Source organism: Procambarus clarkii, chromosome 37, assembly GCF_040958095.1.
Source record: "Procambarus clarkii isolate CNS0578487 chromosome 37, FALCON_Pclarkii_2.0, whole genome shotgun sequence".
NCBI lineage: Eukaryota > Metazoa > Arthropoda > Malacostraca > Decapoda > Cambaridae > Procambarus > Procambarus clarkii.
In genome coordinates, this window is record NC_091186.1 from 35,274,363 (window position 1) to 35,346,451 (window position 72,089).

The 72,089-nt window shown below is 43.8% G+C and overlaps 1 protein-coding gene across 1 annotated transcript; it reads right to left on the reverse strand.

The window, feature by feature from the left end:
• Positions 1–15,429: 15,429 nt before the first annotated feature.
• Positions 15,430–45,386, reverse strand: LOC138349492 (uncharacterized). Its single transcript, XM_069337383.1, has 2 exons — positions 45,337–45,386; positions 15,430–18,511 (listed from the first exon to the last, which is right to left on the reverse strand). The coding sequence occupies exon 2, from the start codon at positions 18,495–18,497 to the stop codon at positions 16,704–16,706; it is 1,794 nt and encodes a 597-aa protein (XP_069193484.1). The 5' UTR covers positions 18,498–18,511; positions 45,337–45,386; the 3' UTR covers positions 15,430–16,703.
• Positions 45,387–72,089: the final 26,703 nt, after the last annotated feature.

Genomic DNA, 72,089 nt, shown 5'->3' on the forward strand with positions numbered 1-72,089 from the left:
GGGTGTAGTTGTATGGTGTAGTTGCGTGGTGTAGTGGTGTGGTGTAGTGGTGTGGTGTAGTGGTGGGGTGTAGTGGCGTGGTGTTGTAGCCTGGTGTAGTGTAGTGGTGTGGGGTAGTGGCTGGGTGTAGTGGTGTGGTGTAGTGGCCTGGTGTAGTGATGTGGTGTAGTAGCCTGGTGTAGTGGTGTGGTGTAGTGGCCTGGTGTAGTAGCCTGGTATAGTGGCATGGTGTCGTGGTGTGGTGTAGTAGCCTGGTGAAGTAGTCTGGTGTAGTGGCATGGTGTAGTAGCCTGGTGTAGTAGTCTGGTATAGTAGTCTGGTATAGTAGTCTGGTGTAGTGGTGTGGTGTAGTAGCCTGGTGTAGTAGTCTGGTGTAGTGGCGTGGTGTAGTGGCATGGTGTAGTGGTATTGTGTAGTGGTGTGGTGTAGTGGTGTGGTGTAGTAGCCTGGTATAGTAGTCTGGTGTAGTGGTGTGGTGTAGTGGTGTGGTGTAGTGGCGTGGTATAGTGGCATAGTGTAGTAGCCTGGTGTAGTGGCATGGTATAGTGGTGTGGTGAAATAGCATTGTGTAGTGGTGTGGTGTAGTGTAGTGGCATGGTATAGTGGCATAGTTTAGTAGCCTGGTACTGTGGTGTGGTGTAGTAGCCTGGTATAGTGGCATGGTGTAGTAGCCTGGTATAGTGGCGTGGTGTAGTGGTGTGGTGTAGTAGTCTGGTGTAGTGGCATGGTGTAGTGGTGTGGTGTAGTAGCCTGGTATTGTGGCATGGTGTAGTAGCCTGGTATAGTGGCATGGTGTAGTAGCCTGGTATAGTGGCATGGTGTAGTAGCCTGGTGTAGTGTAGTAGCCTGGTATAGTGGCATGGTGTAGTGGTGTGGTGTAGTAGCCTGGTATTGTGGCATAGTGTAGTAGCCAGGTATAGTGGCATGGTGTAGTAGCCTGGTATAGTGGCATGGTGTAGTAGCCTGGTGTAGTGGCGTGGTGTAGTAGCCTGGTATAGTGGCATGGTGTAGTGGTGTGGTGTAGTAGCCTGGTATAGTGGCATGGTGTAGTAGCCTGGTGTAGTGGCGTGGTGTAGTAGCCTGGTATAGTGGCATGGTGTAGTGGCATGGTGTAGTGGCATGATGTAGTGGCAGGGTGTAGTTGTATGGTGTAGTGGTGTGGTGTAGTAGTCTGCTGTAGTGGTGTGGTGTAGTAGCCTGGTGTAGTAGTCAGGTGTAGTGGTGTGGTGTAGTAGCCAGGTGCAGTAGTCTGGTGTAGTGGCATGGTGAAGTGGTATTGTGTAGTGGTGTGGTGTAGTGGTGTGGTGTAGTAGCCTGGTATAGTAGTCTGGTGTAGTGGTGTGGTGTAGTGGTGTGGTGTAGTGGCGTGGTATAGTGGCATAGTGTAGCAGCCTGGTGTAGTGGCATGGTATAGTGGTGTGGTGTAACAGCATTGTGTAGTGGTGTTGTGTAGTGTAGTGGCGTGGTATAGTGGCATAGTTTAGTAGCCTGGTACAGTGGTGTGGTGTAGTAGCCTGGTATAGTGGCATGGTGTAGTAGCCTGGTTTAGTGGTGTGGTGTAGTGGCCTGGTGTAGTAGCATGGTGTAGTGGCGTAGTGTAGTGGTGTGGTGTAGTAGCCTGGTGTAGTGTAGTGGTGTAGTGGTGTGGTGTAGTGGCATGGTGTAGTGGTGTGGTGTAGTAGCCTGGTGTAGTGTAGTGGTGTGGTGTAGTGGCATGGGGTAGTGGTGTGGTGTAGTGGTGTGGTGTAGTAGCCTGGTGTAGTGGCGTGGTGTAGTGGTGTGGTGTAGTGGCGTGATGTAGTGGTGTGGTGTAGTAGCCTAGTGTAGTGGCATAGTGTAGTGGTGTGGTGTAGTAGCGTGGTGTAGTGGCCTGGTATAGTGGCAGGGTGTAGTTTTATGGTGTAGTTGCGTGGTGTAGTGGTGTTGTGTAGTGGCGTGGTGTAGTGGTGTGGTGTAGTGGCGTGGTGTAGTGGCCTGGTATAATGGCAGGGTGTAGTTGTATGGTGTAGTTGCGTGGTGTAGTGGTGTGGTGTAGTGGTGTGGTGTAGTGGTGTGGTGTAGTGACGTGGTGTTGTAGCCTGGTGTAGTGTAGTGGTGTTGTGTAGTGGCGTGGTGTAGTGGTGTGGTGTAGTGGCGTGGTGTAGTGGCCTGGTATAATGGCAGGGTGTAGTTGTATGGTGTAGTTGCGTGGTGTAGTGGTGTGGTGTAGTGGTGTGGTGTAGTGGTGTGGTGTAGTGGCGTGGTGTTGTAGCCTGGTGTAGTGTAGTGGTGTAGTGGTGTGGGGTAGTGGCTGGGTGTAGTGGTGTGGTGTAGTGGCCTGGTGTAGTGATGTGGTGTAGTAACCTGGTGTAGTGGTGTGGTGTAGTGGCCTGGTGTAGTAGCCTGGTATAGTGGCATGGTGTCGTGGTGTGGTGTAGTAGCCTGGTGAAGTAGTCTGGTGTAGTGGCATGGTGTAGTGGTATTGTGTAGTGGTGTGGTGTAGTAGCCTGGTATAGTAGTCTGGTATAGTAGTCTGGTGTAGTGGTGTGGTGTAGTAGCCTGGTGTAGTAGTCTGGTGTAGTGGCGTGGTGTAGTGGCATGGTGTAGTGGTATTGTGTAGTGGTGTGGTGTAGTGGTGTGGTGTAGTAGCCTGGTATAGTAGTCTGGTGTAGTGGTGTGGTGTAGTGGTGTGGTGTAGTGGCGTGGTATAGTGGCATAGTGTAGTAGCCTGGTGTAGTGGCATGGTATAGTGGTGTGGTGAAATAGCATTGTGTAGTGGTGTGGTGTAGTGTAGTGGCATGGTATAGTGGCATAGTTTAGTAGCCTGGTACAGTGGTGTGGTGTAGTAGCCTGGTATAGTGGCATGGTGTAGTAGCCTGGTATAGTGGCGTGGTGTAGTGGTGTGGTGTAGTAGTCTGGTGTAGTGGCATGGTGTAGTGGTGTGGTGTAGTAGCCTGGTATTGTGGCATGGTGTAGTAGCCTGGTATAGTGGCATGGTGTAGTAGCCTGGTATAGTGGCATGGTGTAGTAGCCTGTTGTAGTGTAGTAGCCTGGTATAGTGGCATGGTGTAGTGGTGTGGTGTAGTAGCCTGGTATTGTGGCATAGTGTAGTAGCCAGGTATAGTGGCATGGTGTAGTAGCCTGGTATAGTGGCATGGTGTAGTAGCCTGGTGTAGTGGCGTGGTGTAGTAGCCTGGTATAGTGGCATGGTGTAGTGGCATGGTGTAGTGGCATGATGTAGTGGCAGGGTGTAGTTGTATGGTGTAGTGGTGTGGTGAAGTAGTCTGCTGTAGTGGTGTGGTGTAGTAGCCTGGTGTAGTAGTCAGGTGTAGTGGTGTGGTGTAGTAGCCAGGTGTAGTAGTCTGGTGTAGTGGCATGGTGAAGTGGTATTGTGTAGTGGTGTGGTGTAGTGGTGTGGTGTAGTAGCCTGGTATAGTAGTCTGGTGTAGTGGTGTGGTGTAGTGGTGTGGTGTAGTGGCGTGGTATAGTGGCATAGTGTAGCAGCCTGGTGTAGTGGCATGGTATAGTGGTGTGGTGTAACAGCATTGTGTAGTGGTGTTGTGTAGTGTAGTGGCGTGGTATAGTGGCATAGTTTAGTAGCCTGGTACAGTGGTGTGGTGTAGTAGCCTGGTATAGTGGCATGGTGTAGTAGCCTGGTATAGTGGCGTGGTGTAGTGGTGTGGTGTAGTAGTCTGGTGTAGTGGCATGGTGTAGTAGCCTGGTATAGTGGCGTGGTGTAGTGGTGTGGTGTAGTAGCCTGGTATAGTGGCATGGTGTAGTAGCCTGGTATAGTGGCATGGTGTAGTAGCCTGGTATAGTGGCATGGTGTAGTAGCCTGGTGTAGTGTAGTAGCCTGGTATAGTGGCATGGTGTAGTGGTGTGGTGTAGTAGCCTGGTATTGTGGCATAGTGTAGTAGCCTGGTATAGTGGCATGGTGTAGTAGCCTGGTATAGTGGCATGGTGTAGTAGCCTGGTGTAGTGGTGTGGTGTAGTAGCCTGGTATAGTGGCATGGTGTAGTGGTGTGGTGTAGTAGCCTGGTATAGTGGCATGGTGTAGTAGCCTGGTGTAGTGGCGTGGTGTAGTAGCCTGGTATAATGGCATGGTGTAGTGGTGTGGTGTAGTAGCCTGGTATAGTGGCATGGTGTAGAAGCCTGGTGTAGTGGCGTGGTGTAGTAGCCTGGTATAGTGGCATGGTGTAGTGGCATGGTGTAGTGGCATGATGTAGTGGCAGGGTGTAGTTGTATGGTGTAGTGGTGTGGTGTAGTAGTCTGCTGTAGTGGTGTGGTGTAGTAGCCTGGTGTAGTAGTCAGGTGTAGTGGTGTGGTGTAGTAGTCTGGTGTAGTGGCATGGTGTAGTGGTGTGGTGTAATAGCATTGTGTAGTGGTGTGGTGTAGTGTAGTGGCGTGGTATAGTGGCATAGTTTAGTAGCCTGGTACAGTGGTGTGGTGTAGTAGCCTGGTATAGTGGCATGGTGTAGTAGCCTGGTATAGTGGCGTGGTGTAGTGGTGTGGTGTAGTAGTCTGGTGTAGTGGCATAGTGTAGTGGTGTGGTGTAGTAGCCTGGTATTGTGGCATGGTGTAGTAGCCTGGTATAGTGGCATGGTGTAGTAGCCTGGTATAGTGGCATGGTGTAGTAGCCTGGTGTAGTGTAGTAGCCTGGTATAGTGGCATGGTGTAGTGGTGTAGTGTTAGTAGCCTGGTATTGTGGCATAGTGTAGTAGCCTGGTACAGTGGCATGGTGTAGTAGCCTGGTATAGTGGCATGGTGTAGTGGTGTGGTGTAGTAGCCTAGTATAGTGGCATGGTGTAGTAGCCTGGTGTAGTGGCGTGGTGTAGTAGCCTGGTATAGTGGCATGGTGTAGTGGTGTGGTGTAGTAGCCTGGTATAGTGGCATGGTGTAGTAGCCTGGTGTAGTGGCGTGGTGTAGTAGCCTGGTATAGTGGCATGGTGTAGTGGCCTGGTGTAGTAGTGTGGTGTAGTGGTGTGGTGTAGTGGTGTGGTGTAGTGGCGTGGTGTAGTAGTGTGGTGTAGTGGCATGGTGTAATGACCTGGTATAGTAGTCTGGTGTAGTGGCATGGTGTAGTGGTGTGTTGTAGTGGCGTGGTGTAGTGGTGTGGTGTAGTGGCGTGGTGTAGTGGTGTGGTGTAGTAGCCTGGTATAGTAGTCTGGTGTAGTGGCATGGTGTAGTGGTGTGGTGTAGTGGCGTGGTGTAGTGGTGTGGTGTAGTAGCGTGGTGTAGTGGTGTGGTGTAGTAGCCTGGTATAGTAGTCTGGTGTAGTGGCATGGTGTAGTGGTGTGGTGTAGTGGCGTGGTGTAGTGGTGTGGTGTAGTGGCGTGGTGTAGTGGCATGGTGTAGTAGCTTGGTATAGTAGTCTGGTGTAGTGGCATGATGTAGTAGCCTGGTATAGTAGTCTGGTGTAGTGGCATGGTGTAGTGGCATGGATGTAGTGGCGTGGTGTAGTGGTGTGGTGTAGTTGCCTGGTATAGTGGCGTGGTGTAGTGGAGTGGTGTAGTGGCATGGTGTAGTGGCGTGGTGTAGTGGCATGGTGTAGTGGCATGGCCTGGGGTAGTGGCGTGGTGTAGTGGCGTGGTGTAGTGGCATGGTGTAGTGGCATGGTGTAGTGGCGTGGTGTAGTGGCGTGGCCTGGGGTAGTGGTGTGGTGTAGTTGCCTGGTGCAATAGCCTGGTGTAGTGGCGTGGAGTAGTGATGTTGTGTAGTGGTGTGGTGTAGTGGGGTGGTGTAGTGGTGTGGTGTAGTGGGGTGGTGTAGTGGTGTGGTGTAGTGGTGTGGTGTAGTGGCGTGGTGTAGGGGCATGGTGTAGTGGCGTGGAGTAGTTGCGTGGTGTAGTGGTGTGGTTTAGTAGCCTGGTATAGTTGTGTGGTGTAGTGGTGTGGGGTAGTAGCCTGGTACAGTGGTGTGGTGTAGTAGCCTGGTATAGTGGTGTGGTGTAGTAGCCTGGTATAGTGATGTGGTGTAGTAGCCTGGTATAGTGGTGTGGAGTAGTAGCCTGGTATAGTGGTGTGGTGTATGTGGTGTGGTGTAGTAGCCTGGTATAGTGGTGTGGTGTAGTAGCCTGGTATAGTGACGTGGTCTAGTAGCCTGGTATAGTGGTGTGGTGTAGAGGTGTGGTATAGTGGTGAGGTGTAGTAGCCTGATATAATAAATAAATAAATATGTTTATTCAGGTAAGGTACATACATACAAGTGATGATACATTAATGGATCAATATATAGATAGAGCAATATATAGATAGAGCTAGTACATACAATGCCTAATGCCACTATTACGCAATGCGTTTCGGGCAAGAAAAACATTAATATCTAGAACTTAATACTAATAGAGCATAAAGAATAAAAAGTGTTGAGAACAAATACAAATAAAGATAAAAAAAAGGGGGAACATGACTGAAAAAGCAGCACAAATACAATAGGTTGACAAACAGTGTTGATTAAAAAAAAAAATAACAGACATGGGTTGACAATAGAGGAGTGAGGTAGGTTACAGGGAATTTATTAGGTAGTGTTTAGTTTTTATCTTAAACTGGTTGAGAGAGGTACAGTCTTTAACATGGTTGGGAAGGTCATTCCACATTCTGGGTCCCTTGATTTGTAGAGCATTTCTAGTTTGATTAAGTCGTACTCTAGGAATATCAAAACTGTATTTATTTCTGGTGTGGTGCTCATGGGTTCTGTTACAACCTTCAATGAAGCTTTTGAGGTCAGGATTGGCATTACAGTTCAGCGTTTTATATATGTATAATACACAAGAGAGAATGTGCAGTGACTTAATATCTAACATATTCAGAGATTTGAGTAAGGGTACCGAGTGATGTCTGGGGCCAGAGTTGGATATTGTCCTAATAGCTGCTTTGTGTTGAGTAATTAGAGGACGTAAATGATTTTGGGTAGTAGAACCCCAAGCACAAATACCATAGTTGAGGTATGGATAGATGAGGGAGTAATAGAGAGTAACCAGGGCAGGGCGGGGTACATAATATCTGATCTTAGAAAGAATGCCAACAGTTTTTGAAACTTTTTTTGATATATTTAGAATGTGTCCCTGGAAATTCAGCTTGTGGTCGATGAGAACGCCAAGGAATTTGCCATCTAATTTGTTACAAATTTGGGTATTGTTTATTTTGAGATTTATCTGATTAGAGGATTTATTGCCAAACAGAATATAAAACGTTTTGTCAATGTTAAGGGTGAGTTTGTTGGCAGTTAGCCAAAGATGGACTTTCTCTAGCTCAGTATTTACTGTGGCATTTAGAGCAAGAGGGTCAGGACTGGAGTAAATGAAGGTTGTGTCGTCAGCAAATAGAATTGGTTTGAGGTGTTGGGAGGCATTTGGAAGGTCATTCATGTAGATGAGAAAGAGGAGAGGGCCAAGTATGCTGCCCTGAGGAACACCAATGTTGATGGGTAGGGTGGGAGAAATTGTATTATTCACAGAAACATACTGAAGCCTGTCAGTAAGGTAAGATTTGAGGTATTGCAGGGAGTGTCCTCTGACTGGTATATAGTGGTGTGGTGTATGTGGTGTGGTGTAGTAGCCTGGTATAGTGGTGTGGTGTAGTAGCCTGGTATAGTAGTGTGGTGTAGTATCCTGGTATAGTGGCATGGTGTAGTGGTGTGGTGTAGTAGCCTCGTTTAGTGGTGTGGTGTAGTAGCCTGGTATAGTGGTGTGGTGTATGTGGTGTGGTGTAGTAGCCTGGTATAGTGGTGTGGTGTAGTAGCCTGGTATAGTGGTGTGGTGTAGTAGCCTGTTATAGGTGTGTGGTGTAGTATCCTGGTATAGTGGCATGGTGTAGTGGTGTAGTGTAGTAGCCTGGTATAGTGGTGTGGTGTAGTAGCCTGTTATAGGTGTGTGGTGTAGTAGCCTGGTATAGTGGAATGGTGTAGTAGCCTGGTATAGTGGTGTGGTGTAGTAGCCTGGTATAGTGAAATGGTGTAGTAGCCTGGTGTAGTGGCATGGTGTTGTAGCCTGGTATAGTGGTGTGGTGTAGTAGCCTGGTATAGTGGTGTGGTGTAGTAGCCTGGTATGGTGGTGTGTAGTAGCCTGGTATAGTGAAATGGTGGAGTAGAATGGTATAGTGGTGTGGAGTAGCCTGGTATAGAGAAATGGTGTAGTAGCCTGGTGTAGTGGAATGGTGTTGTAGCCTGGTATAGTGGTGTGGTGAAGTAGCCTGGTATAGTGGTGTAGTGTGGTATAGTAGTCTGGTGTAGTGGTGTGATGTAGTAGCCTGGTATAGTGGCGTGATGTAGTAACCTGGTATAGTAGTGTGATGCAGTAGCCTGGTATAGTAGTGTGGTATAGTAGCCTGGTATAGAGGTGTGGTGTAGTGGCATGGTGAAGTAGCCTGGTGTAGTGGTGTGGTGTAGTAGCCTCGTTTAGTGGTGTGGTATAGTAACCTGGTATAGTGGTGTGGTGTAGGAGCCTGGTATTGTGGTGTGGTGTGGTATAGTGGTGGGGTGTGGTGTAGTAACCTTGTATAGTAGTGTTGTGCTGTAGCCTGGTATAGTGGTGTGGTGTAGTAGCCTGGTATAGTGGTATGGTGTAGTGGTGTGGTGTAGTAGCCTGGTATGCAGTCTCCGTGGTGTAGTGGTGAGACACTCGCCTGGCGTTCCGCGAGCGCTATGTCATGGGTTCGTATCCTGGCCGGGGAGGATTTACTGGGCGCAATTCCTTAACTGTAGCCTCTGTTTAACGCAACAGTAAAATGTGTACTTGGATGAAAAAACGATTCTTCGCGGCAGGGGATCGTATTCCAGGGACCATAGGATTAAGGACTTGCCCGAAACGCTACGCATACTAGTGGCTGTACAAGAATGTAACAACTCTTGTATATATCTCAAAAAAAAAAAAAAGTTGTGTGGTGTAGTAGCCTGGTATAGTAGTGTGGTGTTGTAGCCTGGTATAGTGGTGTGGTGTAGTAGCCTGGTGTAGTGGCATTGCGTAGTAGCCTGGTATAGTGGTGTGGTGTTGTAGCCTGGTATAGTGGTGTGGTGTAGTGGTGTGGTGTAGTAGCCTGGTATAGTGGTGTGGTGTAGTAACCTTGTATAGTAGTGTTGTGCTGTAGCCTGGTATAGTGGTGTGGGCTAGTAGCCTGTTATATTGGTGTGGTGTAGTAGCCTGGTATAGTGGTGTGTTGTAGTAGCCTGGTGTAGTGGCATTGCGTAGTAGCCTGGAATAGTGGTGTGGTGTTGTAGCCTGGTATAGTGGCATGGTGTAGTGGTGTGGTGTAGTAGCCTGGTATAGTGGTGTGGTGTAGTAGCCTGGTATATTGGTGTGGTGAAGTAGCCAGTTATAGTGGTGTGGTGTAGTAGCCTGGAGTAGTGGTGCGTGCAGTAGCCTGGTATAGTGGTGTGGTGTAGTAGCCTGGTATAGTGGTGTGGTGTAGTAGCCTGGTATATTGGTGTGGTGTAGTAGCCTGGTATAGTGGTGTGGTGTAGTAGCCTGGTATAGTGGTGTGGTGTAGTAGCCTGGTATAGTGGTGTGGTGTAGTAGCCTGGTATAGTGGTGTGGTGTAGTAGCCTGGTATAGTGGTGTGGTGTAGTAGCCTGGTGTAGTGGTGTGGTGTAGTAGCCTGGTATAGTGGTGTGGTGTAGTAGCCTGGTATAGTGGTGTGGTGTAGTAGCCTGGTATATTGGTGTGGTGAAGTAGCCAGTTATAGTGGTGTGGTGTAGTAGCCTGGAGTAGTGGTGTGGTGTAGTAGCCTGGTATAGTAGTGTGGTGTAGTAGCCTGGTATAGTGGTGTGGTGTAGTAGCCTGGAGTAGTGGTGTGGTGTAGTGGTGTGGTGTAGTAGCCTGGTATAGTGGCATGGTGTGATGTAGTAGGCTGGTGTAGTGTTGTGGTGTAGTAGCCTGGTATAGTTGTGTGGTGTGGTGTAGTAGCCTGGTATAGTTGTGTGGTGTGGTGTAGTGGTGTGGTGTAGTAGCCTGGTATAGTGGCATGGTGTGATGTAGTAGGCTGGTGTAGTGTTGTGGTGTAGTAGCCTGGTATAGTTGTGTGGTGTGGTGTAGTAGCCTGGTATAGTTGTGTGGTGTAGTGTAGTGGTGTGGTATTGTGGTGTGGTGTAGTAGCCTTGTATAGTGGTGTGGTGTAGTAGCCTGGTATAGTTGTGTGGTGTAGTGTAGTGGTGTGGTATTGTGGTGTGGTGTAGTAGCCTTGTATAGTGGTGTGGTGTAGTAGCCTGGTATAGTTGTGTGGTGTAGTGTAGTGGTGTGGTATTGTGGTGTGGTGTAGTAGCCTGGTATTGTGGTGTGGTGTAGTAGCCTGGTATAGTGGTGTGGTGTAGTAGCCTGGTATAGTGGCATGGTGTAGTAGCCTGGTATAGTGGTGTGTAGGGTTGTGTAGTGGCGTGGTATGGTATAGTGGCATGGTGTAGTAGCCTGGTATAGTGGCGTGTAGGGTTGTGTAGTGGCGTGGTGTAGTAGGAGCAGCGATCATGTGTTCACAGAATTAGGCCTACAGGCAGTCTGCGGCCTCTGGGGGGTAGTGGCGGTGTTCGAATTCTCAAACTATGCCTCAACATTGTAGCATCTGAATTCAGAAATATTTCCATCAATTTTTTAGTTTTTAAACCCGTAATAATATTAATGCATTGATATGTCTTATTTTCTTGCTGCATATTAACGACATTTATTTATATTTACTACATTTCGTTTCATAATTTTAAAGCTGTCGCGAGTGTTTGGACACGGTCACCCACCGCGACGACTGTTACGGTCCTGACTACACCGCCCTTATCCTCTTCCCCCCACCTCTTTCCCCCTCCCACTCCTTAACCCCCTTTCTCATACCCCTTCCCCCTTCTCTTTCCCCTCCTCTCCCCCCTTCCTCCTCATCCCTCCTTCTCTTACCCCTCCCCCTCCTTATCCCCCCTCCTCCTCATCCCCCCTTCTCTTACCCCTTCCCCCTCCTCATCTCCCCTTCTCTTACCCCTCCCCCTCCTTATCCCCCCTCCTCCTCATCCCCCCTTCTCTTACCTCTTCCCCCTCCTTATCTCCCCTTCTCTTACCCCTTTCCCCCTCCTCATCTCCCCTTCTCTTACCCCTCCCCTCCTTACCCCCCTATCTCTTACCCCTTCCCTCTCCTCATCCCCCCATCTCTTTCCCCTTCTCTTCCACCTTCCTGCTCATCCCCCTTCTCTTACCCCTCCTCCTCTTCTTACCCCTTCCCCCTCCTCTTTATCAACCTTCCTTCTCACCCCCCATTCTCTTACCCCTTCCCCTCATTACCCCCTTCTCTTACCCTTCCCCTTCCTTACCCCCTCTTCTCTTACCCCTTCCTCCTCATCCCCCCTTCTCTTACCCCTCCATCTCCTTACCCCCCTTTCTCTTACCCCTTCCCCCTTCCTTCTCAACTTCCCTTCTCCCTGCTCATCCCCCTTCCTTCTCATCCCCCCTTCTCTTACCTCTCCCCCTCCTTACCCCCTTCTCTTCCCCCTTCACCCTTCCTCCTCATCACGCCTTTTCTTACCTCTTCCCCTCCTTATCCCCCTTCTCCTACCCCTTCCCCCTTCTCTTTCCCCTCCCCTCTTCCCCTTCTCTTACCTCTCCTCTTCACCCTTCTCTTACTGAGGTATAATTGATGTGAGCACTTAATTGGCGGTCAGTGGTGGCACTTCTTAATAAACAATATATAATCTTGTGATTTAGTTCAGTTTGGGGTTTAAAGAAAAATCAGCATACCAATGTTATATCACAGAAAACGAATTTATCATAAACTCATGTATTTGTCATATAACATGGAAATTCATGCATAATAGATAACAATACGAATAGCCAAATTTCTGTGAATCCCCTACCATGTTGGAATCTGTGGAAATGAATGAGCAAATGTACTGACTTCTGAAGGAGCTGAAGGAAACCCATTGGTTTCCTTTTGGATACAAATGTCCATAGAGAATCAAAATGGAAACAGTTATAGTTGAACATGCAGAGGAGTTTAAGAATCTGTGGTGAGAGTGATGGACACAGCCTTGACAACTATACTTCAGAGAATGTAAACATCTAAGAGTCATTAGAAATATGTGTAAAATAATAAACCCAACATTGTTTGAGTTAGGGAAAACACCATTTATCATATAGATACTGTTCTTAAAGATTCCCCCATTTTGCACCTGCAAGATAACATATAAGATTTTAAGGATTGACGAATGTTAATCTTCTTGTTTGATAAACTATGCACTTGATATATATTTAATAGTTAATAAGAACACGCCAATATATAAGACAACAAAACGTTTTCAGATTCTTTCACACCACTCTCAAGCAACATTTACAATTTATATAAATTATTTTAAGGAATAATACATAAATTTTATATTTAAACATGATATTAGTGTTTAGTGGAATGCATAAGGAGTCAAACTGTGTTAAAAATAGTGATTTTTAGAAAATTTGGGAAACTACTTTCTTTGATCATAGAATAACTAAATGTATTTTGAAGGTTTCATTCAGCCATTAAATATCATTCACAATTTAATAATGAATTTTACAAAAAACACCATAAAATTTATTTGTAAACATGTAAAAACCATTTGTAATACATTAGGAACAAAATAGTTCTAGAAAAAACATTTATTATAAAACCTATGTGATTGGATTTTTGGGTTAAAAGTTTCTCAAATGCTCTCCTGCACCATTCTCAATGCAAGTTATTCCTACACCCATGGGAGGAGTTAGATGAACGTTTTGTATACGTTTTGTGTTTGCTGGGATCCCCCCAAACACACACCGAAACTACGACGTTGGTACAACGTTCGAACAAGTTTTAACTCCTAACCAGTTATAACAACCAATATAGCAAGTTGTAACAACGATCTAATATGTCATAAACACGTTATGCCAAGATGTAACAACTTTATTACAAGTTGTAACAAGCAGAAAATAAACAGTTTCGGTTTGTGTTTCCAGGGTATAATAATCCATATTATTGCTCAGTAATAATCCTTATTATTGCTTAATAATAATCCGTACTATTGCTCAATAATAATCCGTATTATTGAGCTCAATGACAAATACAAATTAAGACATTCACATTAAAAAATCGTATTGGTATGTAATTGCAGTACTAGGCTGCAGTTGCATAATTAAATAAATAGTACTTATATAACTGGTGATATTATTAGAACAGTATAATAACGACACAAACATAATTGCTGTTTGATTTTCAAACAGCAATCTGTTTGAAGAGTCAATCATAATCCACGACTCAAGGGAACTGGGCTTTCATTAATTATGTGTTGGGTGTTAACTATTGTGGATGGTCTGTATGGTTTGTGCTACACGCTTTCTGGATTATATTTGATCATATTATCCAATTCGTCATGAAAAAAAATTATGATATCAAATAGCATACACTCAAAATATTAGCAGTAAGGAACAGTTTTCCTCAACTATATAATAAAAATATTACTTAATCGATACGGTAAAAAACAAAATGTGGTAATTCTTGAAACAATTTTTTTTTACATGCAAGCATGCAAGGTAAATACAATAAAAATAACAGAAGATGTTAACAGACATGTTAACAAGCAAAAACAAAAAGCTATCGGCCAGAAGGACCGACAGCACAGTACAAACAACAAGAAAAAACAGCAATCATCAAGACAAAACAGAATACAAGAGAAAGCAATATAAACAGGCTAGCAATACACAAAACATAATAACACATGAAACAAAACAAACATTGTCATCACAACGTACAGGTAAGGCATAAAGATAACAACATAAAATATAACAAGAAAATCAAATATACAACAAGCCAAGAAAAAGAAACACAAGCTGCACAGGGCACAATAACAACACAAACAGTAAACAAGAACACACACAACTAACTACCGGCCTCGCAATAAACAAAAGGAGAGGCACAAGCACAGAACACAATAGAACAAACAATATAGCCAGAGGGGCACAAAGTACAACATAATCATAGGAACAGATAAACAGGGAACATACTACAAAGTGATAACAATAATAATAATAACAATAATAAAAATAACAAGAAAGGAAACATAAAATGCATAACAAACTAAAGGCAAAACACGACAAAGAGCATAAACCTAGACCGGGTCACACCAACAGCCTGAAGGGCACTCAACACGACACAATCAAGTGCACAAACAGCACCATACAAACATACAACCACAAAAAACAGAACAATAAAAACATGACATCCACAACCAGACACACACACGGAACCAAACCCCGGACCACACAGGAACCATATACACACACACACACACAAGCCATACAAAGAAAACCCACAAAATCAAACCGGAGCACGCAGGAACCGGGAAACATAAAACACACGCACACCCACACACGCACACCCCACCCACACCCAACAACCATGCACACAAATGGAAACAACCCACAACACACAATATAAAAAAAAAGAAATATCATAGGCGAGGAGCACAGGACTCAGAGTCAGGAGCATGTTTCTCAGGAATAAATCCCAAGAATACTTCCTCTTATAGGCTTCCCAAATCAGATATTGCCGCGGGGCCTGCATAAACTCAGGAATCTCTAGATCAGGCGGCATCGGCCAAACCTGAAGCTCACTGACGCAAGTGCATAACGAGGCCAGGGAGCGCAAACCACGCCCTTCGAGGAAGCAGATGATAACGAAGAAGCGTACAAGGGCTGCCGAGACAGCCGCGCCGCCATACGCACAGGAGCAGGGGACGCAGGAGACACTGAAGACAGAAGAGGCGTTGAGACCGCTGCCGAGGAAACGGGGAACGAGGAGGGGGCAACAGAACTCCCAGAGCAAGCAGCCTTCTTCAATACCACCACCAGGCCACCCCACTCACCACCAACCTCAGCAGGGGGAACCACCCCCCACAAAGAATTGGAGCCATCCGACGTAGGCGACACACCCGAAGCAGGACCTTCAGACACCATATCAGTGGAGGCCGAAACACTGGCACCGTCATCCTCAGGCAAATGCACCTCCGCCACCACCGTAGTTTGCAACACACCCGGAGCCACCCCTCCGTCGCCGGAAGATCCACAATCGGCGAATTTGCCAACGTCGGCCCATGCTTGAGAAGAACGCCGGGAATGCTTAGGCTCTGGTTGCACATCATCAGACCCGCAGGCTGACTCAGAGACACGCGCAACACAAGCCGGCTGAACTGATGCACGTCGCAGAACGGCAGCATCCTCAACCACATGGGGCACCAGGCCAGGGACAGGAGGAAGCGCCGGATCCACCCCAGCACTCAGCACATCCGGGACCCGAGGCACGGACACAGGGCCAGGCGTAGCAGCCAAAGACGTGGGAGAACACGGTGCCGCCTCACAGGGAGCACCAGGAAGGCCCTCGGGAGCAGCGAGGACAGTGGCGGGAGCAGGAAGACCATCCGACTGCACTGCAATACCCAGAGGAGGGACAGCAACAACCGGAGGCACGTCAGGCGACGCAGGGGGGGGGGGGCCTCAGCAGCTAACAGGACGCGCACCTCCGCATCCCCGGAATCCTCGCCCAGAGGGAGCGGCGAGAAATCCTCTTCCCAGAACAAGTTGACAGGAGCAGCTGGGGCCTCAGAGCACCCGGCAGCCTGATGCTCCAACACGCCACACCGAAAACAGGTACGGGGCTGCCGTGCATAATACACCCAGACATAGTAACCCATCAGCCGGACAGAAGACGGTATATCCGACCGCAGGCGCATTCCCAAGGTACGAATGTTTGTCCGCCTTCCAGCATACCTCCCCTGAGGAGAGTATGTTCACCCGCATGCTGACAATAGCATCATACCTCCCGAAGTAACGCCGAAGGAGGTCTTCAGGGAACTCCAGGGGCGCCCCATGGACACTGACATAAGTCAGGGCACCACTACGATACGAAATCGCTAAAGAGCCAGCATCACCCGGCAACGGCAACGTACGCCCCTCATACCGACGAAGGAAGTCCTGGTACTCCTCCTCCCTCACAAACTTGAGAACAACCCGGTAGGCTGTAACAAGCTCAACACCGTAGATAGCCTCCACTGGGATATGAAGCATGTCACACATAACCATCTCGATGTTCGTATATCCAGCCTTACAAGTGAACTCCAGGCCCACAGAGTTCACATGCACAACAGGGGGAAGATGGCCTCCCATGTCAGAACTGCCACATCAACACGTAGCCAGGCAGCAACAAAACTGGGAGGGCAGAGACGTCCACACCACCTGGCGACCAAAATGGCAAACAACCCCAACAACCAGGGAGGGTCGGCAAGACGTCCTCACTCCACGGCTACCAGGGCCAGACATGATATTATTAGAACAGTATAATAACGACATAAACATAATTGCTGTTTGATCTTCAAACAACAATCTGTTTGAAGAGTCAATCATAATCCACGACTCAAGGGAACTGGGCTTTCATTAATTATGTGTTGGGTGTTAACTATTGTGGATGGACTGTATGGATTGTGCTACACGCTTTCTGGATTATATTTGATCATATTCTCCAATTCGTCACGAAAAAAATTATGATATGAAATAGCATTCATTCAAAATATTAGCAGTAAAGAACAGTTTTCCTGAACAATATAATAAAAATATTACTTACTCAATAATGTAAAAAACAAAATGTGGTAATTCTTGAAACAAACTGACACCTCTAGAAGCAGTGTTGAAAAGCTTACACCTCCCTCCCCTCCTTCCCCCTATCCATGAAAGAGAAATAACTGAGACTGTATTTTATATATCAATAGCATCAATACCAAGGGACAGAGCTATCACTATGAACGTCTTGTCCAATAATATTGACATCAACCCCTGCATCACTGAGCTCTTGAGCTTGTATTAGCATTACTGTCCTCCTGAACTCCTGTAAGAGTTCAACGTGTTGCCAGTTCTCTCTTTCATTCAAGATTATTTCATCTATTACAGAGTTTGTATTTAAGCTTTTATGTCCCAGGCTCAGTTCAACTATTTTATTAGTGTGTTGCAACAAAGCTTTAGCAATATCTTGCATATCTTTACGTAGATCATCCATTGCAATATTATTGTCTCTAACCTTTGTCTTTAACTGCGTTATGGTGTTCATAAATGCATCATACTTGGCTTTCTCAATATCATCAATTATTTCTCTTTCTTCCGTGACATAGTTTTGTGTCTCAGTTTTATGGTCCATCATATCATGAGAGCATTCACGACTGCTGCATGGTCCATTTATATTATTGAGACAATCTGCCTTTGTTTTTCTCATTAAAAGTCCTGTAGTGAGACCAGCAGTTAAACCAAGGACAGTTCCAATGCTTGCACCAATTGCAACTCCTACTGGACCACCAAAGATACCCACTTCTGCCCCCATCACTGCTCCAGAAGTTACTGAAGTACCAATTCCCGTAAAAACTGCCGTGCCAACCCCAGTACCAGTTCCTGCAAATCCAGCAAGAAAATTTTTTGGGTCTTCACACTCCATACAAGTTTGTCTGCAAATGTCACAGTTGAGGAAGTGATATCCAATGGTTACTGAAGATTTAAATTTTACCATTATCTTTTTAGTTACGTTGATTCTATCAGCCTGCGCTTTAATTTTCTCTATTTCCCTATGCTTATTATTATTTGTGTTGGTTATATGGACCATACTTGCTACCGTTTTTATCAATTCAGTTTTTGTTTCTTCGAGTAATTTTTCCTCCAGCAAAAGGTCCCCAGTTCTTTTAAGGTTTACTGGAGCAGAAATTTGTAAATCTTCAAAAAATCTTTTATACTCTGCTTGCATCCTGTTCCATCTATATGTAAGGTATGCATGTTTGTGATTCTGGAGAAGACCATCACAGAGTGGATCATATAGAAGCCCGTTGTCAAATTGGTACAAGTTGACAAACTGGACTCCAGCATGTTTCACCACATCAACAACTGCCGAAGTGTCATCAGTTGCAAATGTTGCCAGAAGCTGCGTTATATCACCAATATTACTTCCCAGGACTGAAGTAAAGTCTTCTAGCATTTGTATCTGGTATGATGTTATTCTGTTTTGGTTTGCCTTAGCAACTAAGGCAACACAATTAAGGTCATCTATCCCACATTCATTTGTCAGGAAAATTGTTAGTCGCTCTATTGGGACTTTATCGTGGTTCATTCTGGTGTCACCAAACCCAGGTGTGTCAATCAACATATAATTACACTCAATAGGCATTCCAAGTTGATGGCAGACAATGTAAGCAGTGATATATTCTGTCTGGCTTTCCACTTGGAGGAGATCATCACTTTCAACATAATCTTTCAACTGAAACCTAAAATTATCGTCAAAGTTGACACCTAACAGATGGTTGATCATGGTGTTGAGGACTCTGGTCTTGCCGGCGCCTGTCTCTCCCAGCAGGAGAACCAACTTGATGGGGCCCTTATTCACAGGTCCAATGGACATGACCTGTATCTTGCCATCTTCATCCTTGTGAATAACTTCAGTGTTGATCTCGTAGGTTATGAGTCCTTCCTCGTCTTTCACTTTCACGCAGAAGTTCTCAATGAAGTTCTTCTTCAGTTCGGCGTCCTCCATCTTGCTCAACTTGTCTGTAAATTATATGACTAGATTATAACTTTAATTTTATTCTTAGGATTATAGTGTAATTGATCCATGTATCTTGAAGACCAACCTATTTGGTTAGAATTAAATAATAATAATAATAATAATAATAATAATAATAATAATAATAATAATAATAATAATAATAATAATAATAATAATAAGAAGAAGAAGAAGAAGAAGAAGAAGAAGAAGAAGAAGAAGATAATAGGAGGTATATACAGGCCACCAAACTTTGACAAAATAGAAGCAAAGCACATATGGAATGAAATATCTCGAGCATTGAGGTCAAACAGTGTTTGTTATGGGTGAATGTTATAACCCAGTAATTTCACTAGATCATAACTATGCAGTATTATATAAATTCCATACTCTAGGTTCATGGTTTTAACCTGTTGTAGTATTCATTAAAATTATTGCTCGTGTAGTGAAACATTCAAGTAGCAGTGATGTAGAAAAATACTTAAATTACTTGATGAAGTTAGATGCTTGTGTTAAAATATATTCAAACAGCTTGTATGATTTGTTGTTGATGTGAGGAGATTATGTAAGTTCATGATTTGACTGTTATATGACTGTTACATCTAGAAAGGGCAGCTTCCCATCATTCTACATCTCGTACGTGAAACTCAACACAAAATTCTGCTCAAATGCCTCCTTCAGCTGCTACAGACGTCTGACATTAGGTACCTGCATAAAAGTATCGTCAACATACCTGCAGTATATGGCGGGTTTCAAGTCCATGTCATGTCAAGTCCATAAGAGGGTCTTAGTTGACATGGTCTTGAAACCCGCCATATACTGCTGGTATGTTGACCACATTTTCATGCAGGTACCTGATGTCAGACGTCTGCAGCAGTTGTAGCAGGCATTCGAGCAGAATTCTCTGTTGAGTTTCACGGACGAGATGTAGAATGATGGGAAGCTGCCCTTTCTAGATGTAAAAACCATGGAAAGGAAAGGAGGCTTCCACACTGCAGTCTACACTAAGGAAACAAACATAGGAATGTGCCTCAATGCCAACAGTGACTGCCCAGACAGGTACAAGAGGAGTGTTGTCAACGGTTACGTCGACCGGGCTCTCAGTCACAGCTCAGGATGGAAGCAAGTCGATGAAGAACTCTGTAGGGTAAGGCAGGGCCTAGTCAACAACGGCTTCTCTAACGGTTTTGTTGAAGACGTCATAAAATGAAAGGTGAAACGTCTTGCAACCTCTCAAGAGTCAACTAACACATAACTTGTACCCCCCTATTAGACTGTTTTTTCAGGAACTTCTTCTCGACGGCTCATAGAACGGAGAATAGGGTCCTGTAAAACATTATTGATAGGAATGTTATCTCTACAGACAAAAATCAGAAGATACAATTGACAATTTATTACAAAAACAAAAAAAACGGCCAACTTACTCATAAAAAACTCCCCAGACACCAAACAGAATGCCCTGAAGGAAACCATCGTCGTCTATGCCTTCACATGCCTGCTTGGGGACTGTAAGCCCCAAAAAACTCAGTATATAGGTAAGACAACAACATCTCTTTCTAGGCAATTAACTATGCACAAACAACAGGGCTCCATCAAGGAACATATAATTTCTTCTCACAACCAGACCATCACCAGAGAAATCTTAACAAGCAAGACAGAAATCATCGATAAATACAGGAATAGCAGGAGACTCGACATCAGCAAGGCACTACACATCAAAAGTCAACACCAGCAATCAACCACCAATTAATGCACAACTATATTCTACCCACTTCAAAACCATAAACCAACATAGAAGAAGCAAGAGGAAGTATAGGCCAATAAGCCTTCTGCAGTTACTTCCGTTCTTATGTTTTCATACCCAATTTATACCCATTGATTCGTCTTCTGGCATATGCTCTGTCACCTCACCCAAAACTTTTGTGCCATATAACCTCACCCAAAACGAGTATAAATATGATGCATTTTATGTGTAAACTAAGTCTTTGAAAATGTAATAAGCATTATGAAATGCGTTCAGGCGACAGACTAAAAATAAAGAATGAATTTGGGAGAGTTAATTTATCAATTACCCTCGACAGTGAAGAAGAACGTAAGAAATATTGAGAAGATTCATGTTGGAATTATTAATCTTACCCTTTCAGTCATATTCGACAATATATATATATAAATATATATATATATATATATATATATATATATATATATATATATATAGCATACACTTGCTTAAACACGCAAGTTACAAGTATAGAACACACACACCCACCAGGGGACTTGAACCCTGGCCATCAAGATGGCAGGTACGCACTTATACCCACTACACCATGCTCAGAGCCCTTAAAAGAAGTGGGAATTCTGAGGTATTTAACTCCCAGACCACCCATCCTCTTCCAGGCAATGGTACAGTGAGGGATCATTGACGTTTTCTATCAAGCCCTGTTATATGTGGGAGAACACGTAGTCCATGCTTAATGCACACACTTGATTAAACACGCATGTTAGAAGTATAGAAACTTTAGACACACACACCCACCACGAGACTTGAACCCTGGCCATCAAGATGGCAGGTACACACTTATACCCACTACACCATACTCAGAGCCCTTAAAAAGGTGTTTAAGCAAGTGTGTACATTAAGCATGGACTACGTGTTCTCTCACATATAACAGGGCTTCACAGAAAACGTCAATGATCGCTCACTGTACCATTGCCTGGAGGAGGATGGGTTGTCAGGGAGTTAAATATCCCAGAATTCCCATTTATTTTAAGGGCTCTGAGTATGTTGTAGTGGGTATAAGTGTACCTGCCATCTAGATGGCCAGGGTTCATGTTCCCTGGCAGGTGTGTGTGTCTAAAGTTTATTTATATATATATGCATATATATATATATATATATATATATATATATATATATATATATATATATATATATATATATATATATATATATATATATATAGTCGACTATATATATAGTCCGACGAGTAATTGCAACTCAAACTGAGGATGAACGGCCATCAGCAAACGAGCGAAACAGAGAAAGAATGGCTCAAATACGTGCCGAGGAAGCAGCAGAGCGACGTGCAGCCAGACTTAAGGATGCACGGTTACGAGCACGGCTATGGCATTCTGCAGCTTCAGATCTGCTTCGTTCTCAACAGAATGAACGCGACAGATTGAGAGTGGCTGAAACATATCAGCAAGAAACAGCAGATCACCTTCAAACACGACTCCGTGCTCACCAATCATGCGATTACAATCGCCATGCATACCAGTACAACCCAGCTGATGATTATAATATGAGTCGGCATGTTCTCATCGGCACTATAACTGAAGTGTGTCCTTATTGCAAGGCTTTCAAATTTAATGGAGAAACGAAAGGAATGTGTTGCGCCGCTGGAAAAATTAAACTGCCTTAACTTGCAGAACCGCCAGAGCCATTACAAACTTTGCTTGCTGGATATACCGACGAATCAAAGCATTTCCTATCAAACATCAGGAAATACAACTCATTACACTTTCCAGCAATTGAGATTTGTCAACAGCGTTACACGTGCCAATTTCCGTAGTGCATGTCAAGATCGGAATTTATTGGAGAACGACCGACAATGGGATGTATGCATTAATGACGCGTCCAACACGTCACATCCAAATCAAATTCGTGCATTGTTTGCAATCATATCAACTGCCTGCTCTCCTTCATCTCCAATACAGGTATGGGAGAAATATAAATCGCACATGGCTGAAGACATTGTCCATCGAATACGAAAGGAAAATTCAAATATGAACATGGATTTCACAGCAGAAATCTACAACGAAGAGTTGATAATGATTGAAGATTTGTGCTTAGAAATCGCGAACAAAGTTCTCAATTATTTGGGAATGCCATCACCGAATCGATCGGCTGCTGCTTCGTTTGATGTAGAATTGCGTCGTGAACAAAGTTACAACACGGGTGAACTGTTGTCTTATGTGCATTCAAATATGCCATAGCTAACGCTTAAGCAAAAAAGCATTTACGATCGAATAATTGAAACTGTCTATACTGGGCTTGGAGAAATCTTCTTAGATGCGCCAGGAGGAACTGGTAAAACCTTCCTAATTACATTGAATCTTGAAGCAATTCGATCTCCAAATGGCATAGCCTTAGCTCTTGTGTCGTCCGAAATAGCTGCAACATTGCTACCATGTGGAAGAGCTGCTCATTCGGCTTTGAAATTTCCATTGAACATGCAATTCATTGAAACTCCCACGTGTAACATTTCGAAAGCGTCGAGCATGGGAAAAGTATTGCAGAAATGCAAACTCATTGTTTGGGATGAATGCACAATGGCCCACAAAAAATCGCTCGAGGCTCTTGATTGATCATTGCAAGATTTGCGTGGAAACATCAGACCATTTGGGAATGCATAAATATTGCTTGCAGGAGATTTCAGGCAAACATTACCTGTAATTACGCGATCGACACCAGCGGACGAAATAAATGCGTGCCTGAAATACTCTACTTTGTGGCGCCACGTAAAGACGTTAAAATTAACTACAAATATGCGTGTCCAGCTGCAAAATGATCCATCAGCTGAGATATTCTCACATCAATTGCTGGAAATTGGGAACGGAAACGTGCCGGTTGATCTGACCTCAGGACGAATTTTATTGTTTCATAACTTCTGTAATTTAGTGATGTCAAAAGGAGAATTGATTGAAAAAATATTTCACAAAATTCAAATCAATTATAAGAATCACGATTGGCTAAGTGAACGAGCTATTCTTGAGGCCAAGAACAAAGACGTCTACGAACTAAACAATATTAATAAGCCTAACATTGAAAGCAGGCGTCACATACAAGTCCGTCGACACTGTTGTGGAAGCAGATGAAGCGGTTAATTATCCAACAGAATTTTTGAATTCACTCGATCTGCCAGGGATACCACCGCACGTACTGCAGTTGAAAATCGTCGTGCCAATTATCATGTTGCAAAATATCAACCAGCCAAAACTTTGCAGCGGCTTGCAGTAAAAAAAATTGATCAGCGACGTCGTAGAAGCAACACTCTTGACAGGACCTTTGGCCGAAATGGGTTTCCAAGCTTGTGAGCCTTGACATTCCCATATGTGTAACCAGGTTTGTATACCCCGATAACCTTTGGCAGGTGGAGTCCGGATTTCTTGGCGTTCACAGTTTCAATTAATCTGTTTACCTACGTTTTCAGTTCGGTTGTAGTGTCCCTCGTTGCCCTTTGAAATTTAGTTTGGTCAGAGAGGATGAGGTTTATTTTTGCCAGACATTCATCTTTTTTAGGAATGACGTATATTGGCGACTTGTTACCTCTCTTGACGACTATCTCCTTCTCACCGCGACCCTTAGATACCGCTTTGAGCTCAGGGGACAGTATGGTGTTTCTGTAGTTACCTCAAAACTTTCCTCCTTCTGCAATAAGTTCCGCTTACAAGGTGTCGTTAGTGGTATCCTTCTTTTGCGTCTCGAGGTCAAATATGTCGTCCAATAGAATCTCGAACTCTACTCCATCACCATCACCAGAGAAATCTTAACAAGCAACACAGAAATTATCAATAGATACAGCAACAACAGGAGACTCGACATCAACTAGGCCTCACGCATCAAAAGTCAACACCAGCAAACAACAGCCAATTAACACATACTTACATTCTACTCATTTCAAGACCCTGAACAAACAAGAAAGCAAGAAGAGAAAACATGCAATGTACCCATTGATTCATATTCTGAGTATGTAAAATTATCTTTACCTATTGATTTCTGTCCTCTCACTTCACCCAAAACATTTTTCATATCACCTCACCCTAAAACGAATATTGGCATTAAACAGAGTATGTAAAATTGTCTTTGAAAATGTAAGAAGTGTTGTTGTTGTGTTGATTCAGGGGGCGACGACGATCGTGGGATCGGATGTGCCTCGGCTACCCGATACCGGGAAATAGCAGAGGGATGGGGTCTCTATAGTCTCTTCAGGCCATAGACCCTACAATCTCCTCAGACCACATATTTTATAGTCTCTTCAGGCCACGGACATGACGGATAAAGCGGAAAGTATGGCGAAGGATGTCATGACGGACGTCTTTGTCTCTCGCACCTGCCCCGTCAAAGAGAACGGGAACTGTGAGGCGGGGAATATTCAGCCTACGAACGGCACTCTGTAGTCTGACGCGAGCGCTATGAAATCGAGGGCAGTGAAGAAGATTGTGTTCCACTGTATCCTCCTGGGTCGGACACCACTGGCAGTATGGGGAATCTATCAGCCGTAGACGATGGAGATGTGTGGCCAGGCAGGTGTGCCCAATCCGGAGACGAGTGATGGCAGTGTCAAGGAGTCGAGAATGATGACGAGTCCGTGGACACGGGGAGGAGCCATCCCGGAGACCTGCCAGAGAGGAGGACCTGAGTGCTGGCTCCATCATTGCCTCCCAACTCGCGAGGCAAGCCGCCCGGAGTTGCAGGAGAATTTCGGAAAGGTCCAGAGGCCCATTTATAGAGTCATGGAGAGCATGCGCCATCCCTGCTGCTCCGTCGGCCACCTCATTGTCATTAATACCGACATGTGACAGGACCCATTGGAGATAGATCGACCAACCCGGAGTACCAGAGTGTGATAGCAGTTCGCTATGGATCTGTGATACAGTATGACGATGGACTCGTGGATGCCGAGATGATATCAGATGTAGGGCTGTAACTGAGTCCAAGTAGATAACGACCACAGAGGGCCCTGAAACTTGTCGAAGTAGTCGTAAGGTTAGTAAGATTGCAAACAGTTCCCCCGGCCAGGCACAAATGAGCAGGGGAGAGTTTCCACGTCTGACAGAAGGAAAAAAGAGCAAAGTATGCTGCCGCAGATGTGAATGGCGGCTGATCTCTGTGGGACCCATCTGTGTAAACCTGCAAGTATCCAGATTATAAGGAAGCTCGTAGGTCTGCAAAAATTAAAGGGGCCAGACCCTCTAAATCACTTTTCCGACGAGGAGGCTTGGAAAAGTCCACAGAAACCCGGATGAGCTCTTCTGCCCAAGGAGGCACCGATGAGATGATCGAGCCAGGGATGAGTACAGGGACGGGAAGAAAAAACTGTAAATATACATCCAAGGCCCGGACGACGAAAGGCAACTGGCGGCGTCTGGAGTGTCCAGCTTGCACATTCCACCAGTTAGCCTCAAGCTGCAGGCGAGTAAGTGGATGGGTAGCAGGGAGATGCACTATCCGTTGAAGCCGGCGACAGAGGGTGAGGAGACGTTCAGAGGGCAGGGGCCCTAACCCTGACTCGACATGAAGAGAAAGAGAAGTGGCGAGGAGGGTATAGCTCCTAACGCTGAGCGAAGGGCACCATTTTGAATGGGATCAAGTCTTGCCAAGACCGATGATGCTGCTGAGCCATAGACTTCATTCACATACATGATTTGTCTACTAATGAAGGCCTTATAGAGAGCTAGGAGCGACTCCCGTGAAGCCCCCCCATGCCACACCAGAGAGCCGTTTCATGATGTTCATGCGACAAAGGCATGAGGCCCGAAGGTAATCCACATGATGACTCCACATCAGCCGAGGGCCATCTAGAACGACCCCCAGCCACCTGTGTTCCGTAGCGATCGGGAAACGAAGGCCCTCCACGGTCACCACTGGCTTGTCTAGCAAGCAGGTCCAGGAGAAGCTCATGATACAACATTTCACCGGGTTAATGGTGAGCCCCTTCCCCAGCACAATTGCAGAGAACACAGTCACGGTGTTTTGCAGGGAGCCTTGTGCCTCCAGGAGAGTGGTACCATCCACCACGAGGGTTACGACATCGGCACAGGCTAAAACCTGAACCCCCGGAATACCGGGAGATCAGACAGAAGAATAGAGAATAATAGCGGGCTGAGAATCACTCCCTGGGGAGGGACACCACGCAAGAGAGGGCGGGACGTGGAAACGACTCCACCAACCGCCACTTTGAATGAGCGGCCATGTAGGTAGTTTTGGAACCACCTCAGCGCCGTACCCGAGAGACCTAGTCGAGCCAGACTCTGGAGGACAGCAGAATGAGGCGCAGAGTCAACTGCACTCTTGATGTCGAAGAATGCTGCAAGGAGCATTCTTCTCCGGTGATAAGTGTTCATTATTCGATGTTCCAAGGAGAGGAGGCAGTCTATCGTGCTTCTTCCCGGCCGAAATTCCAGTGATGCCCTTAGGTAGGAGACCTAAGGTTTCACCACCCATTATAGCCGGGTGTGAACAAGACTTTCCATCAGTTTTCCGAGACATGGACGCAGACTTATGGACCGATATGAACTCGAGACACACGGATCCTTCCATGACTTGGCGAATGGTAGAAGCGTGTTTTCATGGATCAGGGAAGACACAAGAGGACCAGCAGACATTATAGAAGTGAAGGAATTGGGACTGAAGTATCCTGGGCGTCCTCCGAACAAATTCATATGGAACGTTGTCTATCCCTAGCATAGTCCCCAACCTAGAGAGTGATAGTGCGTCCTCCAGCTCAACAGATGTAAATGGACGATCCAAGTCCTGAGCTAGTCCTATACCCTGTCGGGAGCTCTGTTCTATGGAACTCACAGAAAGAAGTGAGGAACGGTAAACATTCTCAAAGTGGTCAGCTAAAAGTTCGGCTATTTGTACTTCCCCCAGGCCCTCATTACCACTGGGGTCTCTGAGTGGGATGGAGGGCTGGGAGTACTTACCTGTCATCTTGCGAACAAAGCCCCAGGATTCCGCAGAGGAGAAGTCAAATCAGAGAGAGGCACAGTAATCAGCCCAGGCCTTGCGTTTGGCAAGGAGGACTGTTCGTCTACACTTGGCGTCCGCTCTGTGGAAGGACTGTCGCTGCAATGGAGTAGGGTGTCGCCGCCACGAATTCCAAGCACGTCGCCGGTCCAGTACTGCCTGCCCACATTCAGGGGTCCACCATGGTGCCCTACGGTGGGAAGGATTGGTGATCTGGCCCACTAGTCCTTCTGAAATCCCGAGAGCCTACACTGAAGAGGGACTCGGAGAGAGCATCTGCTGACCCATGGCGATCTGCAGTAACTGGGGAAAGGGTCGACCAGTCATCCACCTGGGAGCCAAGCCACCCCTCCTCTTAGAAGATCCTCTTGGATCTTCGGGTGATCAGAGCAGGACGAACAGTACACCCGAAGGAGATGACGATGGGCAGGTGATCACTACCCAGGTACGGCCCGGTCCATATCTGTGCCATCGTGAAGGGGCCTCTTCCAATGCAAAGATCGAGCGTTGAATTATGGCCATTGAGCGGGGCTATCCGGGTTCCCAAAGCTGGCGGCGTCAGTAAGGAGAGGTCTGGAGAGTCAAGAAACTGAAACAGGGCTCGGCCAGCCATGTTGTGGTGGTGACCCGATTGCATAGGTTGCCATGATGAGTGCCGAGTGTTAAAGTCACCCATGACGAGGCAGGTGTCTGTGATCTAACCAAAATAGTGTTCTAGTTCTTTCTTCGTTACCGGTAGACAGGGGTTATACAGTACTCCAAAGGTGCCCCACCCATGGGAGACGGCTGCCTTCACTGCCATGAACTCTAAATGCCACCCCCCCCCCCCCGGTAGGAGTGAATCTGGAGCAAGGAGCTGGGAAGTGAGTTCCTGACCAAGAGTTCAAGTCCCCCTCCACCCCGTACTTGCCGACCTTGTCTATAGACCGAATACCCCGGCACCATGCACCATGAAGGAAAGGTCGTCTGTAAGCCAAGTTTTACAGTCCCACAATCAATGGTGGTGCACTGGCGATAAAATTGCGTAGAATTTGCATCTTCTTAAAAAAGGAGCGGGCATTCCAAAACCCCACAGTATTCTCAGGATGGGGCGCCATTAACCATGAAATACAACAGCTAACTTTTTGACCACCTGTGCACAAGTGTCTACAAAAGGGGAACCACTAGAAAAAGCCATAAAATCCTCATACAAAGTAAGTAAAATGTGTGGTATCATTGACAGCCAGTTCAAGGGCTGTTGACAAATGCTTCTCTCTGCCTGACGGAAGCAGTGATCGGCTAGCAAACTCTCTTGACGGTGCCTGCTACTGGTGGATGCTTCGCTCTGGGCCTCATGTTCCACCAGTGTCACAATCCCCTGGGAAAGCGCCTGGGGGACCAGAGAATCATCAGGGCTATCTGTTGGAGCAGTACCTCCTGATCGATGGGTGTGTCGACCACGCCAGTGTTGGCTTCTTTGAGGAGAGGCAGGAGGGTGACAAGTGCCAGGCTCCGGCCGAGACAGAGCGTCCATGTCTTTATCCGTAGATGAGTTTCCGTCCATGTCAAGGCTACCCAGGAGGGAAAATCGATTAGCAACCTGGGCGAATGAGGCATGTGACTGGGACAGGCAAGAGTGTCTGCTAGTTCCTACTTGTGAAGAGGACCGACCAGGGGGAATCTGGAGGCAAGAAGAAGCGATAGGCTGATTGAGAGTGCGCAACCTCTGGAACAGCTCATGTCAAGGGGTCCCCGTTGTTTTATGATCGATGTCCAACTGGAGGGCCTCAAGATATACCGGGCAACTCTTGGACATAACCTTGTGATGGCCATGGCATAAAAGGCAGCGAGGTACATCAGAGCACCCTCCGTTATCTCTGTCCGTTATAGACTCACAATCATTGCAGGGAATCAAGTCTAATTTAATAAAAAAAAATCCCCTAGTACAGCAGGTTGTGTGTATTCGATTTCCTGTAATGATTGTGAGTCTGTGTAACTTGAACAAACAGGAAAATCCTTACAATTACGTATGTCCCAACATGCTTATAGTATAAGAACTGCCCAAACGTCTAATGCTTTGTATCTACATACAAGTTTGTGTGGTCACACTATTAATTCAGATGGGGCGAAAAGCATTACCAATTGCAATGGCTTTGTGGAACGGAATTTAATTGAGTCTGCCCTAATTAGACAATGTCCAAATCTTCTCAATGTTAGTACTGGTATGTACAAACTTGACCCAGTTTTAAGTTACAATATTGTACAACAGTTTAAGAAAAAACTATAATAGTTACATTGTCTCATAACAATATTATATTAATATTTTATGTAGGTTCAATGAGGCTTTTTCTTTAATCTTTTATTCTTACCGCTTAAATCCTTCTGACCACTCTAAGCTAATCTATACCTTTTTCTGGCTAATTCTTTCCAAAGGAGATGGTGGTCAGGATCTAGTGTCTGCCTCATCTCTTCCTTTGTGATTTCTTTCAGTCCGGTGTTGACAAAGGCCCAGATCGGCCGAAACGTTCATCTCTCTCTCCCATTTCTCAGTGGATTTTCCGCATACAAATGATAAATATATATATATATGGTCCCCAGGACTATATGCGACTGAAAACTCACACCCCAGATGTGACTCGAACCCATACTGCCAGGAGCAACGCAACTGGTCTCTACAGGATGCCTTAATCCGCTTGACCATCACGACCGGACATAAAGAAGTGATAGCCGAAGCTATTTAAACCACTTTCCCGCCAGCACTCAGATGGTAATATTGGGCATAGCATTTTATCAAATCACCTCATTCTTTGGGGCACACGTGAGGAACACAAATGCGAATAAGCCTGAATGGTCCCCAGGACTATATTCGACTGAAAACTCACACCCCAGAAGTGACTCGAACCCATACTGCCAGGAGCAATGCAACTGGTATTTACAGGACGCCTTAATCTGCTTGACCATCATGACCGGACTTATGGTCGTGATGGTCAAGGGGCGATTAGATTTCCATCAAATGTCAAGACATTTGACATATGATGGAAATGTCAAATGTCTTGACATTTCCATACACGTATCCAAGACACACAAGCCTGGCCAAGACACACAAGCCTGGAAACCCACTTCGGCCAATCATCAGCCAGATACCCACACCCACGTACAGACTGGTGAAGCGACTCAATGGCTTGCTGACTCCTTATGTCCCTTGCGCCTTTAGCCTGAAGTCTCCAAAGAAATTTGTTGACTTACTGCGGGGAACACGGGCCACAGGAATAAGAGCCTCGTTGGATGTAGAATCACTGTTTACCAACGTGCCTGTGGATGAAACAATCGGGATGATAGCGGACAGAGTGTATCGTGATCCGACCTGTACTCCTCTTGACATACCAGAAAACATTCTGAGGAAACAACTCCAAGCTTGTACTAAAGAGGCACCCTTCTTGAGCCTGGATGGGCACATGTATAAGCAAGTAGATGAGGTCGCCATGGGATCTCCTCTAGGTGTCCTTTTTGCGAACCTCTACATAGGTATCATCGAACAAAAGGTCTTAGTCGACATGAACTTGAAACCGGCCATATACTGCAGGTATGTTGACGACATTTTTACACAGGTACCTGATGTTAGACATCTGTAGAAGCTGAAGGAGGCATTTGAGCAGAATTCTGTGTTGCGTTTCACTTACGAGATGGAGAAGGATGGGAAGCTGCCCTTTCTAGATGTAACAGTCATGGAAAGGAGCGGAGGTTTCCACACTGCAGTCTACACTAGGGAAACAAACATAGGAATGTGCCTCAATGCCAACAGTGACTGCCCAGACAGGTACAAGAGGAGTGTTGTTAACGCATATGTCGACCGTGCTCTCAGCCACAGCTCAGAATGGAAGCAAGTCGATGAAGAACTCTGTAGGGTAAGGCAGGTCCTACTCAACAACGGCTTTTCCAATGGTTTCGTTGAAGACATCATAAGAAGGAAGGTGAAACGCCATGCAACCTCTGAAGAGACAACTAACACAACACCTGTACCCCCTATTAGACTATTTTACAGGAACTTCTTTTCCACAGCTCATAAAACAGAGGAAAGGGTCCTGAAAGATATTGTTAACAGGAACGTTATCCCTACAGACAAAAATCAGAAGATACAATTGACGATTTACTATAAAACCAGAAAAACGGCCAACCTACTCATGAGAAACTCTCCAGACACAAAGTAGAACGCTTTAAAAGAGACCAATGTCGTCTATGCCTTCAAATGCCCACTTGGGGACTGTAAGCCTCAAAGAACTCAGTATATAGGCAAGACAAAAAAATCTCTTTCCAGGCGATTAACGATGCATAAGCAAAAGGGCTCCATTAAGGAACATAAAATCTTTTCCCACAACCAGACCATCACCAGAGAAGTCTTAACAAAAAACACAGAAATCATCGATAGATACAGCGATAGCAGGCGGCTTGATATCTGCGAGGCACTACACATCAAGAAGTCAACACCAGCAATCAACAGCCAATTAATGCACAACTATATTCTACCCACTTCAAGACTCCGCACCAATATAGAAGCATCAAGAAATATGGGCCAATAGGCATTTTGCAGTTACTTCCATTCTTCCCTTTAACTTACCCAATATTATACCCATTATTTCGTGTTATATCGTGTGAAGAAAGTTTGTTTTCACCTCATCCAAAACTGTTGTAACATATCACCTGACCCAAATGCAGGTATATAAAATGAAAGCTGTTTAGTGTTTGCAGGTTATAGTTGTGTGTGTGTAAACTAAAGTCTTTGAAAATGTAATAAGTTATTACGAAACGCGTTCAAGTGTCGCATCAGACTAGAAATAAAAATGAATTTTGAAGAATTGATTTTTGAATTACCATCGACAGTGAAAAGAAACATAAGAAATATTGAGAAAAATATATAATTTTTTTTAATATAAAGAGTACCACCTCTAGCTGGAAGAAGGGGGACCCATAGCCTCGGAGGAAACCACGGATAACGCATTAGAGGGAATGTTTAGATCCCCTCCAATACAGTTTCTGTGTGCTTTTCTCCTACCACCCCCTTCCTTTTTTTATTTTTTGTGCTTTATTATGTGTTTGATGGTTACAAGATATACATGGGTTGATACAAAAATAATAATACAAAAAGGTGCTTAAAGGTTATGGATCTCTTGAAAAACACGACAATGGGAAACATTGATGAATGTCACAGATGGGTTCGATGATTGTTGCAAGTCAAACACTTCTTCAAATTCCTCTTCGAATAACGAAAGGAATATATATATATATATATATATATATATATATATATATATATATATATATATATATATATATATATATATATATATATATATATATGTCGTACCTAGTAGCCAGAACTCACTTCTCAGCCTACTATGCAAGGCCCGATTTGCCTAATAAGCTAAGTTTTCATGAATTAATTGTTTTTCGACTATCTAACCTACCTAACCTAACCTAACCTAACTTTTTCGGCTACCTAACCCAACCTTACCTATAAAGATAGGTTAGGTTAGGTTAGGTAGGGTTGGTTAGGTTCGGTCATATATCTACGTTAATTTTAACTCCAATAAAAAAAAATTGACCTCATACATAATGAAATGGGTAGCTTCATCATTTCATACGAAAAAATTAGAGAAAATATATTAATTCAGGAAAACTTGGCTTATTAGGCAAATCGGGCCTTGAATAGTAGGCCGAGAAGTGCGTTCTGGCTACTAGGTACGACATATATATATATGTCGTACCTAGTAGCCAGAACTCACTTTTTGGCCTACTATTCAAGGCCCGATTTGCCTAATAAGCCAAGTTTTCCTGAATTAATAAATTTTTTCTAATTTTTTTCTTATGAAATGATAAAGCTACCCATTTCATTATGTATGAGGTCATTTTTTTTTATTGGAGTTAAAATTAACGTAGATATATGACCGAACCTAACCAACCCTACCTAACCTAACCTAACCTATCTTTATAGGTTAGGTTTGGTTAGGTAGCCGAAAAAGTTAGGTTAGGTTAGGTTAGGTAGGTTAGGTAGTCGAAAAACAATTAATTCATGAAAACTTGGCTTATTAGGCAATTCGGGCCTTGAATAGTAGGCCAAAAAGTGAGTTCTGGCTACTAGGTACGACATATATATATATATATATATATATATATATATATATATATATATATATATATATATATATATATATATATATATATATATATATATATATATATATATATATATATATATATATATATATATATATATATATATATATATATATATATATATATATATATATATATATATATATATATATATATATATATATATATATATATATATATATATATATATATATATATATATATATATATATATATATATATATATATATATATATATATATATATATATATATATATATATATATATATATATATATATATATATATATATATATATATATATATATATATATATATATATATATATATATATATATTAGTATATTTTGGTAGCAGTCTTTCCTGTAGACATATATTATTAAATATGACCGAAAAAGTAAGATTAATAATTCTAACACGAATTTTCTCGATCTTTCGTACGTTTCTTTTCACTGCTGGTGGTAATTCAAAAATCAATTCTCCAAAATTCATTTTTATTTCTAGTCTGACGAGACACTTGAGCGCGTTTCGTAAAACTTATTACATTTTCAAAGACTTTAGCTTACACATACACAACTGAATAGAACTTACACATCTTCGATTTGTTTATATCTACATTTGAGTGAGGTGGATGGGGTGAGGTGGTATTAATAGGGTATTAAATTCCTAAACACAAGACAGAACACGAAACAATGGGTATTGAATGGAAGTGATTTGTAGAAAGCCTATTGGTCCATATTTCTTGATGCTTCTATATTGGAGCAGAGTCTTGAGGTGGGTAGAATATAGTTGTGCATTAATTGGCTGTTGATTGCTGGTGTTGACTTCTTGATGTGTTGAGCCTCGCAGACGTCAAGCCGCCTGCTATCGCTGTATCTATCGATGATTTCTGTGTTGTTTACTAGGATTTCTCTGGCGATGGTTTGGTTGTGGGAAGAGATTATATGTTCCTTAATGGAGCCCTGTTGCTTATGCATCGTTAAACGCCTAGAAAGAGATGTTGTTGTCTTGCCTATATACTGGATTTTTTGGAGTTTACAGTCCCCAAGAGGGCATTTGAAGGCATAGACGACGTTGGTCTCTTTTTAAAGCGTTCTGCTTTGTGTCTGGAGAGTTTCTCATGAGTAGGCTGGCCGTTTTTCTGGTTTTATAGTAAATCGTCAGTTGTATCCTCTGATTTTTGTCTGTAGGGATAACGTTTCTATTAACAATATCTTTCAGGACTCTTTCCTCCGTTTTATGAGCTGTGGAAAAGAAGTTCCTGTAAAATAGTCTAATAGGGGGTATAGGTGTTGTGTTGGTTGTCTCTTCAGAGGTTGCATGGCGTTTCACTTTCCTTCTTATGATGTCTTCGACGAAACCATTGGAGAAGCCGTTGTTGACTAGGACCTGCCTTACCCTACAGAGTTCTTTGTCGACTTGCTTCCATTCTGAGCTGTGGCTGAGAGCACGGTCGACATAAGCGTTAACAACACTCCTCTTGTACCTGTCTGGGCAGTCGCTGTTGGCATTTAGGCACATTCCTATGTTCGTTTCCTTAGTGTAGACTGCAGTGTGGAAACCTCCGCTCTTTTCCATGACTGTTACATCTAGAAAGGGCAGCTTCCCATCCTTTTCCATCTCGTAAGTGAAACGCAGCACGGAACTCTGCTCAAATGCCTCCTTCAGCTCCTGCAGATAGATGTCTGACATCAGGTACCTGTGTTAAAATGTCGTCAACATACCTGCAGTATATGGCCGGTTTCAAGTTCATTTCGACTAAGACTTTTTGCTCGATGGTACCCATGTAGAAGTTTGCAAACAGGACACCTAGGGGGGAACCCATGGCGACCCCATCTACTTGCTTATACATGTGCCCATCCGGGCTTAAGAAGGGTGCCTCTTTAGTACAAGCTTGGAGTAGTTTCCTCAGAATGTTTTCTGGTATGTCAAGAGGAGTGCAGGCCGGATCACGATACACTCTGTCGGCTATCATCCCGATTGTCTCGTCCACTGGTACGTTGGTAAACAGGGATTCTACGTCCAACGAGGCTCTTATCCCTGTGGCCCGTGTGCCCCGCAGTAAGTCAACAAATTCCTTTGGAGACTTCAGGCTGAAGGCGAAAGGGACATAAGGAGTCAGCAGGCTGTTGAGTCGCTTCGCCAGTCTGTACGTGGGTGTGGGTATCTGGCTAATGATTGGCTGAAGTGGGTTTCCAGGCTTGTGTGTCTTGACATTTCCATACGCATATCCAGGTTTATATTCCCCAATAACTTTTGGCAGGTGGAGTCCGGATTTCTTGGCATTCACAGTTTCGATCAGTTTGTTGACCTTTGCTTTCAATTCGGTTGTTGTGTCCTTCGTTACCCTTTGGAATTTAGTTTGGTCAGAGAGTATGAGGTTCATTTTCGCCAGATATTCGTCTTTTTTAAGAATGACGTATATTGGCGACTTGTCACCTCTCCTGACAACTGTCTCCTTGTTCTCACGAAGGCTCTTAGCTGCCGCTTTGAGCTCGGGGGACAGTATGGTGCTTCTGTAGTTGCCTCGATTCTTTCCTCCTTCTGCAATAAGTTCTGCTTGTAAGGTATCTTTGGTAGTGACCTTCTTTTGTGTCTCGAGGTCGAATATGTCGTCCAACAGAATTTCCAACTCCACTTTCTGGGCCTTCGTGAGAACAAGGAGATAGTTGTCAGGAGAGGTGACAAGTCGCCAATATACGTCATTCTTAAAAAAGACGAATATCTGGCGAAAATGAACCTCATACTCTCTGACCAAACTAAATTCCAAAGGGTAACGAAGGACACAACAACCGAATTGAAAGCAAAGGTCAACAAACTGATCGAAACTGTGAATGCCAAGAAATCCGAACTCCACCTGCCAAACGTTATTGGGGAATATAAACCTGGATATGCGTATGGAAATGTCAAGACACACAAGCCTGGAAACCCACTTCGGCCAATCATTAGCCAGATACCCACACCCACGTACAGACTGGCGAAGAGACTCAACGGCCTGCTGACTCCTTATGTCCCTTGCGCCTTCAGCCTGAAGTCTCCAAAGGAATTTGCTGACTTACTGCAGGGCACACGGGCCACAGGGATAAGAGCCTCGTTGGACGTAGAATCCCTGTTTACCAACGTACCAGTGGACGAGACAATCGGGATGATAGCCGACAGAGTGTATCGTGATCCGGCCTGCACTCCTCTTGACATACCAGAAAACATTCTGAGGAAACTACTCCAAGCTTGTACTAAAGAGGCACCCTTCTCGAGCCCGGATGGGCACATGTATAAGCAAGTAGATGCGGTCGCCATGGGTTCCCCCCTAGGTGTCCTGTTTGCAAACTTCTACATGGGTACCATCGAGCAAAAAGTCTTAGTCGAAATGAACTTGAAACCGGCCATATACTGCAGGTATGTTGACGACATTTTTACACAGGTACCTGATGTCAGACATCTGCAGGAGCTGAAGGAGGCATTTGAGCAGAGTTCCGTGCTGCGTTTCACTTACGAGATGGAAAAGGATGGGAAGCTGCCCTTTCTAGATGTAACAGTCATGGAAAAGAGCGGAGGTTTCCACACTGCAGTCTACACTAAGGAAACGAACATAGGAATGTGCCTAAATGCCAACAGCGACTGCCCAGACAGGTACAAGAGGAGTGTTGTTAACGCTTATGTCGACCGTGCTCTCAGCCACAGCTCAGAATGGAAGCAAGTCGACGAAGAACTCTGTAGGGTAAGGCAGATCCTAGTCAACAACGGCTTCTCCAATGGTTTCGTCGAAGACATCATAAGAAGGAAAGTGAAATGCCATGCAACCTCTGAAGAGACAACCAACACAACACCTATACCCCCTATTAGACTATTTTACAGGAACTTCTTTTCCACAGCTCATAAAACGGAGGAAAGGGTCCTGAAAGATATTGTTAATAGAAACGTTATCCCTACAGACAAAAATCAGAGGATACAACTGACGATTTACTATAAAAACAGAAAAACGGCCAGCCTACTCATGAGAAACTCTCCAGACACAAAACAGAACGCTTTAAAAGAGACTAACGTCGTCTATGCCTTCAAATGCCCTCTTGGGGACTGTAAGCCCCAAAAAACCCAGTATATAGGCAAGACAACAACATCTCTTTCTAGGCGTTTAACGATGCATAAGCAGCAGGGCTCCATTAAGGAACATATAATCTCTTCCCACAACCAAACCATTGCCTGAGAAATCCTAGTAAACAACACAGAAATCATCGATAGATACAGCGATAGCAGGCGGCTTGACGTTTGCGAGGCACTACACATCGAGAAGTCAACACCAGCAATCAACAGCCAATTAATGCACAACTATATTCTACCCACCTCAAGACTCCGCTCCAATATAGAAGCATCAAGAAATATGGACCAATAGGCTTTCTACAAAGACTTCTATTCAATACCCATTGTTTCGTGTTCTGTCTTGTGTTGATGAAATTAATACCCTATTAATGCCACCTCTTGTTCTGTCTTGTGTTGATGAAATTAATACCCTATTAATGCCACCTCACCCCATCCACCTCACTCAAATGTAGATATAAAATCGGAGATGCGTAAGTTCTATTCTGTTGTGTATTTGTAAACTAAAGTCTTTGAAAATGTAATAAGTTTTACGAAACGCGCTCGTGTCGCGTCAGACTAGAAATAAAAATGAATTTTGGTGAATTGATTTGTTATTTACCTCCAACAGTGAAAAGAAATGTACGAAAGATTGAGAAAATTCGTGTTAGAATTATTAATCTTACTTTTTCGGTCATATTTAATAATATATGTCTACAGGAAAGACTGCTACCAAAATATACTTTATATATATATATATATATATATATATATATATATATATATAAAGAAGTTTGTGAGGGTACCACCTCTGGTGCCAATGTGGGGACCCATAGCCTCGGAGAAGAAAATAAAAAGTATTCAGAGGAGACCTTGTGGTCTCTCACTGAACACTAATATTATCTTCTCCTACCACCCCCATTCTTTTGCATGTACACATATATATTTACTTTATTTGAACTTTGTTACAAAAAAGGAGTTACATATGGGTCACAAAGATGGTTGTCATAGGTTGTCGAGTTCCTCCAGCTGCTCAGATGGCGGGCAGGAACCCTGGATGCAGTGCGCATTTCCCCTCTGTATCGCCACACTGAGGCGCTGGAAAAGAAAGCTTGCAGCTCTCGGGTCTTAATATATATATATATATATATATATATATATATATATATATATATATATATATATCCTGAGGGTAATAATGAGAATGGTGACCACTATTATATATATATATATATATATATATATATATATTATATATATATATATATATGACAATGTCAGACCACGAAGGAAAAATGAAACAGGAAATTTCCTTAAGCACTTTCGTATATTAAATACATCTTCAGAAGGTCATTTTACAGATCGAGTGATGGGTATAAATAGGCAGGAGAGAGTGGTGAAGTAAGGTGAGGTACAATACTTGGACAACGCAGAAGGCCCATTGGCCCATCAGATGCACCCAATTGGCCCATCCGATGTAGCCCAATGGCCCATCTGATACAGCAGACATACAAGCATAATACATAGGTAATTATAACATAAAGAGGTAAATATATACAATAAATTAGTGAGACAAATGTTTTTCAATGATTCTACTTAAATCGCCCTTTAGCTGATCTATTAGAAATGGATCTAAGTTATATAGACCACTGCTAATATTCAAATTACTTTCTTTGGTGATCTGTATCAAAGCGGATTCAATTATGTTTCTGTTATAGGTGCTTTTACAATTTGTTATTGAAGACGCACTCTCCCAATCAATTTGGTGAGCTTTTTCTGACAAATGCACAAACACAGCATTAGATAATTGGCCATGTCTTACAGAGTATTTATGTTGCGATATTCTACATTTTAAATCTTTAGATGTTTGTATGAGTGATATTATATATATATATAATATATAACTATATTATATCATATTATATCAGTTATATATAATGTTATATATATATATAACTGAAAACTCACACCCCAGAAGTGACTCGAACCCATACTCCCAGAAGCAACACAACTGGTATGTACAAGACGCCTTAATCCACTTGACCATCACGACCGGACATAATGAGGTGATAGCCGAGGCTATTTGAACCACCCCACCGCCGGCACTCGGCTAGTAATCTTGGGCATAGCATTTTACCAAATCACCTCATTCTTTGGGGCACACGTGAGGAACACAAATGCGAACAAGCCTGAATGGTCCCCAGGACAATATGGGGACCATTGTCCTGAGGACCATTCAGGCTTGTTCGCATTTGTGTTCCTCACGTGTGCCCCAAAGAATGAGGTGATTTGGTAAAATGCTATGCCCAAGATTACTATCCGAGTGCCGGCGGTGGGGTGGTTCAAATAGCCTCGGCTATCACCTCATTATGTCCGGTCGTGATGGTCAAGTGGATTAAGGCGTCTTGTACATACCAGTTGCGTTGCTTCTGGGAGTATGGGTTCGAGTCACTTCTGGGTTGTGAGTTTTCAGTTGCATATTGTCCTGGGGACCATTCAGGCTTGTTCGCATATATATATATATATATATATATATATATATATATTAGTATGATGAAGCTTTTTATCAATTTTATTTTGTGTTATAAATTAGATGCCATTGTTAAGTCTACTGCCATTTGTATTTTTACGGTGCTTGTCATAAGAGTTCATTAATGCTCTAGCAACCACATTGTGGCCAGTGAATCCTGACTGCTATCACGCAGATGTTAGTCTTCTTGATCCAGGTCTTGTATATAGCTTGTAAATATATTGAACATTAAATATATTGTACATTGGTTTTGTAAATATATTGTACATTGAAAAAAAAATCATTATCTAATCTTAAAATTCATTTGTGGTTGTTAGGTCAGAACTTTGTTTCATTAATGTAATAATTGTTTAATTTTGTATGGTTTTCAAGCACATGCCATTGACACATGTTAATAATTTTGTTTAAGCAATACCTTGAGTTGTATTGTTCATATCTGACAAGTAGACATACTGTTACGGCCCTCTCGGGACGCAACGGGGTTCTTACTCTGATGTAGTTAGAGGAAGATATATATCCGGCCCCAAGCCAGTAGAGGCTATCAAGGGATGCGATCCGTGACGCAAGTAACTTAAAGGGAGTAGGGAAAGAAAGGTAAGAACTTAATATAATATAATATTCACCTTCACCGTTTAAATATATATAATAAAAGAGTACACAAGGGGGAGGGGTATTAACACTTTACAAGGGAATCAACACTGTAGTCTTCTGCTGGAGACTATGGATCCTCGAAGCTAGGTGCTGAGTCCGCGGTGCTTTCTTCGTGGCCTCAAGACGTGTCCTCTGAGAACGCCGAGTCTACCCTGGCCACAGGTCAGCCACAACACAGGTCCACTGGGGGCACCGTCGTGGAGGCCGTCAACCACACGTCCAGCAGGTCTGCTGGCAGGTACTGAGCCACCAAGGCTGGTACGGCCACTCCACGAGCGATAAAAGGGGTACGCCCTAGACAGGAGTCTCGTGTGATATCACCAATCACCCTCCTGTCCTCGATACCCCAGTGGATTATCGTCTCCAACCGTCGGTCCCGGGTAAATCCTTCCACTGCCACTCCACTGGCAGGCTTAACACACCACAGTGTTCTTCCGGGGGGGACGACGTCACGACAGCTGCAGCAAACTTCACTGTATGGAGACTGGCTGCCTCGGGTAGACTGACTCCACCTTCAACACAGTGGTCCCAGGTCGGCTCTGTAAGCAGACACGTCATCAATAACTGGGACACTAATACACCACACTCACAGGCTCAGATACTAATACCTGACGTATCCACTCCATAGATGGCGCTGTCGTCGGAGCACCACCTCACCAGAGGTCAGGAGCGGCGGTGTTGAGCGCTGAACCAGACTGGAAACTGGTCCTCGAGGCCAGTACACGCTGTCCTCACTAGGTGTCGTCGTTCGTTTGGCGGGGGTTTCGGGAGCTGACCCACAGATGGCGTGTTTGTCACTGCTCCAGGCTCGGACGCTGAATCCGGGTCCGTAACACATACACATGTTCTTAATACTCTGGTTTAATTAAAGTATTGTTACGATGATTTTCACCTATTATGATAAATTTTTTTTTGGTGCATATGCCGAGGTGTAAGTATTACGTACACCTGATCTTCTTTCAATGTTTATTATGCAAATTTCACATGTAAGCCATTATTGAATGCCACCGAGGTCCTTTCAGTATCATTGTAACTATATAGCTAGCCACAGCTTGTCGACAAGGGACGTCGACTTGGTAGCGTGTCCGAGCGGTGTTATACTCAATTTGAATGTCCGTTGAGACATAACCAATCACAGGCGAGTAGGCCTCTGACGTCATGCCAGACAGACAGACACCAGCCATGCTCCCAGCAGCCTCAGTTCTCCCGACAGACTCAGAGTAGGTGGACCTCGGCTGGCCAGATATACACCTTGTTGTCTCAGTCAATAAATATACAGAAGTGCCTACTGTGTCTACATTCAACCTCGCAAGGCAACAAATAGACCACTATTACTCACAGGTTGGGTATGGTGACTACTGTTACTCACAGGAACAGTATGGTGACTACTATTACTCACAGGAACAGTATGGTGACCACTATTACTCACAGGATGGGTATGGTGACCACTATTACTCACAGGAAGAGTATGATGACAACTATTACTCACAGGATGAGTATGGTGACTACTATTACTCACAAGAAGAGTATGGTGACCACTATTACTCACAGGAAGAGTATGTTGACCACTATTATTCACAGGAAGAGTATGGTGACCACTATTACTCACAGGAAGTGTATGGTGACCACTATTACTCACAAGAAGAGTATTGTGACCACTATTACTCACATGAAGAGTATGGTGACCACTATTACTAACAAGAAGAGTATGGTGACCACTATTACTCACAGAATGAGTATGTTGATCACTATTACCCTCAGGATGGGTAAGGTGTTCACTATTTCTCACAGGAAATGGGTATGGTGACTACTATTACTCACAAGAAGAGTATGGTGACCAATATTACTCACAGGATGAGTATGGTGATCACTATTACTCACAGGAAGAGTATGGTGACCAGTATTACTCATAGGATTGGTATGTTGATCACTGTTACCCTCAGGATGGATATGGTGATCACTATTACTCACAGGATGAGTATTGTGATCACTATTACTCACAGGATGGGTATGTTGATCACTTTTACCCTCAGGATGGGTACAGTGTTCACTATTACTCTCAGGAAATAGGTATGGTGACTATTATTACACACAAGATGGGTATGATGACCACTATTACTCACAGGATGAGTATTATGACCACTATTACTCACAAGATGGGTATAATGACAACTATTACTCACAGGATGAGTATGGTGACCACTATTATTCACAGAATGTGTATGGAGACGACTATTACTCCCAGCAAGAATATGGTGACCACTATTACTCAAAGGAAGAGCATGGTGACCACTATTACTCACAGGATGGGTATGTTGATCACTATTACCCTCAGGATGGATATGTTGATCACTATTACCCTTAGGATGGGTATGGTGACCACTATTACTCACAGGAAATGGGTATGGTGACTACTATTACTCACAAGATGGGTATGGTGACCACTATTACAGGATGAGTATTGTGACCACTATTACTCACAGGATGAGTTAAGTGACCACAATTATTCACAAGATGGGTATGATGACTACTATTACTCACAGGATGAATATGGTGACCACTATTACTCACAAGAAGAGTATGGTGACCACTATTACTCGCAGGAAGAGTATGGTGACCACATTTACACACAGGAAGAGTATGGTGACCACTATTACTCACAGGATGAGTATGTTGATCACTATTACCCTCAGGATGGGTATGTTGATCACTATTACCCTCAGGATGGGTATGGTGACCACTATTATGCACGGGATGAGTATGGTGAGTACTATTACTCACAAGAAGAGTATGGTGACCACTATTACTCGCAGGAAGAGTATGGTGACCACATTTACACACAGGAAGAGTATGGTGACCACTATTACTCACAGGATGAGTATGTTGATCACTATTACCCTCAGGATGGGTATGTTGATCACTATTACCCTTAGGATGGGTATGGTGACCACTTTTACTCACAGACAGGATGGGAATATTGATCACTATTATCCTCAGGATCGGTAAGGTGTTCACTATTATTCACAGGATGGATATGGTGACCACTATTACTCACGGAATGAGTATGGTGACCACTATTACTCACAGGATGGTTATGGTGACCACTATTACTCACAGGATGGGTATTGTGACTACTATTACTCACAGGAAGAGTATGGTGACCACTATTACTCACAGGATGAGTATGGTGACCACTATTACTCACAGGATGAGTATGGTGACCACTATTACTCACAAGAAGAATATGGTGACCACTATTACTCACAGGAAGAGTATGGTGACCACTATTACTCACAGAATGGGTATGGTGACCACTATTACTCACACGAAGAGTATGGTGACCACTATTGCTCACAGGATGGGTATGGTGACTACTATTACTCACAGGAAGAGTATGGTGACCACTATTACTCACAGGAAGAGTATGGTGGCCACTATTACTCACAGGAAGAGTATGGTGAGCACTATTACTCACAGGAAGAGTATAGTCACCACTATTACTCACATGAAGAGTATGGTGACCACTATTACTCACAGGAAGAGTGTGGTGAGCACTATTACTCACAGGAAGAGTATGGTGACCACTATTACTCACAGTAAAGAGTATGGTGACTACTATTACTCACAGGAAGAGTATGGTGAGCACTATTACTCACAGGAAGAGTATAGTCACCACTATTACTCACATGAAGAGTATGGTGACCACTATTACTCACAGGAAGAGTGTGGTGAGCACTATTACTCACAGGAAGAGTATGGTGACCACTATTACTCACAGTAAAGAGTATGGTGACTACTATTACTCACAGGAAGAGTATGGTGAGCACTATTACTCACAGGAAGAGTATGGTGACTACTATTACTCACAGGAAGAGTATGGTGACTACTATTACTCACAGGAAGAGTATGGTGACCACTATTACTCACAGTAAAGAGTATGGTGACTACTATTACTCACATGAAGAGTATGGTGACCACTATTACTCACAGGAAGAGTATGGTGACTACTATTACTCACAGGAAGAGTATGGTGACTACTATTACTCACATGAAGAGTATGGTGAGTACTATTACTCACAGGAAGAGTATGGTGACCACTATTACTCACAGGAAGAGTATGGTGACCACTATTACTCACAGGAAGAGTATGGTGACCACTATTACTCACAGGAAGAGTATGGTGACCACTATTACTCACAGGAAGAGTATGGTGACCACTATTACTCACAGGAAGAGTATGGTAACCACTATTACTCACAGGAAGAGTATGGTGACCACTATTACTCACAGGAAGAGTATGGTGACCACTGTTACTCACAGGAAGAGTATGGTGACCACTATTACTCACAGGAAGAGTATGGTGACCACTATTACTCACAGGAAGAGTATGGTGACCACTGTTACTCACAGGAAGAGTATGGTGACCACTATTACTCACAGGAAGAGTATGGTGACCACTATTACTCACAGGAAGAGTGTGGTGAGCACTATTACTCACAGGAAGAGTATGGTGACCACTATTGCTCACAGGAAGAGTATGGTGACCACTATTACTCACAGGAAGAGTATGGTGAGCACTATTACTCACAGGAAGAGTATGGTGGCCACTATTACTCACAGGAAGAGTATGGTGTACATAATAATGACTCCAATAGCCTCCTGATCATACTCACGCTAGCAAGGACGAGGACCGCTCTTTGACCGCTCACTCCGTCGTAATCCTGGAGACTGAGAGAAGCATCGTCCCCTGTGTTATATGTGGAGGGCCTCGCAGGTGCCACATCTTGATGTCCTCCCAGTGTATAGGTCAATATAACAGTTTGTAACTGACTAAATATTTAAGAGTTAATAATGGTTAAGACATTTATTTGTATTAAGTTAATTTTTTATAAATTGTGTTCCTGAGTTGACGAGAGCTATAGATCTGTGGTTTGGCAACGCTGCTGTTGTTGTTGCACCATGATTGTGCTGTGTACTAGTGGATGGTGGGGGTGATGTGGGGTATGGGGAGGGGGGTGACTGTGTGGAGGATATATTGGGCCGTTATCAGTGAGTGGGGCGTGGAAATATATATCCTTCAAGCCACAGTAATTAAGGTAACCAAGGCAGGGAGATAGTACTGGGTGGATTGTGTGTGGGTAGGGAGGTGATGGATTTTGTATGGGCGGGGATGTGGTGGGGGATTGTTCTCACCTAGTTGTAATTACGGGGGTTGATCTTTGGCTCTTTGGTCCTGTCTCTCAACTGTCAATCAACTGATGTACAGATTCCTGAGCCTACTGGGCTCTTATCAAATCTACATTTGAAAATGTGTATGAAGTCTGCCTCCACCACATCACTGCTTAATGCATTCCAATTGTTAACTTCTCTGACACTGAAAACAGTCTTTCTAACGTCTCTGTGGCTCATTTGGGTCCTAATTTTCAACCTGTGTCCCCTTGTTTATGTTCTACCCGTGCTGAAGAGTTTGTCTTTGTTCACCCTGTCAATTTCCCTGAGAGGTTTGTAGGTGGTTATCGTGTCTCCCCTTACTCTTCTGTTTTCCAGGGACGTGAGGTACAACTCCCTTAGCCTTTCCTCGTAGCTCATACCTCTCAGTTCCGGGACGAGTCGGGTGGCATACCTTGAGGTTACTTTGAGATGGTTTCGGGGCTTAGCGTCCCCGCGGCCAGGTCTTCAACCAGGAATACCTCTGAATCTTCTCTAACTTCGTCTTGTGTTTAACTAGGTTTGGACTCCAGGCTGGAGCTGCATATTCCAGGATTGGTCTGACAAAAGTTCTATGCAGGGTTCTGAACGATTCCTTAGACAAGTTTCTAAAGTCAGTTCTTGTGTTGGCCAATCTAGCATATGCCGCTGATGATATCCTTTTGATGTGGGCCTCTGAGGACAGGATCTGTGTGATAGCAACCCCCAGATCTTTCTCTCTATTTAACTCTTGCAGGATTTCACCTCCCAGATGGTACCTTGTGTTCAGCCTTCTGCTCCCTTCGCCTAATTTCATTACTTTACACTTTCATGAGTTGAACGTTAGTAGCCATTTTCTAGACCATTCCACCAGTTTGTCCAGGTCGTCCTGTAGTCTTTGTCTATCTTCATCTGTCTTTATTCTTCTCATAATTTTTGCATCATCAGCAAACATTGAGAGGAATGAGTCTATACCCTCTGGAAGATCGTTTACATATATTAGAAACAGGATGGGTCCAAGTACAGAGTCCTGTGTGACTCTGATAGTGACGTCTCGCCACTCTGATGTCTTCCCCCTCACAGTTACTCGCTGTTACCTGTTGCTTAGATACACCCTTATCCACTGGAGCACCTTACCTTTTACTCCAGCCAGTTGCTCCAAGTTTTGTAACAGCCTTTTATGTGGTACTGTGTCAAAGACTTTCTGATAAATGCAGTCTACCCACCTTCTCTTTCTTGCCTATTTGTTTTGCTTGGTCATAGAATTCTATTAAACCTGTGAGGCACGATTTACCATCTCTGAACCCATGCTGGTGGTGTGTTACAAAGCTATTTCCCTCCAGATGCTCTACAAGCCTTTTCCTCACGATCTTCTCCATCACCTTGCATAGTATACAAGTTAGGGAAACTGACCTGTAGTTCAGTGCCTCTTCCCTGTCACCCTTTTTGTATATTGGGACTACATTAGCTGTCTTCCAGCTTTCCGATAGGTCTACTGTTTCCAGTGACCTGTTATACATCATAGAGAATGGCACACAAGGTGTTTCTGCAACTTCTTTTAGTTCCCACGGTGAGATTCTGTCAAGCCCAACAACCTTTTTCACATTCAGCTCCAACAGATTTCTTTTGACCTCATCATTAGTGAGGTCAAATTCCTCCAAGGTTGCTTGGTTTGCCTTGTCCTCATTTAGTGCAGGGGGGTTCTTGTTCTATTGTGAAGACCTCCTGGAATCTCTTGTTAATTTCTTCACACAACTCCTTATCATTCTCTGTGTATCTGTTCTCCCCTTTTCTCAGTTTCATCACTTTTTCCTTCACTGTTGCTTTCCTCTTGATGTGGCTATAGAGCAGTTTTGGTTGGGTCTTAGCTTTACTCGCAATGTCATTTTCATACTGTCTCTCTGCTTCTCTTACTCTGATATACTCCTTTCTTGCTCTCTGGTATCTCTCCCTGCTCTCTGGTGTTCTGTCATTCTTGTAGTTTCTCCATGTTCTTGTACTCAATTGCTTCGTTACCTTACATTCCTGATTGAACCATGGATTCTTCTGTTGCTTTTCGGTTTTTTTCCTTTTGGGCCGGGATAGCCCTGCCTGCAGCTTCCAGACACTTCTGGGTAACATAGTCCATTATACCCTGTACAGTTTTCTCTCTGAGAAAACCATGGTATTGGTTTCCCATGGTATTCCCATTAGCAAGTTCCTCATCTCGTCATATTTTCCTCTTTGGTAATTTAGTGTTTTCCCTTCCAATCCCATCCTTGGATACGTTATCCCTATCTCTACCAGATACTCAAATGTCAATACACTCATTCACTCATTCTTATGGGGGCTTCAAATCTGACTTACCTCATTTCTGACTCATTCAAGGTGAATATCAGGTAGAGTCAAGCTGGTTTGTCATTGCTTCTCATTCTTGTGGGTTCCCTGACATGTTCGCTCAGAAAGTTCCTTCCTGCCACTTCCAAGAGTTTAGCTCTCCATGTGGGTACCCATTCTCCCAGTCTATCTTTGCATGGTTGAAATCGCCCAAGATTAAGAGTCTTGAGCCATTCCTGCAGGCAACTGAAGCTGCTCTCTCTATTATATTATTGGATGCCATGTTGTTCTTATCAAACTCCTGTCTGGGTCTTCTGTTATTTAGTGGAGGGTTGTAAATGACTGCTGCTATTATCTTAGGTCCTCCCATTGTCATAGTTCCTGTTATGTAATCTCTGAACTTATCTCAGCCCGGAATTTCCATCTCATCAGAACTCCAATCCTACAGTTTAGGATTGGGTTTAGGATTTAGGACCGCTCTCTCCAAGGGGAGAGAGTGGAACCCATAGCGACACCGAAAGTTTGAGTGTAATATTTACAATTGAAAGAGAAAGAGTTAGAGTCAACACAGATTCTAATGAGTTCGAGAAAAACGTCAGTGGGAAGCGGGAGTCACCCTCTGTCTAAGGAAAGAGAGAACGTCATCGAGGGGAACATTAGTGAACAGAGAGTCGACATCAAGACTAAGCATCTTACAGGAGGGCTGCAGGTGCAGTCTTTCTGTGAAGTCCTGAGAGTGACGAAGGTGGGCAGGAGAAAAAGTCCCAAGGTAAGGCGTCAGAGTTTTAACGAGCCAGCAGGACAGAGGATAGCCAACAGAGCCCCGTGAAGAAACGATAGGACGAAGAGGAACACCAGGTTTATGAGTCTTAGGTAGACCATAGAAATAAGGAAGAGAAGGGCAGATGACACGTAAACGTTTACTGAGATCGAAGTCAGGAGGACAAAGACTAGAGAGCTGTCTTAGTTTGTGATTAAAGGAAGTTTTAAGCCGATCCAAAGGGTTAGAAGTCAGAGGGGCATATGTGCGGGAGTCAAAGAGCAAGACATCCGCTTTTCGGAGGTAGTCCTCACGGTCAAGGACAACCACCGAATTGCCTTTGTCGGAAGGAAGGATAAGAATAAAGTTGTTAGATTTCAGGGAGGCAAGGGCAAGCTGGAAGCGACGAGGAAGGTGGTTATTTTTAGAAAACAAGTTGTCAAGAACGGGTATAAGGGCCCCTATAAAGGCAGACAGGTCCGAAAGAGTATTAGAGTTAGAATTGACAAACCTGTTAAAGGAACTAATGAGGTCAATGCCGCAGCGCGGGCCAGGGGAAGTAGCAAAAGAAAGACCAAGGCCAAGAAGTTCTTGCTGGTGTTTAGAAAGAGGGGAAGATGAAAGGTTGGTAATACAGTCAGAGAAAGAGTATTTGGCCCAAGGACTGTTGGAAATCAGGAGTTGAAGTTTGTTGTGTAGTGTGGAGGAGTGGCAGGAAGAGGAGAGGTGAGCAGTGTCAAATGCAATGGGAAATAGGATATTGCATAGATCACTGGGAAGAGAAGATGACAGAAAGCGTTGATGTTGACGTACTATTAGAAAAGCCTCGTCAACTTGTAAGGAGGTGGCATGAATAAGTTCTTGAAGAAGAAGACGCGCATGTTCAGGAAAAGGAGAACCCGAAGTGTTGAACCTATGTCGCTATGGGTTCCCCTCTCTCCCCTGTTCTTGTCAATTTCTACATGGAATACTTCGAAACTGTTCTCCTTCCTTATATTGATACTCGTCCCTCTCTCTCTGGCTTCGCTATGTTGATGACATTTTGGCTTTATAGCCTCATGACCTTAGTCTTTTCCAGCCTTTCCTCTCCTCTCTTAACAATCTGGCGCCTTCTATCTATTTCAAAGTTGAATGGGAATCTAATTCCCTCCTTCCTTTTCTTGACGTTCACGTTCACAGCTCCCGCCTGCATCTCCAGCTTGTGCACTAGTCTTATGTGGTACTGTGACAAAGGCTTTCTGGCAATCCAGAAAAATGCAGTCTGCCCAGGCCTCCCTTATCTGGCCTGATATGTGATGCCTGGTCATAGAGTTCAGTTAATCCTGTGAGGCATGATTTACCATCCCTGAAACCATGCTGCTGTTGTGTTACAAAGTTCTTTCGCTCCAGATGTTCCACTAGGTGTTTCGCACAATCTTCTCCATCATCTTGCATGGTATGCAAGTTAGGGACACTGGTCTGTAGTTCAGTGCCTCCTGCCTGTGATCCTTGAATACTGGGACTACATTAGCCATCTTCCAAATTTTTGGCAGTTCACCTGTTACCAGTGATTTGTTGTACACCATGGATAGTGGCAGGCACAGAGCTTCTGCTCCTTCCTTTAGTATCCATGGTGAGATTCCATCCAGGCCTACAGCCTTTGTCACATCCAGTTCTAGCAGATGCTTCCTCACCTCCCCACTGGTAATCACAAACTCCTCTAGTGGTGTCTGGTTACATATTCCCTCTCCTATCTCTGGGACTTCTCCTTGCTCTACTATGAAGACCTACTGGAACTTCTTATTGAGTTCTTTGCATACCTCCTTGTCGTTTGTAGTGAATCTGTCTGCCCCAACCCTCAATTTCATTACCTGTTCCTTCGCTGTTGTTTTTCTCCTGATGTGGCTGTGCAGCAACTTAGGTTGAGCCTTTGGCTTGCTCGCTATGTCGTTTTTATATTGTTGCTCTGTCTCTCATCTCACCCTGACGTATTTATTCTGAGCACTCTGGTATCTTTCGCTGCTCTCTAATGCCCTGTTATTTCTATAGCTTCTCCACATCCTTTTACTTAATTGTTTTGCTTGCTTACATCTTTGATTAAACCATGGGTTTCTTGTCTGCATTTTTTTTCCTTTTGGACTGGGACAAACTTGTCTGTTGCCTCCTTACACTTCTGAGTGAAGTAGTCCATCATGTCTTGAGCCGTCTTTCCTCTAAGCTCTGTTTCCCAAGCTATATCTGTTAGAAGTTTCCTTATCTCCTCAAAGTTTCCCTTCCGGAATGCCAGCCTTGTGTTTTGCGGGCCTTTCCTTGAGTACCTTATCCCTACTTCGACCAGGTACTCAAACATCAGTACACTGTGATCACGCATACCCACGGGGGCTTCGAAACCGATTGAGTCGGTTTCGTCTGACGGTTTGATATGTCTGAGTCGTTCAGAGTGAATACTAGGTCGAGTCTCGCTGGTTCATCATTGCCTCTCATTCTTGTGGCTTCTCTGACATGCTGGCTTAAAAAGTTTCTTGTCGCCATTTCCAACAGTTTAGCTCCCCATGTTTACTCACCTTCACGCAGTTCCTTGTTTTCCCAGTCTATCCTTCCGTGATTGAAGTCCCTCGTGATGAGTAGATGTGATCGATTGCTGCAGCAGCAGCGGCTGCTCTCTCAATTATAGTGTTAACCGTCATGTTGTTTCTGTCGCACTCTTGCCCTGGGTCTTCTGTCATTTGGTGGTGGGTCATATATCACTGCTACTACTACTACTCTTGATTCTCCCATCGTCATGATGCCTGTTATGAAGTCTCTGAACCCCCTCGCAGCCTGGAATAGTCATCTCTTGTGTGTGGGCGGGGAGGTCGTGGGGGATTGTGTGTGGGCGGGGAGGTGGCGGGGGATTGTGTGTGGGCGGGGAGGTCGTGACAGATTGTGTGTGGACAGGGAGATGGTGGGGGATTGTATGTGGGTTGAGGAGGTGGTGGGGGACAGTGTGTGTGGGTGGGGTGGTGAGAGTGTATGTGTGTGGGTGGGGAGGTGGTGGGGGACAGAGTGTGTGGGTGGGATGGTGAGAGTGTGTGTGGGTGGGGAGGTGGTGAGAGATTGTATGTGGGCAGGGTAGTGGTGGAGATTGTGTATATACCTAGGTTTCCCTGTCTGGGTTCAGCTTCGGCTCGTTGATCCCACCTTTCATCTGCCAATCAAATGCTGTACAGATTCTATGCATGTTGAGTTCTATCATACATACGTATTTAATTGTATATGGCGTCTGCCTCTGTGGAAAAATCCTCCGTCAGAGATTTATTATGACTAGAAGGGGATTGGACTCCAATAATATGGAAACATCTAAAATATTAACCAAAATTAAATTTTGTAATTAATTATTGTCGTGTTGAAGCTGAAGAAATTACAGTTACTAAGCTCTCAGGTCTTGAGTTGAGCGATCAGTGGAAATGACACTAGAGTTGTTGATAATCAATAAATGTGTAATAAATTAATCTTGGATTGTAGAAGGAAGCTGTTTTCCCAGCACCTGTAAAGGTTCACCTCATCAACAAATTATAGTTAAATGAATTGCACGTTTTATTTACTGTTAGGAGGATTAATTGATTAATATATTATGCATGTTTACTGCAGCGACAAACTCAAGGGAAAACGTTATTCACTAAGAAGATCAACTTGTGTTGGTGTTGTTGTCAGCCTTTATAACGGCCAATCTTATCAGCTTAATCTTTTCCCAACTTCACTCGAGAATGTCGTCACTTATTATTGCAAAATTAGGAGGAAAGATAACTTATCTGATTCTGAGGAAAGCGATTTCTCGATTATGCAGTCCCCGTGGCGCAGTGGTAAGACACTCGCCCGGCGCTTCGTGCAACCCGTCCTCTTAAAAATAACGTCACTTTTCGCTCGTATTCGCGATATGGCTAAATTTGGACGTAATTTGATATGAAATCGACTCACAAAAGTGCCGTACTGTCCCGTTTTCTGTTTGAGTCGTCAGGCCCTCCTCGGGCAGCTTAGAAGAGGAACTTTCAATTAACGTTTTTCATAACGTTTTGAAACTTTATGAGAATTTCCTGCCCACTTAACCTATCAGAGGACCCTTAACTTACTGTTTTTGAAAAAAAATATCCCAAATTTATTTTCAATTTTTTTTCATTTTCAAATTACGTCCAAATTCGGCCATACTGGTAAACGGCCAAAAGCGACGTTCTTTTTAAGAGGACAGGTTGTCCAACTTTGACTTAGGTTCGTATCCTGGCCGGGGAAGATTGACCAGGCGCCAATCCTAAACTGTAGCCTCTGTTCACCCAGCAGTAAAATGGGTACCGTGTTGTTAAACGATTTGGCGGGTCGTATTCCGGGGGAAATTAGGTTTGAGGACTTGCCCGAAACGCAATATATGCGTGCTAGTGGCTGCAAGAATGTAAGAACGCGTGTAGATATAATCATTAAATAAATAAATAAATAAAGCGCGTCGTGTATGTTGACGCCACACAACAGTCCTCGGTGACCAGACTGGAGCTAATATTTTGTTTACAGAACTGGGTAACAATGGCGGAAAGCTTAGAAAGCTTAGTCCACCAGTGAACACACCACCACCAGTGAACACACCACCACCAGTGAACACACCACCACCAGTGAACACACCACCACCAGTGAACACACCACCACCAGTGAACACACCACCACCAGTGAACACACCACCACCAGTGAACACACAACCACCAGTGAACACACCACCACCAGTGAACACAACACCACCAGTGAACACACCACCACCAGTGAACACAACACCATTGACCACTGGCACCCATACAAACAGTACCACCAGCACATGACGGTGGTGCAACACCACATACAACACCACCAGTGAACACACTCTCACCAGCAACAACACCGCACACAGTACATCTGATGACCAACACCTCCACAATGGATAACCACGCTGAAGAAAGTCTCACTATCCTACAATGGAACTGCAATGGCGTTCGCAATAGAATTAATGACATCATACAATACGCTCGTGAACACCAAACTGACGTCATAGTGCTACAGGAGACAATGGTAGGTGATGACTTCAACCCAAGGTTCAGCGGTTATCGCAAGTTCTCCATGCCCCATGGGGAAAGAAAACGGGGTCTCAACACTTTTGTAAATAACAACATTCCCGCACAGATTATTGATGACCTGCACATGGGGGATGAGTTTGAATCACTGGGAGTAACCCTTTACTTAAACAATAATGCCCTACATATAATCAACCTATATGTGCCACAGAGTAAACTTGACCTTGACGCACTGCCTGAGTTTGTTAATGAAGAACCTACCCTGCTGGTCGGTGACCTGAATGCCAGACACCCACACTTTGGTGCCAACTGTCATCAGCCCAATGTCAATGGACGGAAACTGTCACTCTTTGTCAGGGGAAGTGAAAACCTTAGGGTCCTGGGTGATGAACAGCCAACTCACCTCAGAGGAGGAAGATTAGATTATGCTCTCCCAGTACACACATTGTGCACAGTTTATGTAGTGACCATTGGGCACTGATTACCACCGTCGACATGAGCAAGAGAAGGAAAGAGACAAATAAAAGAAAAAGGTTATCACTCGGACCAGATATGAGGCCGCACTTCATGAACAGGATGAGTGACTGGTTCACGGAATACCAAATCCCAGAAGACATTAACACATTTGTTGATGACCTTAACCACCACATTGAGAGCTGTCTAAGAGTTCCGCGCCGTACGCCTGGGCGAAGTAACCCTCAGAGGAAGAAAATAAAATGGTATGAGAATGATTACATAAAGATGCTTAACGCAAATGTGCGAGACATGAGTAGAGAGTACCGGAGACATCCCACTGAAAGTAACCAAGAGTTGTTTAAAACTGTGTGTCAAGTAGCCAGGAAAGAGAAGATTAAAGAGCGGGAAAGACAATGGCTTGAGTTCACTTGCTCTATTGGACGGGAAACATCTGCAAGACAAGTGTGGGCAAAAATTAAGATAGCTAAGGGGGGCAGAGCCCGGCCTGCGGCTCACAAAGACCCCCAGGGTAAGGCTGAGGAACTAATTCACAAGTGGAGTGATGCAGCATCCTCCTCCTCCCTCCCTGCAGAAATCAGCAGGGAACAGCTCCTGCGACATGATGACAGAAGAATTAGGATAACAAGAGCGCTGTCTAGTGATGACGAATATGGGGAACCAATCACAGCCCAAGAAGTAAGGGGCGCTATGAAAAAGGGTAAAAGTACAGCACCTGGTGAAGATGGCGTCACCTACGACATACTCAATGCACTGTGTGAAGTGTCTGGGAATCCACTACTCCACCTGTTTAACAAGTCATTCCTAAGTGGAGTGTTGCCCACACAATGGAAACACGCAATAATTATTCCCATACCGAAGCCTAATGACCCTGGTAATTACAGACCTATCAGCCTCGTGTCATGCATTTGCAAGATGCTTGAAAGGATCATCCTAAACCGACTGTTGCACAAAATAGGCAGGTTAGGGGAGGGGGTCAATGGATTTGTTAAAGGACGGAGCACAGAAAATTGTATAGTTAATTACTTGGCAAATGACACGGCAAGGTACTCTGTATTTGTTGACATCAAAGGAGACTTCGACAAAGCACAGGGGATTGCGATCCTGGACGAGCTTGCATGCATGGGTGTCAAGGGAGACTCATGAAATGGGTTGAAGACTACCTCACAGGAAGGAAAGCCAAGGTTTGCTTCAATGGAGCAGTCTCCAGAACAATGAATATGGAACTCGGGACCCCCCAAGGCGGAGTCTTAAGCCCTACACTGTTCAATGTACTTATGAACGCCATTGCAAATATTGATTTTCCGGAAGGAACACAACAAGTGGGATATGCAGATGATGTCCTAATACAAGCTCCCACCTTGGGAAAAATTGAACAGTCCATTGAACTCCTCGGAAGGAAATGTATTGAGCTCGGTTTCACTCTCTCCACAAACAAGACGAGGCATACTCCCATCACAAGCGGAGAGCAAATGAAGAACTGCAAATTAATGGTGTAACACTTGAATGGGTTGACCTTGGTACCTTGGTACCTTGGTACCTTGGCGTCACTGTCGGCTCTAACAAGGGAAAGAAAGAGGAGCTCAATCAACTCATAGGAGCATGCAAAAGTCGACTCAGGGCACTGAAAGCTATGACCTGGAATGGACATGGAGCCTCTATTGCCGTGCTCAAAATGATGTACACAGCCTATGTGCGCTCCGTCATAGACTATGCCGCACCAGTACTGTGCACCTACTCCCAAAGCGATATGAAAAGGCTTGAAAGCATTCAAAATGAAGCCATGACAATCATTCTTGGAGTCCCAAGAACTGCCAAAACGTCTAATCTACGAGAGGAGTTGTCCCTTCCCAGTATTAAAAGCAGAATTCAGGAGCTGAATGCTAAGCTTGCAATTAGGATAGCTAGAGATCCCCATTACAATGATATTGCCAAGAAAAAACTGAGCTCTGTGCTACTTTCAGGGGGAAACAGGAGAAGCAAAAAATGGCATCACAGAGCAGTCTGCTACCTTGAAGAGCTTCACCTGCTTGAGCAAGCCCGTGAGCTCCTGCCTGTAGAGAGGTTACCTCCCTGGGAGGATGACTCGTGCAAGATCATCATCAATGAAATGGCAATGAAAAAATCCAACATGATACCACAAGAAATGAGGCACAAGTATCTCGAGGACATTTATAAAGAAGCCGGAGATGAATTAGATCAAATCTACACTGACGGGTCATCTAATCCTATCACTGGCAGGGCTGGTGCAGCATACACGGCAATCAAGGATAATACCTTCCAACGCAGAAATGAAGAAAAAGCACGTATTGAGAACTATGCTTCTTCAACGCAAGCAGAGCTAACTGCCATTGTTATGGCGTTAAGGTTTCTTGAACGGAACACTAATGGTGCAGTGATTTGCACCGATTCAAAAGCAGCACTGCAAAGCCTAAGTAAAAATCAGGCAGAAAATCTTGCAATAGTCGCTGAAATCACGAGAGCTGTGAGAGTACTTACCAACCAGGGAAGAGTCATCAAGTTTCTGTGGATCCCCTCCCATGTTGGAATATATGGCAATGAACGAGCAGATGTGCTGGCTGCTGAAGGCGCTGAAGGAGACCATATTGAATACTTCATACCCAAGACTCTACTACAAATTAGAGGTATTATCAGGCAACATCACCGTGACAAGGTAACTGAGGAAAGGAGGATAGAAGCACAAACCAGTGAATCTGTACGATGGTACAACATGGTTGCAGCTGGCAATCCCAATCAGTATGGCCGAAGAGGAGGACGACGAGGGAGAGAATCTGTAATAGCGAGAATCCGTCTTGGATACAAATATCCATGGAGATTTGGAATGGAAACAACAGTTGATCAGCGAAGTTGCAGAATCTGTGGTGAGAGTGATGGACACCGCCTTGACCACTATCTACGTGAATGTGAACACCTGAGAGACATTAGGAATAACTGTAGAATAATAAACCCCACATTGTTTGAGTTAGGAAAACACTTTTTGTCAAATGTTGATACTGTTCTTAAAAGATTTCCCCATTTTGCACCCGCAAGATAACGTCAGCTTTTAAGGGTTGATAAATGTTAATCTTCTTGTTTGAGGAGCTGTTCACTTGAGACAGTTAAGCAAGTCCCAGCTGTGTCTGGGTACAAGTGACAGGATGAACAACCCAGCGGGTTTTCTTCCTATTGGGGAGTGTTGTACATTCTGCTATGGCGGTATGTTCACTCACAAGATGAGTGGCGCTGCCCAATAAACTCGCCCCTCGGGGCAAAATTTAAAAAATTTAATGGCGGACTCGGGCTTGAGGGACAATAAGCTGACCGGTTCATTCAACGACCATACTTGGTCTCACCACGCAGCCATATCTTCAGATGAATAACCAAGCCCAAGGGTTGTCTTCACCTCTGATCACATCGAAAAATATGTTGACCAGTCAACATCAAACGAGAATTGGATAGCGTCTTGAACAGTGGTTCAGTCAAAGAAAACTTGGCGTACAGTCTGTTTCCAGCACGACTGGGCAGGCCAGGACGACTGGCTGAGCCATCGATGCCTGGCCGGGCCAGCGACGCCTGGCCGGGCCAGCGACGCCTGGCCGGGCCTGCGACGCCTGGCCGGGCCTGCGACGCCTGGCCGGGTCTGGGACGCCTGGCCGGGCCAGCGACGCCTGGCCGGGCCTGCGACGCCTGGCCGGGCCAGCGACGCCTGGTTGGGTCTGTGACGCCTGGCCGGGCCAGCGACGCCTGGCTGGGCCAGCAACGCCTGACCAGGCCAGCGACGCCTGGCCGCCCTTCTAAGTGCTGCCCAGCTAGTTTTTATGATTCTATTATTATTGATGTAATGAATTTCTCCACGTCCTTATTTAAGAATTTGTGACTTATTTATTTAACTATTACTAGATAATGTTATTATGCCATCACTGAATGGATAATAGCACTCAATAATATAATGTTTTTAATGCAACCTTGCCAATGGCAGCGATATAAATTATAAATTTACGTAATTCATTCGTAATTCAATGTAAGGGCATTCGATTTATTAACTTCCCTGTCACTGAACGCATTCTTTCTGTTAACTTGTCTCTGTGGGACACAGAGACAAGACAAACTACTCAGTTCCCACCTGTGTCCCCTCGTGTGAGTTCTTCCTGTGCTAAATTATCTGGCTTTATCTACCTTATCAATTCCCCTGAGACTTGTGTATGTTGTAATCATATTTCCCCTAACTCTTCCGTCTTCCAGTGATGTGAGGCTTTAATTCCTGCATTCTTTCATCATAACTCATCTATAGTTTTTGGGACTAGTCTGGTGGCATACATCTGAATTTTCTCTAACTTCGTCTTGTGATTGACTCGGCATGAACTCCATGATGGAGCCACATACTCCAGGATTGGTCTGACATATGTGGTATACAAGGTTCTGAATGAATCCTTACACAAATTTCTATGAGAAGTTCTTGTGTTGCCAACCTAGCATATGTCTCTGAAGATATATATCCATGATTATGGATTTTGAAGACAGGGTAGGCGTTATAGCCACGCCATTTATTTTAATTTTCCTCATTCCTAAATTATTTCATTCATCTTCTATTTGGAGACGTAATAGATGTAGAAGATTTTGGAACATTTATACCATTATGGCATGGTGGCCAAAATAGTATAAATGTTATGAAAGCAGAAGCTAGAAGTTGGGTTTGGTGGGCAAAAATGGACCAAGATATTGCTGCAGTAACAAAGAATTATCACATTTGCTTAAAGAATTATCAGAAACCCCAGGCCCCAGTACTTTCCTGGCCATGCACTGGGAAACCCCAGGCCCCAGTACTTTCCTGGCCATGCACTGGGAAACCCCCGGCCCCAGTACTTTCCTGGCCATGCACTGGGAAACCCCCGGCCCCAGTACTTTCCTGGCCATGCACTGGGAAACCCCAGGCCCCAGTACTTTCCTGGCCATGCACTGGGAAACCCCAGGCCCCAGTACTTTCCTGGCCATGCACTGGGAAACCCCAGGCCCCAGTACTTTCCTGGCCATGCACTGGGAAACCCCAGGCCCCAGTACTTTCCTGGCCATGCACTGGGAAACCCCAGGCCCCAGTACTTTCCTGGCCATGCACTGGGAAACCCCAGGCCCCAGTACTTTCCTGGCCATGCACTGGGAAACCCCAGGCCCCAGTACTTTCCTGGCCATGCACTGGGAAACCCCAGGCCCCAGTACTTTCCTGGCCATGCACTGGGAAACCCCCGGCCCCAGTACTTTCCTGGCCATGCACTGGGAAACCCCAGGCCCCAGTACTTTCCTGGCCATGCACTGGGAAACCACAGGCCCCAGTACTTTCCTGGCCATGCACTGGGAAACCCCAGGCCCCAGTACTTTCCTGGCCATGCACTGGGAAACCCCAGGCCCCAGTACTTTCCTGGCCATGCACTGGGAAACCCCAGGCCCCAGTACTTTCCTGGCCATGCACTGGGAAACCCCAGGCCCCAGTACTTTCCTGGCCATGCACTGGGAAACCCCCGGCACCAGTACTTTCCTGGCCATGCACTGGGAAACCCCAGGCCCCAGTACTTTCCTGGCCATGCACTGGGAAACCCCAGGCCCCAGTACTTTCCTGGCCATGCACTGGGAAACCCCAGGCCCCAGTACTTTCCTGGCCATGCACTGGGAAACCCCAGGCCCCAGTACTTTCCTGGCCATGCACTGGGAAACCCCAGGCCCCAGTACTTTCCTGGCCATGCACTGGGAAACCCCAGGCCCCAGTACTTTCCTGGCCATGCACTGGGAAACCCCCGGCCCCAGTACTTTCCTGGCCATGCACTGGGAAACCCCAGGCCCCAGTACTTTCCTGGCCATGCACTGGGAAACCCCAGGCCCCAGTACTTTCCTGGCCATGCACTGGGAAACCCCCGGCACCAGTACTTTCCTGGCCATGCACTGGGAAACCCCAGGCCCCAGTACTTTCCTGGCCATGCACTGGGAAACCCCAGGCCCCAGTACTTTCCTGGCCATGCACTGGGAAACCCCAGGCCCCAGTACTTTCCTGGCCATGCACTGGGAAACCCCAGGCCCCAGTACTTTCCTGACCATGCACTGGGAAACCCCAGGCCCCAGTACTTTCCTGGCCATGCACTGGGAAACCCCAGGCCCCAGTACTTTCCTGGCCATGCACTGGGAAACCCCCGGCCCCAGTACTTTCCTGGCCATGCACTGGGAAACCCCAGGCCCCAGTACTTTCCTGGCCATGCACTGGGAAACCCCAGGCCCCAGTACTTTCCTGGCCATGCACTGGGAAACCCCAGGCCCCAGTACTTTCCTGGCCATGCACTGGGAAACCCCCGGCCCCAGTACTTTCCTGGCCATGCACTGGGAAACCCCAGGCCCCAGTACTTTCCTGGCCATGCACTGGGAAACCCTGGTCTAGACTTCATATAGATTATGCTGGACCTATGGATACAAATATTACCTGGTGGTGGTGGATTCATACACAAAATTAATGAATGTTACTGTGTGTAGTTCCACCACATCATCTGTAACTTGTGAACTGCTGAGGAAAACATTTTGAAATTTTGGATTGCCAGACATGTTGGTTTCAGATAATGCCCTGTTGCGTATATTTTCATGTACATATTTGGTTGAATACAACAATACAATACAATACAATTTTATTTAGGTAAGGTACATACATACAAGAAATATTTACAAGGATTGTTTAACTTATAGGTATAGCTAGTACATACAATGCCTAAAGCCACTATTACGCAAAGCGTTTCGGGCATGATAAACTTAAATGACAAGCTTAATACTAATTGAGCATAATGAGTAGAATGAAAACAAGAAATGAAAACATAGATGAAAAAGCAGCACAAATACAATTATGTCGACAAACAGCGCTCTTTAAAGAAAAACACAGACATTGGTTGACAATAGAAGGGTAAGGTAGGTTACAGGGAATTTATTAGGTATAGCTTCGCTTTTAACTTAAACTGGTTGAGAGAGGTACAGTCTTTAACATGGTTGGGAAGGTCATTCCACATTCTGGGCCCCTTGATTTGTAGAGCATTTCTAGTTTGATTAAGTCGTACTCTAGGAATATCAAAACTGTATTTATTTCTGGTGTGATGCTCATGGGTTCTGATACAACCTTCTATGAAGCTTTTGAGATCAGGATTGGCATTATAGTTTAGCGTTTTATATATGTATAATACACATGAGAGAATGTGCAGTGACTTAATGTCTAACATATTCAGAGATTTAAGTAGGGGTACCGAGTGGTGTCTGGGGCCAGAATTGGATATTGTCCTAATAGCAGCTTTGTGTTGAGTAATTAGAGGACGTAAGTGATTTTGGGTAGTAGAGCCCCAAGCACAAATACCATAGTTGAGATATGGATAGATAAGGGAGTAATAGAGAGTCACCAGGGCAGGGCGTGGTACATAATATCTGATCTTAGAAAGAATGCCCACAGTTTTTGAAACTTTTTTTGATATGTTTAGAATGTGTCCCTGGAAATTAAGCTTGTGGTCAATGAGAATGCCAAGGAATTTGCCATCTAATTTGTTACAAATTTGGGTATTGTTTATTTTGAGATTTATTTGATTAGAGGATTTATTGCCAAACAGAATATAAAAGGTTTTGTCAATGTTAAGGGTGAGTTTGTTGGCAGTTAGCCACAGATGGACTTTATTTAGCTCAGTATTTACTGTGGCATTTAGAGCAAGGGGATCAGGACTGGAGTAAATGAAGGTTGTGTCGTCAGCAAATAGAATTGGTTTGAGGTGTTGGGAGGCATTTGGAAGGTCATTAATGTAGATGAGAAAGAGGAGAGGGCCAAGTATGCTGCCCTGGGGAACACCAATGTTGATGGGTAGGGTGGGAGAAATTGTATTATTCACAGAAACATATTGGAGCCTGTCAGTAAGGTAGGATTTGAGGTATTGTAGGGAGTGTCCTCTGACTCCATAATGATGTAATTTAAGAAGAAGGTTTTGGTGGTTGACAGTGTCAAAAGCTTTACGCAGGTCCACAAACAACCCAACAGAGAACTCATTTTTATCAAGAGCTGTATGAATCGAGTTAAGCATACTAATAAGTGCATCGTTAGTGCTTTTTTTGGGTCTGAAGCCATATTGGCAAGGGCTAAGTATATTGAGTTTGGCTAGATATAAGTAAAGCTGCTTATAGATTAGTTTTTCAAAATTTTTTGACAAGTTTGGCAGGATAGATATAGGTCTGTAGTTGTTAACATCTGTGAGATTACCACATTTGTGGACAGGCGTTACTCTCGCTTTTTTTAGAATATCTGGGAAGGTTTGGAGTTCAAGTGACTTGTTGAAGAGCAAAGCAATAGCAGGGGCTAAAGATCTGGAGGCTTTTTTGTAAATTAAAGTTGGTATCTCCTCAAGGGCACCAGACTTGGTTTTAAGGGAAAGGATTATCTCATTGACGTCAGTGGAATTAATAGGCTTTAGGTACAGAGACTGTGGATAGTTACCTGAAAGATAGTCATTAATGTCTGTACTGGAAGATGGAATATCATTTGCAAGGGATGATCCAATGGAAGAGAAGAACCTATTGAACTCAGTAGCAGAATCAGAGGCTGAAAGCTGACCATCGTTATTAGACAGGAGAGTCGGTTTGTTATTTAAAGACTTCTTTGATCCCAATATTTGAGAAATTGTTCTCCAAGTTTGTTTAATGTTGCTCTTTATTTGGGTAAATTTATCTTCGTAGTATTTAGTTTTGGCTCGTCTAATTATCTTAGACAGCAATAATGAGTAATTCTTTGAGAATTCTTTGGAGACAATTCCTAACCTATACTTCTTCTCAAGGTCATGTTTTTTATTAATAGATTTAAGTATTCCCTTTGTAAGCCAGGGATTGTTAAGCCTTTTGGTTGTGACTTGTTTTGTAAGCATAGGACAGTGGGTATTATAAAGGCTAAGAGTTTTTTGAAGAAAAGATTGTACTGCAAGGTTGATGTCCACTATGTTACCTAACTCGGACTCCCAGTTGACATTATCAGCAGCAGTTATAAAATTGTCTATAGCAGTTTCATTGTGCAGTCTAAAACGTATCACTCTTGACTCAAGAGGTGGTTTGCTAATGTTAGTTAAGAGAAATGTGGGGTAATGATCTGTAGTGCTATCGGTGATTATACCTGAAGTAAGCGGAGAGGTTATGTTTGTCCAGATGTGATCGAGCGTCGTGGCAGTGCTATCAGTGATTCTAGTAGGTCTAGTGATTAAGGGTATGAGGAAGCAGGAATTCATACAGTTGAGGAAGCTAACAGCAGTGGGGTGTTCAGGCTCGCAGAGGTCAATATTAAAGTCCCCTGCGATAATTAGGTGGTTTTTGTTCAGTCTGTTATCAAGTATTAGATTTCTAAGGTTTGAGTTGAATTCGGACACATCAGTGTTAGGAATTCTATAAACTGCACCCACAGTCAGGACAGACTCGGCACCCTTGACTCTGAAGCTGGCGAAGATATACTCCCCATAGCAGTCTATGGTTCTAATTTCTTTTAAGCATGTTAGTTCTTGGTGGTAGTAAAGAGCAGTGCCACCACCTCTCTGAATTTGACGACAGTTGTGAATTGCTGAGTAGTTAGGCATGTTAAAGAGCTGAGTAGTATCCTCTTTCAACCATGTTTCAGTAAGTATAATAAAAGAGAATTTGTTGTCAATAGCTTCAATCAAGGCACTAACATCATCGAAGTGTTTACCTAGGGATCTAACGTTCAAATTGATTACAGAGATATTGTGATTATGAGTTAATAATACATTGTTTACATCATGTGCTGCAAAATATCTGCAATTTAGATCATTAAAGTGATAATTGTCATAGATAGTGGATAAGAGGTTAAGTTCAGGGTCTATACTTGTCTGCATAAAAAAAGCTGATTGCAGGAAAAACAAGGGAAGAAAGGCAAATAACAAGGTAGAAATAAGCTATAAAATAGGGAAAAAGATGTACACAATACAGAACAAAGCAAACTCAAAAGGGGCTTACAGGGGTACAATGGAGTAAGGGAGTATGGCTAGGCTAGGCAACCTAGGTAATAAATGAGATTAACGAAAAAACATATAAACATGGACTATACAAAACACAAGATATAGAAATACAAAACAAAAATATAAACAAGACTAAGCAATACAAAAACAAATTGAGCAAAAATGAAAAATGAGGTAGATTGCTTACAAGTACTCTCAGGTACACTGTAAGTAACAATTTGCAATTTGAGATACAGGCAAAGCCAGGGGTACAATGGAGTAAGGGAGCATGGCGAGGCTAGGCAACCTAGGTAATAAATGGAATCAAAGAAAAGTTGAATAATAAGCATAGGCAAATTTAAGCTAATGATTATTAATTATAAATAGTTCAGTTATGACTGTATAATTAATAAGACCTGAAGAACTATTTATGCACTCAATTAAAAAATTTCAGTAAATGACTAGTTAAGAGTAAGTTAAAAATTAAGTCAGAAAATGAAACAATGAGACTTAGGAAACCTAGCCCCACTAGTTGACAGGGGGTTAATTAAGTTAATTCACTGGGAGTGATAATGAGCTGAGACAGACCACATTGGGAGAGGAAAGCGTTGAGGTTCTCTTCTTTAGTAATAGTGAACATTTTGCCCTCTGCGGTTTTTCTCACCTTTATCAGTCCATCTCTAACGAAGCACTGATGAATCGCATCTGGGTTTTTTTGACGGATTTGACGCAGGCGGTAGAGGAGGTGCTGTCTGTTCCTAGTCAAGCACTCGTTGATGTATAATCCCGTCCGTTGGGCTACAGCTGTCCGGACTAGATTGGATTTCGTGAACTGGGAAGACAGCTTCAGGCGAATTTTCCGTTGGTTTTGACTTGATGGATTCTTTTTGCCTACTCTGTAGGCAGCAATAACGTCAGATTTGTTTAGAATGAGCTGCAATTTGTCTTTTAAGAGATCCAGAGCTATTTCGACACAGTTTTCACCATCATGTTCCACAGGTATATCTTGGGACGACACTATAACAGAGTCTAGCAGCTTTTGCTGGTCTTGTTCATCCTGGGAGACAGAACGCTGGGCTGAAAATGTACTGATACATGCAGTCATTTTGTTGAGAGCTTCCTCCTGTTTTTTAATGGCTTCATCAGTTTTCAGAAGGTTGCTTTCCTCACGGAGATCATTTAAATCATGCTGTAGTTGGTCTTGGCTTGCCTTGCAGTTTCTAATTTCCTCGCGGAGGAGGGTTATTTCTTGTTGTTGTTGTTGGAGATTAGCGCGGATCGCTAGATTCTCATTAAGAAGACTCAAGATGATAGCATTTTGAGACTCGAGGACTAGGCACAACTTTTTGAACCACTGATTCTCGGCCCAGTTATAGAATTCCGGTGAGGGACCGGAAGCTCGCTTGAGTTGCTTATAGTGGGATGCTAGCATGTCCATAGGAGAGGGTTGAGATGTCTCTGCTCCCTTGCTCAAAGGGGTGGAGGGGAGGGCAGCACCGCTGCCCTGGACCCCAGAGCTTCCAGACGGAGAAACACGAATATTGTTTAAGTTGGCCGGGATGGTTGCCTTGTTAAGGGGGTTTGTTGTCCTTCTTTCTCTGCACAGCCCAATAGAATAGACACAAAGAGTTTAGTGGTTTTTATTTTAATTTAGTATAGTCTTGGTTTCAGCAGTCGGCTTGTCGGCAGTGTAGTGAAGTGTGGTAGTAGTTGATACGAAGCCTGGAGCAGGGCAGAGAGCTGAGTGAGGCTGGGGTGGAGAGCTCGGATGCCGGGTGAGAGTGTAGACTGTGGCGCTCTGAATGTGAGCGGAGTCGAGTGGGGCCGAGCGCGTGGAAGTTTGATGCGGCCGGAGTCTGGCTGTGTGCTGTGTGGAGGCTGTCTTGTGAGGATAGGAACTGCACACATCGAGTGTTGCAATGTTGCTGGTGAATGTTGAAGACGTGCCGTATCTCTCAAGCATCTCTACTAAACCACTCATGCAACTAGACTGATGATGACTCATTGTTGTTGTTGTTTTGGACTCGGCCACTCCGACTGTTATGACTCTGGGTTCCTTAGTTGGAAACCAGAGGTCAAGTTGAGCTCTAAATAATTACTTTACATTAATTCATAGAATTGGATCATGTGAGAGGGATATTTAATGACAATAATATTTATATCAGGGCTCCTTAAAATCCGGGAGTATGCCTTATTCCTATCTTCCTTGCCAGACATAAGATGAATCTTGTTTCTCATAGAGCATTCAGACTCTTGAGCTTGTTATTGATTAATTATCAGATATTCTTAGAATGTTTAAGGGAAATAGTAAGGAAGGTCTGAGTAAACTTGGGTTGATGTTTGCCGTACGATCAGCTGAAGATCCTCTGGCAGCAAGTGAGTGGGAGGCAGGGTCATTCTTCTCTGTTCTGGCTGTGTTGTGGAAACATCTTCCCTGTGTGGCTCTGCCTCCTCCTCCTCTTTCTCCTCTTCCCTTACCTTATCCTGTGTCTAGTTTACAAAGCTAAGTACCGTGTAGCATGTACGTTTTCTGGCATAAGTGTGTAGTAATGTGTATAGGCTACGCTAGTGTTTATATTGCTAAGTTACTCTAAGGGGTCTCAGTGGAATCATGTGTGCTCAAGTGGTACCATTAAGCTACCTAGAGTCCTTGCTAGTGTCCCTTGCCTAGTTGACTTTACTCTAGCTTGTCCTAATTGTAAAACCTTGTATCCTGCCTATGTGGACCAAGGCTTTTAAAGTAAGATAGTGTGGTAAAGTAGTTATTGTTATTGTTGTTAATGTATATGGGGGGTTGTTAAGAGAGGTTAATAAATAAGTTAGTTTTGAGGTGTATCCATTAATCCTACTGTAGTGGTGTAGGTGATTGTATTCCAGACGACAGATCTGTTTCTAAAACCTTAAAGCATAAACAGGAACCTATGTTCCTTGGGGGCCGGGCCTATTTATGCCACTAATTTTGATACATCTTGATTCTAGCTGTTGGCCCTTCCCATTAGTACTCCATACCCCCCATAACAGCAACTAAATTTATAACACCAACCAAAAAGTACCAAGTAGCACAGGCTATGGTGAGCCCGTAGTAGACTTACCTGGCACAGGAGTGGGGCTGTATGTGATCTTGATGACTCGCTGTCGAATGCTTATATTACCAGTCCTCACCTCAACTGAGCACCCTCTAGCACGTTGAGAAGAAGTATTAACTATATTTACACACAGAAATCACAATAGCTTGATACATCAAATGAACAAATCCACAAAGGCCGTGATGAGGGTTCGAACTTGTTGACAGAGCTCGGGTGTTGGAAATTTCCAACACTAATACAATATTATTGTATTATTATAAATTAGTATTAAATTATACTAATTACTGTAGTTACTAAAATTTACTAACAGTAGGGTTCACATGAACTAATAATTATATCTGTATAAGAATACTGGAAGTCTTACGAAACCAAGCACCAGTATTGCGTCAGATTCTACCTAGTTAAACACATTTATGTCCAGTGTGTTAGAGAATTGAGTGTGATTCTCTAAAATCATCAGTATTCCGTGTGATAATTATTTACGGATAACATAACTCCCAAATAATTCCAAATCGAGAGTTTTTAGTTACAATTGTTATCAAGTAATAAATTTACCGTCACGCGTGAATGCCATGGAGAAAACTAAAATCTTCTCCATTTCTTGTTTACTACCATAAGACGAGAAAGTAATAATTTTTAACTCCCTAGAATTACAACCCAGTCTTTATTAAAGCATTTTAGCCACAACTGCGCGAAATAATATTATTCGTGATAAATAATTTCTGTGGCGAATGCGAGACGCGAGCAGGGAGGGAGACGCCATTGTGATTTGTGGTTTGAGGAGGACAAGACTCCTGAGTGCGGCGTGAAGTCACTTGTTGTGGAATTGAGCAACAAGTCTTGGTGTCAGAGTCTGGGACACGTTACTCAAGCCAAGCTATCAACCACGTGTTCGCCATTGTGAGAGTGGAGCTTGGGACGCGGTTTCGGCAAGCCTCAACTTAATCTGTACCCCTTAGCTAAGTATATATAATTCCCTTTTGATGCATCATTAGAGATTGTATATGTCGGGGCAGCTTGTCGTTACATTGAGCAACCTCAACAAAACCCATGTTAGTATTCTAACTAATTCATTTCCTATTTTCATGAACATAGATATTTTAGTAGCCTAGTGCAATGCTACGTAATATCCCTTAAATTACAGCTCGCGTGTGAGGAGTCCACGAGCTGTTACTTTACCCATGTTATTCATCTCCCAGTGTTCTACGAGGAATTCCGGAGATCCCGAGGAGGATTCGTAACTGATGTCATTGAAATCGTCTTAAAGCTAAGACTTTTCGTATTCATTTAATTATTCAAATTCTTATTATTTTATCCTATCATTTAATTGAATACTGTGTACACTGGAGATAATACGTGTTTATTAGAAGGATTAATTTCTGATGTTAATGATTCATATATTTACTGGTGATAAAATTTCTATAGATTTCTTTAATTGGTCATAAGATTAAGTTATTACACAATGAACTGGTGCACGAACCACACTAGTTCCTAGACGTATATGAAGTTCTAGCAATAACCCCCCAATGTAGGTGTTTGAGGCTTTGATTCAAGTTAATTATCTATACAGCCCATTAATTTTTAAGTGATTATACTTCCTAATATTTAGCCATAGACACTGGTTCTTCCAGGAATAGACACTGGTTCTTCCAGGAATTTCTAATTATCACTTTTTATTAGTTTCCCTCTTTACTATAAAAGCGGGTGGTCCTTCGTAATTGATTTCATTACTTTAATAATTAAATAAATAGAGTCAAGCCCCAAATGTCCCACACTCCGGTGCATGGGGGTAATTATGTAAAACCCAGGTTTGTGTCTCAGAGAGACTGCAGGATCAGTGTGAGAGCAGTAGCACTCCCGGTTGCAATTCTTTTCCATGACGTGGTGCAATCGACTAGGGTGAGTCTGGGATCATCCTGGACGTAAGTTGGAACCCTCATCACGGCCCTTGAGGATTTGTTTATTAACTATATTTAGTTGTACACTTGGGAAGAGGTATTCATTCTAATTAATACAATTATCAATTACAATTAATAATTGTAATTGATTTATCTACCATATCAATTCCCCTGAGAATTGTGAATGTTGTAATTATATTTCCTCGTAGTTTATAACCTTATCAATTGAGAATTGAACTGTGTATGATATAGTCATTTTTCCCCTAGGAAATAATTCTTACCAAGTAGAATTAACAGATCCATCTCATTATCTGCACATAAGCCAATGAGAATATTGAGCAAGTATATTACTAACATAATATACTTGATATGGCCCTTTATTTTGTGTCTGGGGAAATGGAGGATTTTTTTTAGAAAGAATGAAATTAAACATGTAACACCTGTACCCTATAATCCTTTTACAAACGGTCTGGCTGAGAGAGTGGTGAGGTCTTGAGAGAGGGGAATGTGGATGCAGCCATATGTGATTACCCGTGAACCTCACTACCAGTGTTGGATATTTCCAACACCGAATACAACATTGTTGTATTCTCATTACTTATTACTAACCATACTTAATATTGTAGTAAGTAAAATTAACAACTCGTAGAATTCTCATGTACTAATAATTCATCTGTGCATTAGGCTAGAATTCTCACGTCACCTGACGCCAGTATTGCGTCAGATTTCTTTACAGTAAAACACATTATATACAATTTGTGTGAGAATTAAATACGATTCTCCATAATTAAAGCATTCTGTATGACAACTGATTGCAGACGAATTGTTCTCTAACTAAAAGCCGAATAGAGCGTTAGAATCATAGCGTCTACCTCGCGACAGTGTTAACGTCATCAATGAATGCCATGGGGAGACATTAATTCCTCTCCCTTATATATTTACTATTCTTAAATCGGTAAATAATAATATTTCGTTCCTCTAAATAATAAACCCGTCCAGTCTTTAGAGTTTCAAGCGCGAATGCGAGAAATATTAAGTTCGTGACAATAATTTGTGTTATGAACGTCGACTCGGCGTGGGTTGGAGGGACGCCATCCATCCTCAGTACGCGGACACGTGCAGAGCCGAAAGGAGGCAGAACTGTGCTTACCGTACTCATAAAAGACGCCATTGCCCAGCAAATCGGGCAGGTGTTATTCATCCTCAGATGAAAGCCGCCACTGTGAGGCGTGAACGACCTTGCAGATAATATCTTCAACTAGTGCTGGTGTTAAATGAGGGACCCCTAGACTTGGTTCCTGACGACACGTGATCAGCCAGCTTGAAACGCATCACAATCCAGGATAGGTTCACCGGAGCCTGGGATGCGAAATTACGGCAATCTTAATACTTATACAGTGCCCACAGCTAAGTACCCTTTATTTGATGCATCATTTACAGGTTTAATAATAGCGGGGTGATTGTTCGTCACGCAGCGGGATAACACCTAATAACAGGTGATTAGAATTCCATCTGTAGATATTAATAATCTTGAATATGAATTGAGTAGTTAAATCAATTGCTACTGGTAGTTATTTATCTTGCAGCTCGAGAGACGAATTCCTCATGCTGTCTTCTCCATGTTAACCGTACCATTCGTCAGTGTACCAGACTTGGAGATTAAGAGGACTTCCATGGTTATCTAAAGGAATCTACTACAAGCTAAGGCTTATTTCTTTTTATCCATTTCTTTGCAATTTGATATATTCAGAATGTTTTGATGATAATGTGTGATTTACTGTAACTCATTACTATGCTCATATTCATGTTCTTCTTTATATGAATGATATTATATTCAGCATTATTTGTAGGATTAGATTATTATTAATTGAATTAGTGAACGAACCACACTGATTCCTGGACGTACTTACCTCCAGTAATAACCCCCCAATGTAGGTGTTTGAGGTTTGTTTCTTTAATAATACAGCCCATTAATTATTCTTATGATCATACTTTCTAGTCATATCCATAGTCACTGGTTTTCTCTAGAAATTTATTTAATGATCTGAAATTCTCAGTTTTCCTCTTTACTCTAAAAGCGGGGGGTCCTTCGTAATTTAATTTACTACTTTAATTATTAATTAATCAGAATCAAGCCCAAATATCCCACAACCAGTCATATCACAGTTTAAATTCTGGCCACAACGAACCTTTAACTGAATGTGCTAATAATCAGACTGAAGCGTTTGAAAAATGGATGTGCTCTGCTAAGGTTGACATTTGGGATGCACTCAAAAATAATATTTTGGTCGAGGGATTTATTGTAAATATATCAGAACCAGCGTCACAGTACTTAATAGAGAGGAAGGCGGTACATACTAACTTTGTCGATTTGGCCAAATTGGCAGAAGACTACCAGTTGGCGGCCAAAATGACCATTAAAAAATTTTTATGCCCTACGTTAATACACCTTTTACCCACAACCAGTCCAGACCAACCAAACATAACCCCATTAATGTTATGCCATCTGTTTCAGATAAAACTAACCTGGATAAAATGTCTACCCCTATGGCACCTAAGGGTGACTAAGGGAGAAACTCAGGTAGTCATGTCCGTTCCCCCCAAAGATATTGTAGGTATTGTAAGAAAAACACTGAGAAAATAATTACAATATTTTGTAATTTGTTCTTCCTCA

Excerpts from the sequence above, each read along its gene's own strand:
- LOC138349492 (XM_069337383.1), bottom strand. The coding sequence starts at position 18,497 with ATGGAGGACGCCGAACTGAAGAAGAACTTCATTGAGAACTTCTGCGTG.